We start from the raw sequence: 70,941 nt of genomic DNA on the forward strand, positions 1-70,941 counted from the left end.
CAGCCTGGTGGGGTGCCCTGCTGTAGCTGCTGTGTGTGATGGAGCAATGGAGAACGCCTGGAATGCCGGAGCTAACGCCAGCTGACAGGATGGAGGTGACAGGATGGCAGTGGGAAACAGAGGGAATGGGAGTGGGTGGTGGAGCCAGGCTGGTCCCCAGGCAGGTGGCACAGCTGTGGAGCATCTCCAGAGTGTCATTTTGGGTGCCCCTGTCCAGGTTTGGTGTTTTGGAAGGGCTGTGCCATGCATTGAATCCCAAAGCTGGGTGGGTGAAGGCACTTGTTGAAGTGAGTTTAATTCCTGCATCCCAAAAATGAAATGTCTGGTTTGTTGATTGAGTTTGCAGCCAAAAATGCCTTTCTGGATCTGTGGGTTTGGTACTGGCTCCTTGGGGTATTCCATTCCCACATCCCTGGGGCAGGCAAGGAGCACTCTGAGCATGGCAGGTGTCTAATGCTGGGCCCTCCATAACTGCAAACATCTGCTCCCAGTGCTCCATGTAGGGCTGGGATTGAGGGATCAGACTGGAAATGTGTGGATACAGGAGCCTTCCAGCCCAGGGGTTGTCTGATTAAAGATGCTCCTCCTGGAGGAACATTTTCCCACCTAGGTCTTCCAGGCAGGAAGGGGCTGTTCCCAATTTGGGGTACACCCAAGTGAAGGAACAGGCCTGCTCCTGGCTTACTTCCAGAAATGTCAGAAATGGGGATTTTATATAACTAAATATTCACTGTTCTGTCAGACTGAGATAAATTTGGACAGAGTTCAGCTTTTTTCAACTGAGATGCTTTGGGAAATGTGGCAGCACCTATATCCCTGCAGGAGGAGGATGCTGGGGGAGGAAGAGGAGGGCAGGGGATGGTAAAAGCTGGGATAAAACCTGCCCTGGGAGCTCTCTTGTCTGTGGCTGAGGATATTTTGGAGCCCATGCCAAGAAAATAACAACGCCCTGTAGCACTTCTGCTTCAAAGCTGTTGCTTTGCAGTCATTGCATTGTTTTTTGCTGAATCCAGGCTGACATGCTGCTTTTGGGGCAGGAGCTGATTATTTTCCCCCTGTTTTTCAATTTTCATGCCTACCCAAGCTCTTTGGCAATAGAATCACTCCTTCAAGGGGTGAACATGGGGTTTGAACTGAGGTCACTTCTGCTCTGACACAGCAGCACCCAGCTGCTGGGAATTCAGGAAGGCAGGCATTCCCCAAAGCCCAAACCACCCGAGAAAAGCTGGAGCCACACTCCAGGACACCTTGAAGCAGCCAACATTAGCCCAAAGCCCATTTTCATCCATCCTGATGAGCTCAGAGACTTGTCCTTGCCGTGGCTTTCCTTGGTATCTCCGTGCCGTTGGAGGCAGCTCTGATTTTCAGGCTTCCTTCCATTCCACTGCAGAAAGGCACCGCGGGGCAGAGCTGGCCTGGCAAATAATTGGGCAGCTGGCGTAGAAAATGAGCAAGGAGGGGAAGAAGGAGCAGGAATAACCCTGATTTTCCTGCTTGTCCATCAGCGCCCGCCTCGCTCCGCGCGCGTCTCCCACGGCAGCGCCGGGATCGAGCAGCCCAGGTATGGGAGTGTGAGGGGATGTGCTCGTGGTGGGGCATGAGGAGGGTGTGTGGTGGGTGGCTGAGTGCTGCCAGAAGTTATCCTGGGAGGAAAAACTCCTGGGATCTTCTGGAGAGGCTGTTCAGGAGGGGAGGCTGTTAATTGCCACCTTTTTTGGCAAAGGCAGCTTTCCTGCTCTATCCGTGAGGGAAAGATCTTCTAGGGAATCCTCCAGCAGCCTGCATGGCTTCAAACAGGAGAGCAGGGAGTTGGGGGTCTCATCCTTATCCCTCCACACTGGAGCCACCTGCCTGTGTTCCCCAAAAACCTCTGGCAGCTCCCAGCTGCTCCAAAATGGATAAAGAGCAGTGGAATGGTGGGAGCAGAGGGAAGTGGGCTTGGGATGGATTATCCTGAACTGTGTTGATCCTGAGCATTTTTCAGGAGGCTGCAGCTGGGCTGGGTGGTGTGATCCATGCCAGGGTATCCTGATGTCCCTTTGTGCTCTCCCACAGGACAGGGAGGTGACCACCACACTCCAGCTGCTGCCACCTCACACTGAAACTCCAGCACCACCAACACCGACCACAGGTAGGTCCCATTGTCCCACACCAGCCAAAAACCCTCCCTGGGATAACTGATCCATGTGGGACTCAAATGCATCTGTGCCAGTATCCTATGGCCATAGCATTGCTCCTCCAGGGATTTTGGCCATGGCACTGCCCCTCCAGGGCTCTTGGCCCGAGCCAAATTTGCCCCTCCAGGGCTCTTGGCCCGAGCCAAATTTGCCCCTCCAGGGCTCTTGGCCCGAGCCAAATTTGCCCCTCCAGGGCTCTTGGCCCGAGCCAAATTTGCCCCTCCAGGGCTCTTGGCCCGAGCCAAATTTGCCCCTCCAGGGCTTTTGGCCCGAGCCAAATTTGCCCCTCCAGGGCTTTTGGCCCGAGCCAAATTTGCCCCTCCAGGGCTTTTGGCCCGAGCCAAATTTGCCCCTCCAGGGCTTTTGGCCCGAGCCAAATTTGCCCCTCCAGGGCTTTTGGCCCGAGCCAAATTTGCCCCTCCAGGGCTTTTGGCCCGAGCCAAATTTGCCCCTCCAGGGCTTTTGGCCCGAGCCAAATTTGCCCCTCCAGGGCTTTTGGCCCGAGCCAAATTTGCCCCTCCAGGGCTCTTGGCCCAAGACAAATTTGCCCCTCCAGGGCTCTTGGCCCAAGACAAATTTGCCCCTCCAGGGCTTTTGGCCCAAGCCAAATTTGCTCTTGGCCCAAGCCAAACTTGCTCCTCCAGGGCTTTTCTCTGCCTGTGCTGCCTCTGGGAAGGAAGTTGAGTGGGAGGACGGGATTTTCTGCCCAGCGTGCCGTGTCTCTGGATGCTCCAGGCTGCTCCTAGGAGTCCTGCCGTGCCCATCAGCTCCATGAGGCTGAGAGTGGCCCTGGCAGCTGGCTCAGGGGGCTGTGCCTGCCCTGCTGGGTGCTGTATTTGGGTCAGCCACATCGACTGCATGTGCAACTGTGTCATCCCTGGAGAGCGCGGGACGCTGATCCATAGCGCGGCCGGCTCCGGCCGGGATGGCACGCACAGCCTGCCATCCTCCCCCTGCTCCCAGCCTCCAAAACTCAGCAATCCACCACAGGCTCAGCTTTTTCCAGCAGCAGCAGCTCTGATTCTGCTTGTCCTGGATGTGCTGCAGCCCTGTAAATAAGCAGAAGCCATCTGCAATTCTCATTGTGCCCTGGCAACTGGTACGGCCACCGCAAGGACCGGATGCGTGTGGAGTCAGGGGTGCATCCCCCTCCTGACTGATTCCTCTGTGATTCCTGATTCCTCTCTGTCCAGCCACAAAAAAAGAGGGAAAACAGGATGTTTTTCTTTCCTCATCTCCAGAGATGCAAAGAGGGGATAGAAAGAAGGGAGGCAGAAAATCCAAAATTTCACTATCCAAGTGGAGCATATATAAATTTGTATTCCTCAATTTCCACATAGAGGGAAATTGAGGAATACAATTTATTTTATTGAAGCCATGTGGGGAATAAGACTCCTGGGAGATGGGTCCAGTGGGCACAGGGAAGGTGCCCAAGCCATCAGCCCTGCATTAATTTGCAGATATTCCCTGAAGGATCAGGGGTTGCTGCTCCTTTGTATCACTTCCTAATGGAAAACAAAGTGTCTGTGTGGTGGGCATTGAATTGTGTCCAGCCACAAAAAGGAGGGAAAACAGGATGTTTTTCTGGATTTTACTTTCCCCATCTCCAGAGATGCAAGGAGAGGATAAAAAGAAGGGAGGCAGAAAGCTGGGCAAATATAGATTTGTATTCCTCAGTTGTCACATAGAGGGGTTTATTTTATTGAAGCCATGTGGGGAATAAGATCCCTGGGAGCTGGGTCCAGTGGGCACAGGGAAGGTGCCCAAGTCACCAGCCCTGCATTAATTTGCAGATATTCCCTGAAGGATCAGGGGTTGCTGCTCCTGTTTGTATCAATTCTTGATGGAAAACAAAGTGTCTGGGAAGCAAACTTTAGGGAAGGCCTGGCTCCCTGATGTGGAATCAGCATGCAGGTGATGGAAAAAACTCAGAAAGCCAAGAGCAATGCTCCAGTCACCACCAATGTGCTGACCTGGAGATGCTGGGTATAGGATCAGGAAATAGAGGAGATTTATTATTGTTCCTAGCTGGAAGTGCAGGATATGTGAGCTGCATCCCTTGCTTTAAACATGGTTGAAATCCTGGGATTTATAATTTTTCCTGGCTGGAAGTGCAGGATATGTGAGCTGCATCCCTTGCTTTGAACATGGTTGAAAATCCTGGCTGTGGGGGGCATGGACTGGAGGGAGAAAACAGCACCCCAGTTTGGATGGAGGGGTGAAACTGGTGCCACAGCCCAGAGCAGAGGGACAGTCTCCCTCCCTGGCAGGGTGGGTGTCTGTCAGGCTGTCCCCTGAGCAGGGAGGGTGATCCCACACCCTCCATCCATGTGGGTCCGGCTGCTCCTTCCTGCTGCAGCCTGATCCCCACCTCCCAGCTGGGAACATCCCCCTGCTCCCTCCTCCAGGGGCTGCCTGCACTCCCTGCCAGCATCCCCAGGAGCTGCCTGCCTCCAGCACAGCACCATTTCTTGGTTCCATTTGCCTTTCCATATTTTTTTAATATATAATATTTTATTCACCCCGTGTCTTCCCAAGCACAGATGCTGCTGCTCCTTGAGGTCATCCTCAAGGTCACAGCATTGCTGTGGTGGCACCTCTGGGATCTTTACTGGGTTTTTTTTTGTCTGAAACCCACCCTGATCCCCTCTATCTTATAGAGAAGGCATTTCACTGGTGCTCTTGCAGCAGCTCCTGTGTTCCCAAAGGCAGGCAGGACCTTCCCTTGTGCATTGTCACCACTGTGGCTGCCACAGATGTGCTGCCCCTCTGGGCCTTGGGTGCCTCTGAGGATGTTTTGGCTCTGTTTTCTCACCACTTTCCCATTTAAGAGTTGTGTTTATCAGTGAAGTCTCCCTGCTGAGCCTCCCCATGTGCAGCCCATCCTCCAGCCCTGACCATGCTCCCTGCATTTCCCAGAGCAGCTGGGGCTGCCCCTGGATCCCTGGCAGTGCCCAAGGCCGGGCTGGATGGGGCTTGGAGCAGCCTGGGACAGTGGAAGGTGTCCCTGCTATGGCAGGGGTGGCACTGGGTGAGATTTTAGGTCACTTCCAACCCAAACCATCTGGGATTCTAAGATTGCTCCATCTCCTCAGTGTGCTTTCCCTGGAATCAGCATCCAGCTGCAAACTCCTGCAAGGATCCAAACAAAACCCCCCTGGGAGCATCCCTCTGTTTGATCAGTGAGCTGTGACCTCCTGTTGTGATTTATATCCCCCAAGATCCCATTTCCTTCCTCTCCTGGAGGAACCTCACCCCAGTGCTGCTGTCAGGGCAAAACTGGGACCAAAACAAAGCCTCCTGCTCTTGTGCAGGTGTGGCATGTAGCCTTTCAGGAGATCTCTTGTGGGAAATGAGTTTGTAGAAAATTTTTAAAGTCTCATAGAAGGTTTGCATAGTATATATTGGTATGTAAATTTTGAGATAGGAAATGTCAATTTAGAAATATTATAGAATAATATTGATATTGTTGAGAGAGAAATGGAATTAGAAACAAGTTTTAAAAGATAGTTTTATAAATAAGACTGGATATTTTAGAGAAATAGAACTATAAAAGCTACAGTACAGTAGAACTCATGAGAAGTCATTTTAGATTATTAGTTTTAAAGGATTTACAGTATAGTGTGGTAAAAGTCAGTAAGTTAAGAAACACTTGTAATTAAAAATAGTTTCTGATTATAATAATGTCAATTATAATATCTGTATTACCTTACTCTTTACATAAAAAGAAAAAAAATTTAAAGCACTTCTCAATTACTCTAAGACTAAAATAAAAGTTTTTAAAACACTTATCAGTTACTCTAAGTAAAAAAAAAAACAAACCTCAAATCCACCACTCTCGGAGGAGCAGCAGCTTCTCCCCGTGGTGCCACCAGCCGCAGGAGCGTGGCCGGGGAGGGGACAATGGTGCCATTGAGGGGACAGTGGCCCTGTGCTGCCGTATTGTGCCTGGCACAGATGCCCGGGGCTGACGGGCTCCTCCTTGGCTTTGTTGCAGGGCTGAGCTGGAGCTGCCCAGGCTCTCCCTCCCTTCCCCTGCGCTCCGGGAATGCGCTGAGCTGAGCCGAGCAGCCGCCGCTCCACCGGCTCCGTTTCCTGCCTGGGAAAGGTACAGTGGGATTGGTTACTGTAACATAGCATCAGAATGTGGGGTTGTGATACAGCACAGCATCATCATTTGGTACTGTGATACAGCACAGCATCATCATTTGGGGTTGTGATACAGCACAGCATCATCATTTGGTACTGTGATACACCATAACATCATCATTTGGTACTGTGATACAGCACAGCATCATCATTTGGTACTGTGATACAGCACAGCATCATCATTTGGGGTTGTGATACAGCGTAGCATCATCATTTGGTACTGTGATACAGCACAGCATCATCATTTGGGGTTGTGATACAGCGTAGCATCATCATTTGGTACTGTGATACAGCACAGCATCATCATTTGGGGTTGCGATACAGCATAACATCAGAATTTGGGGTTCTGATACAGCATAATATCATCATTTGGGGTTGTGATACAGCACAGCATCATCATTTGGTACTGTGATACAGCACAGCATCATCATTTGGTACTGTGATACAGCACAGCACCATCATTTGGGGTTGTGATACAGCACAGCATCATCATTTGGGGTTGTGATACACCATAACATCATCATTTGGTACTGTGATACAGCACAGCATCATCATTTGGGGTTGTGATACAGCACAGCATCATCATTTGGGGTTGTGATACACCATAACATCATCATTTGGTACTGTGATACAGCACAGCATCATCATTTGGGGTTGTGATACACCATAACATCATCATTTGGTACTGTGATACACCATAACATCATCATTTGGGGTTGTGATACAGCACAGCATCATCATTTGGGGCTGTGATATATTGTGCATAACATAATTATTGTGCATAACATAATTTGTTATTATTATGTAACAGAATAATTTGTTATCATATAACATAACATCATAATTTGGTATTGTGGCATACCAATTTATTATTATGATATATTATGACAATTTGGTATTATGATATAACATAATAATTCAGTATTGTGATATAGCATAACATAATAATTTGTTATTATAATATAGCATAATATAATAATTTGGTATTATGGCATAATCATTATGTTATATCATCATAATTTATTATGTTTTTATAATAACATAATTTTATATGTTATTATAGCATAACATAATAACTTGTTATTATGATATAACATAACAGAATAATTTGTTATTATAGCATCACAAAAATTTGTTATTATATAACATAACATAATATTTTGTCATTATAACATAACTTTTTATTATAATGTAACAATTTGTCATTATAGCATAGCATAACAATTTGTCATTATGACATAACATAATAATTTGTTATTGTGTTATTGATTGTAATGGCAGCAGTATCCATTTTTTTTAATTTAGCTAATACTCTAATTGGTTTAATTGTTTTAATGTTATGTTTGAGGTAAGTTGAGGCAGAAATAAAGTTGATGTAACTCATTTTGTAGGGTTTTAAGGCTTGAAGTTGTTATTATAGGGATTTTTTTTTATAATGATGGGTAATTTTCTTTTTAATGTTATGAGAAACACCTGCTCACTTTCAAAATTTAAAAGGTTTGTCAAACCTTTAAAAAAATACAGCAAAAGGACTACATAAGGAAAAATTCACAGCACTGGCAACTGCTCTTGTGGACATCTCATTATCTATCCATAGCAATGTTTTATTTTGTTTTAGTTTTTTAATGGTTTTTATGGTTTTTTTCATTGTCACCTCCTAACCAGGATGGGCCTCTTTGGGGGGGCACTGACAGGGGGGGATTGTGGATTTGGGAGCAAAAAAAAACTGGGGAGGGAAATGAAGTTCCTCACCCCAGGAGTCTGTGTCCCTGTTTCACTGATCCTTGTAATATATTGTGTATTTATTATATTTTATATATTGCATTTATCAAGGCAGCATCGAGAGCCATGAAAATGATCATTTCTTCCTAAGCCTGAAAAATATTTTGCATTAAATATTTGCATAAGATACAGAAATCCAACTCCATTGGGGTCTGGACAATCCCTTAAAATTTGAATCCAGGATTTCGCTTGGAACCCCTTTATACAAGGCTGAACGAGAGTTTGCTCAGAGTCTGATGCAGAGCAGGGCTGAGATTTTTTTGAAGGAGCATATTTAAGGTTGATTTTGAGCTGTGTGGTTACAAAAAGGATTTCCCTAAGAATTTTCTTGCCCTGAAAATTCCTGAAATCCTCAGATTTGGGCTGAACTTTGGGCTCGTGACTGTGCCAAGGGCAGCAGCAGCTGCAGCAGCAAGTGCTGTGGTGCTGCCTCTCTCCTCCCTCCTCCTCCTCCTCCTCCATCCCTGGAGCATCCCAGAGCTGATTTCCTCTGGAAAACTCCTCCTGGGATCACATAACCCCTGCCCAGTCAGCCAGGCTGTTTCCCAGCCTGTTCCTCCCCCCCGGAGCAGCTGCAGAGCAGAAAAACACTTGAGAAATTAAATTAGGGGATGAAAACTTGGCTGCCCCATCCCAGCTGTTCTGAGGAGCGAGGACATCTCTTAAAATTTCCTTCAAACCAGGAAAAACAAGTTATTTTGAGGAGTTTCACATGGAGAGAGCTGCTTAGGACACACTGAGGGTTGTGTATGTTTAAGAGATGAAGAGCCAGCAGATTTTAAAGCTTTAGGGCCTTCTTCATGCCAGATTCTGTTCAGTTTTGGGGTTTTCTTTAATTGCAGCGAGTAAAACCTCAGTGATTTGGACTCCTGGAAGCCAAATCTCCCCTCACAACACGGGGCCTTTAAGGAAAACATCAATTTTTGTGAGGTCAGCCAGAAAATCATGTGGGTTGGCAAGGGGAAGGAGCAGATGACAACGTGCCGGAGGTTGTGGCCTCGGCGTGGGGCAATTATTTAATCCCTGCTTGAGGCTTTGAGTCAGGGGCAACATCCCCCCACTCTGCAGCAGGGATCTGCACAGGGAGGAGAAAAATCCCTCTGGTAGAGAGCAGGAGGGGCTGGAGGAGGAGGAAAATGTCCCTCTTGTCCCTTTCCAGCTGTTTTCCCTTCCAGATGTTCCCCCTGCCCTGCAAAACGGGGTTGGGAAGGCAGAACAGGGGTGAAGAGGAGCCTCTGGTCAATAAAAGCCATTAAAATACAAAATTTCACCAACAGGCACTGCTTTGGGCATAAAAACTGCGGGGAGAAATGGAGTTTTTTGGTGGTGCTGCAGTGTTTCACTGTAGCTGTAAGGACAGGGAGAGTTTGTAGCCAACTTTCCACCAGGTTTGGTGCAGAAAGGAAAAGAAAGCCCAAACAAGAAGGAAACATTCTTATCCAGCTGCAGCACCTCCGCTTCCCGCCTTCCTCTCCCGCTCCAAGGAGCTCTTTTTGCTATTTTTAGCCCTAAACCCTTCAACTATTTGAATTATTTGATTTTTTTTTTTCCATAAACACCGCTCTGGGCTCTGTTAGAGCGAGCGAGTTGAATTCGTCTCGCTGTATTTTTTTTATGGCGCTTTTATGGTGGGCTGAGAAGCAAAATCCAAAAACAAAACCAAGGGAAGCAAAGGAATCCTTGCTGTCCCAGGGAGTGCTGGGGTGCAGATCCAGAGGAGTTTTCCCGTCCCACGTCAGAGCCGTGCTGGGAGGGAGGGAGGAGAGCGGCGCAGGGAGCGGCACCGGACGGGGATCCAGGCACCCACAGCTGGCCAGGATGGGACCATTCTGGGAAGGACTGAGCCCAGCGCTTCTCCGTATGTTACTTTCGTGTTTCTTTTGTTTTGTTTTCTTTTGTTTTGTTTTCTTTTGTATTGTTTTGTTTTTTGTTCTTCCCTCCTCCTGGTTTTGCCGGTGGTTTGTAGCTCGGTGCAGATCCCCTCCCTGTGCTGCACCCCCCCCCCCGCTCTGCTCCCACCCCGCCCTTCATTTTCTGCCCTTTCCCCATTATTAGGGTGGGAAATGCATTTGCTGAGGCTGAGTTGTTCCTGTGGTGCCCTTCCTGCCGGGGTAGGAGCCACAACATCCCTATTTGGCATCGGTTTGTGCACACTTTGCTGCTGTAAATCATCCCCCGGCACGCAGGGCAGAGCAGACCCATGTCCAGGCAGTCTGGGATTAAATCAAACGTGGTTCAGCTTTTTCCTCATGGAAAAAGGGAGGAATTCTTCCCTTTGAGGGTGGGGAGGGGCTGGGATGGAATTTTGGATCCCTGGAAGTGCCCAAGGCCAGGTTGGATACTGGGCTTGGAGCAGCCTGGGATGGTGGAAGGTGTCCCTGTCCGTGGGGTGGAATGAGGTGATCCTTAAGGTCTCTTCCACCCCAAACCATTCTGGGATTCTGTCAAACCCCTCTGAGCTCCGGGACCTCCTGCCAATCCCCATCCCAAACCTCCTCTTATCTCAGACCTCCCAAGCTGGGGGGAGGAACACCAAATTCTGGTTTTCCTGCTGATCCTGTGCTCCATTCCTGAGGTTTCTGCAAAATTTGGGATCTGCATCCTCCTGGCTTTGGGATCACCAGCTTAGATCCCCTGCTCCTGCATGCTGAGCTGGCTGTGAGGCCAGGCACAGCTGGAGAGCAGCAGCCATGGGGGCTCATCCCAGCAGCAGATGTGGATTTGCAGCTGGTGTATCTGATCCATGATGAGTTTATCTTCTCTGTAAGGTGCTCTTGGCTTGTTTTTAAAATAAGATCCGAGGCTGTGAGCACCCTTTTCATCTTCACATCCCAAACACCTTGCAAAGGCTGTGCTCCCTCCTGTGCAGCTGGGGAAACTGAGGCAGGGGGAGCCCATGGCTGGGCAGCATCACCACCAGTGGGAGCTGAACCTGCTCCTGGGTGGCCTCATCTTCTTGGCCAACCTTCCTTGAGGGAAAACTCTCCTTGGGCTACCAAACACCCAGGACGCTCCTCTGGGCTGGGATCTCCAACTTGGATCCCCCATCCCCACCTCAAGCTCCTGAGATGAACCTCATGTGGAGATGCTGTTGAAGTTCCACAGCTTTTGTTTGTCCCATCCTTCAAAATCCTAAAGATCTTCCCTGTGGCTGATGGGTGACCCTGAGTTGTGTCCCTTTTGCCTCCAGATCTCTGCAGATTTAGTTGTCCAAAGGATTTCCTGGAGAGGGGGGCTGGAAGGAGCTCCTGACCCTCCTTGTTCATGAGGTGGCCTGGGAGGGGAGGGAATTCCTCCTTCCATCTCCTCCCATCCCAAAAAGCTCTTCCATCTATCCCAAGCACAGGAGTTTGGCTGAATTAATTTATTGGTAGAGAGCTGTGTCCTCTTCTGGTGCGAGGAGAGCAAATTCCATGACTCCCCCAAAGGGAAACAGAGTCCCTTAAACCCTGGGACCTTCTCCCTTCCCCCAAATTCCCTTGGAATGCCACAGGAGGGCAACCTGCCCTGTGTCCAAGCTTCCTTAGAGAGGCAGAGGGAGGAAATCCCAGCTCCAGACAATGGGAACAGGAACAGGGCCATGAGGCAGATGGGAATCTGCTCCTCCTGCAAGCTGGGAGAGCCATTTCCCTGACAATCCTTGGGTCTTGTCCAAGACCAAAATACCAGGAGGGTTTTATTTTTGTGTGTGCGTGTGTCACAAGGAAACCACTCCTTCCCCAGCAATATGGTGTGCACCATGCTCCTGAATGATCCCAGGGCTGGGGAGAGCTCTCTTCTCCTGTCATTTATGGCCTGGCTGGAGTTCCTCCACCCATTGCTTACCCCAGCATCCCAAGGGTCAGATTTAAGGCTGCACAGCTCCCTTTGACCCGCTCTGTCCCTTGGAGATTGATGAGCAGCCATGAAAATCCATGTGGTTTCTGCTCCTTGCTGCCAGGAGAAGGGAAAATAAAGGAGTTTCTGTGGGATTTCTGCATGTTGCAACCTGGGGTTGTAGCAGTAGAAGTCAGGGAACATGGATAGCAAAGGAGCAGCCCCATGCTATAAATTAATTAAGGCACATGAGAATAAACTTTGCTGGAGCAATTTGTTTATCCCCTGCCTCTCCCATTTTTTGGTGCTATGGGTTGTGCCACTGTTTCTCTGGCTGCATCCTCAGAAGGTGAGGATCCCATGTCCCACCCTGAGCTGTCCCTGAGGAATGAAGTTCTTGGGTTTCTGTGCTTGAAATGGCTCCTGAGGTATTAGAAAGTCTCTTTTTTCCCAGCCCTGCAACTGAAGAACTCAAGATTCATTGGTTCTGCTTTTCAAGGTTGTTTATTTTCTCTTATCCATTCCATTCTCTCTCTGACCTGCTGAGATCTGTCCAGCAGGTTGGGTTGTGGCACACTGACTGCCCTTGGGGTGGTGTTGGCTTTTTATAATAAAACCTACCTGTACTTTATTTACAATAATTTCCCAATACCTATCACCTATGTTAGACAGTCTGTCTCTACCCTAAACCAATCCAGAAGTGCCAACATCACCCAGAAGATGGAGGGCAAGAAGAAGGAGGACAGGACATGCCCAGATTCCTCCATCTTGCCTCTTGAACCCCCATTCTAAATCCCCAAAATTCTACATTTTCACCCTGTGATAAATTCACTGTCATTCTACTCAAACTCTTGTGGCTTGTAACTCCTCACACAAAGTTGGGAATTGTTTCCATGGGCTAAAATCAAAGGCACAGGTGGTTTTGACTCCATGCCAAGGTCTCTTAATCCCCTGCCAGGGTCTCAAGTCCTCCAGGGCAGCCAGAGCAATGTCCTGGGTTCTGACATGAAGTGACTTGATAAGGACAAGCCCTTGAGCAGGTCAGAATTGCTCCTCTAAGAGCTGCATACTCTTTTTTCTTCAGTTTGACTTTTCACTCCTTCTCCATCCTCTGGGGGTGGATGCCAACTTTTCCTGGCTCCAGTGGGTTTGGAGGTGTGGGAAATGCTGAGCAAGGTGAGGGTCTGAGGGTGATTTGTGCAATCACAGGCCAGCAGAGGCTGGAGGTCCCTCAGGAGGTGCAGATGCCACCAGCACCCCGTGTTTGGCAGGGAGAGTTTTATTTCCTATCCACCTGAAATTCTTCTGGCTGCATCTTGTCCTTCCATGGAGTATTTTTGGGATGTCTGTGAGCAGCACAGAGCAGCACAGCTTCCCCACCCCCCCAGACTCAGTCCCATCACCCTGATCATTAATGACACCCCACAGCCTCATCCCTGCTTGTCATCTCTGGGAGGTGCCACCACCACCAGCTGGGCCCTGTCACTGTCACAGGGGGGTGGCAGGGTGGTACCAGCCACAGGACCCTATTTTCTGAGGGGTTTACACCCAGAATCCCCATTTCCACCAGCCACAGGAGGGGTTTACACCCAGAATCCCCATTTCCACCAGCCACAGGACCCTATTCTGAGGGGTTTACACCCAGAATCCCCATTTCCCCAGAGCCAGGACTGAGAGAGCTCAGTACCTCTGAGGTGTTGTTATTTCTCACCCCTTTTCACACCCTTTTAAACTGGCTGGGAGCTGTGCAAGTCTGCTTGGTGTGAAGCACCTTTCAAACACATGGCAGGGGGCAGCGAGCCCCTGATGGCACCGGCAGTGGGATGGAAATGGGCAAAATCATGAGAAAACAGCCCAGAAATGGGGCTCATCCCCCACTGGGGGAGGCATCACTTTCAGCCCAGCCCTGAGCACCTTTGGGTGCTTCCATCCCTCCTCCGTGCCACCCTCTGGATTGAGGCAGGGTTAATCCATGCCACGACCCCAAATCCTGTTCCTTCCCAGTGGCAGCCCCAGACAATACCAGTTCAAACATGAACCCGAGCCAAATTCCTCCAGGCACGTTTTCATCATCTTTTTTTTTTTTTTTTTTTTTTTAAATTTTTGTTCCTGCTGGTGACAATGGCTTTGCTCAGGGCTCTGCCCAGCCCTTTCCCCTGCACTCCAGACAGTACCAGGTTGGCTCAGACATGAATGTCCTGGTTTCCTTTCCTCCCCCTGCCCCGCAGCCCCGGGGAGGAGCCGCTCTCCAGAGCATCATCAGGCCCTGTCTCAATGACCCGGTGGCATCACTGTGCTCCCTCCCTGCACCTCCTGTGCCCCGGGGCAGGTGGGAGCCAGCGCCGGCTTCACTCAAAGCAGGTAAAAAAGAAAGCGGTGCTGGAGGATGTGGCATTCACGTTCTCTGAAAAATCCCTTTGCTCGGGGTTTTTCTTCTAGGAAGCCTCAGAGAAAAAGGAAAACAATTCTTATCTCATTTGCTTCTCCTGTGTTTTGCTCACCTAGAATGTATTTGCAAATTGTTTACTCACAGGTGATTGTTTCATTGGGTTCTGGTGTGAGTTGTTTTCACTCATTGTCAGTTGGGGCCAAGCTGTGTCAGGACTCTGGAAAGAGTCAGGAGTTTTCATTATTATCTTTTTAGCATTCTGTCTGTATCCTTTCTGTATTCTTTAGTATAGTTTAGTATAGCATCCTTTAATATAATATAGTATCATAAAATAATAAATTAGCTTTCTGAGAACATGGAGTCAGATCCATCATTCCTCCCTATGTCAGGGGACCCAGCAAATACAATAAATATATAATAAAACCATAACCATAATAGTCATCCTAATAACTACAACTATAGATAATAATAAAAAAACATAAAATCATCATCATCATCATGATAGTCATCATATCATAATCATCAATCATAATCTCACTGCCCTTACCAAATATCCAACCTTGAAGTGAAAGATAATGAAGCAAATCTGACATCAAAGGTCCCAGAGATGGCTTTTCTTCTGCTCAGGGACAATAAGTCTAGAATGTGTTTGGAGATTGTTCACCCACAGGTGATTGTTTCATTGGATTCTGGTGTGAATTGTTTTGTCTCATTGGCCAACTGGGGCCAAGCTGTGTTGGGGCTCTGGAAAGAGTCAGGAGTTTTCATTATTTCTTAGCATTCTGTAAGTATCCTTTCTGTATTCGCTAGTATAGTTAGTATAGCATTCTTTAATATAATATAATATTAAAAAATAATAAATTAGCCTTCTGAGAACATGGAGTCAGATTCACCATTCCTCCCTGCCACAGGAATCCCTGCAAATACAACAGGAGAAGAGGAGGGGAGGAGAAAGAGAGAGAGGGAAAAGATGATGCCAGGGGCGTTGCAAAGCAATCCCTGCTGTAGACACAACCTCGTTTGACAGCGTGGCTTCTCCTGGGAGATTCCCCAGGAAAAGGGAGACCACCAGGGCCTGACCTCGGTACCCAGAGCCCCCAGGCTGTTTTTGGGGAGGTGTTTAGGGTCTTTCCAGATGCCAAACCCCATTAGTTCTGCCAGGCTCCTGGGATGCTGCAGCTGCCCAGCAGCGCTCGGGAGGAGCCGCTCGCCGCTCCCGCAGCCTCTCCTCCAAGGGCATCCAGAGCCAGGCTGCCTCCCACGGGGCTGTGCTGCATGCTTGGCTTGCTTTGATGGGAGGTGGTCGCTGTCAGGCTCACAGAATCCCCGGACAAAGCGTTTCCCAGGCTGCAGGGACACGGGTGAGATCAGCCGCGGCTTCAGCGCCTGCTTGGATGGAGCCAGGGGTTTGCAGAGCGTGGAGGCGGCGTGTGCTGGGGAGAGCTGGGCTGGTGGAGCATGAGACATCCCTGCCTGGGGCATGGAGAGCTGCCCAGCACCCTGGTGTGAGTGGAGAGGTGAGGAGCTCTGCTGGGAATGCCAGGAGAGGGACTGTGTGTGCCTCCAGGATTTTGGGAGAAGGGAGGACTTGTGTGGCCTCTCCTTCAGCCCCAGCCTGGGAGATGACCTGGGGCTGGTCCTTCTGTGGGTGGGACCCACGGCAAAATGAGCAGAGTGGGGCTGGACCCTGCCTGGGGGCTGCTCCAGACCCTGCCCGGCTTTTGGGGTTGGTTTGGCTGTTTCTGCCTGGAGATCGGGGAGAACTCCAGTGGCAAATGCAGGGTTTGATCTCCTGTGCCCATCCTCAGCTGCTGAGGGGGCTCCTGAAGCTGCTGTGTGGGGTGGTTACAGCACAGAGGGATACAGGAAAACAGGAGAGGCACATGGCCAGCTCACAGGTTCAGCTTTCTGCAAGAAATTCTGTGTCTAAGGGCAAACACCCGAGGTTTTGTGCTCTGGCCAGGACCTGTGTGGGCGTGGAGCTCCTTTATTTATTCCTCCATGAGCAGAGCTCTCCCAGAGATCCCGGGGTGGGAGGATGAGGAGGAAGCTCAGCTCCAGCTTCCTCACAGTCCTTCTCCCTGTTTGTCTCCCTCCCTCCCAGATCCTGTGGCTGCAGAGCCTCCTGGCAGCCCAGAGCACTTTTTTAGCCATTCCAGGGAATTTGAATAGGCCTAGTGAGGGCGAGCTCTGATTTATTGGGAGTGTTTTTATGGTGTTTATGTTGGCAGGCTGCAGTTTGTGTACGGCTGGAAACGTTCACGGAAGCCTTTTATCACCAGGGCTGAAAAACAACAGAGAGCTGATGAGAAGCCCTGTGCTAATTGCAGAAGGCTTGAATCAGGGCTGCAAAATGCCTGGCTCTGAGAGGCTGCTGCTGCCTGCATTCCCCAAGGGGAAGGAGAGATGATTTCAGCCATCAGCAGGGTGGGATCCATCCAGGTTGGGTCATTTTGCCACCGAGGGTCACATCTGGCACTGAGAGGGACAGATTGTGGTGGTGCCTCAGGCTCCTGTCCCTGCTCACAGCCTGACAGAACAAGATGATCAGCAGATGCAAGAGGTTTCAGCTTGGGAAAAGAAGCAGTTGGTTAAATGTGGGGTTTTTTTATAACTCAGATGTGGGGTAACACCTTGTGCTGGTGTTGGAAATGGGGCTCATTTCTATCCCATCACTCCTCTCCCCAAGTCTTTGTAGGATCTCAGTGCCCTAGCTGAGGTTTTAGTGAAATCAGAGTCTTGGTGAGATCCCATCATCACCTGTGGGATTTGGAGTGATTGAACCTCACAAGCCCCTCACAAGAAACAACCTCCTGCTCTTCATTTTCCACTGGATTACCCCCCTCCCATGAGTCCTGCACAATTAGTCTGAGAGCAGGAAACTTTTTCAGGTGCCAGCACTGGATCATCTTGGAGCATAGGGAAAGAATTTATCCACCTGCCTTAAGAAACCTACTTTGAATTCAGCTCCTGATCCCTCCAGCCATGTCCACCTTCCCTTCTCCACATCACAGGTGCTGAGGAGAAGTGGGTGATCCATAGGGTGTGAGCAGCACCTTGGTGTGGGATGGGAACTCTTAAGGGCAATGTAAAATGTAAAAAGAGTTGCAGGGGGGTGCCACACCTTGGGCAGGGTGTGCTTTGAGTCTCCTGGTTCCTCAGAGCAGGTGGGGACATTTAGAGGAGTGGAGGGAAGAGCTGGAAGCTGAGATGAGTCCCAGACAGTCCCTGGCTGTCACAGAACCCCAGAATGGTTTGGGTTGGAAGGGCCATGGGCAGGGACACCTTCCCCTGTCCCAGGCTGCTCCAAGCCCCATCCAACCTGGCCCTGGACACTTCCAGGGATCCAGGGGCAGCCACAGCTGCTCTGGGCACCTGTGCTCAGCTGTGACTGTGGATCAGGGGTCTCAGGTTGAGGGAAGAGATGAGGATCTGACTCCATGTTTCAGAAGGCTTAATTTATTATTTTATGATACATATTACATTAAAACTATATTAAAAGAACAGAAGAAAGGATTTCATCAGAAGGCTGGCTAAGAATAGAATGGGAAGGAATGATAACAAAGGTTTGTGGCTCAGACTCTCTGTCTGAGCCAGCTGGGCTGTGATTGGCCATTAATTAGAAACATCCAACATGGGCCAATCACAGATGCACCTGTTGCATTCCACAGCAGCAGATAACCATTGTTTGCATTTTGTTCCTGAGGCCTCTCAGCTTCTCAGGAGGAAAAATCCTAAGGAAAGGATTTTTCATAAAAGATGTCTGTGCCACTCAGCTCCAAGGAGGGTTGACCACCCAAATTTAAACAATGAAATCCCACCCCAGTGCCTTAAATCCAGTCCTGGAGGATGCCACAGAGATTTTATCCTTTTGAGGAGACCATGGCACAAGGTCCCGCCTCTGCATCACCCCAGAGTTGCTCCATACCCCTGCAGCCCTTATCCCAGAAACATCCACTGGGACTCCCCTGCCAGGCAAAAGGGCACTTTATTCCAGGCCAGCTGCTTTGGAAAGGTCCTGGCTGGCATTAGGCACCTCAGTAGATGTGTCCTGCTGGCTGGATCCTAACAAGAAAGGAGGGAAGGAAGGGCACAGCATTACAAGCACATCTACGTGCCTCTAGTCTAGTCACAAGTACAAGAAAATTTAAGGAATTTGGTTCAAAGTGTTTCAGTGAGGCAGAGAACCTTCTCTTTTAAGAGATTTCTGATATCTATCAGCCTGCACTGAACCACACAGATTGTAAAGGAGGAGGAAAAACACAAAAGCAACAAATCCCCCACTTTGCTACTGGCAGTAAAATTTTGGCTGACACATTTGAGCCTCTGTTAACCCCTGGCCCTGTGAACGTGCTGCTCAGGGCAGAACTTACAGTAGGAAAGCCCATCCTGCTGTTATTCCAAGCTTCCTAAAAACCAGCCAAAACAAATATTTGGAGGAAAGGCAGGGGCTGCCTGGCGGGAGGACTCGGGCAGGAATGCTCCTGCCACTGGGCAGGAGGTGACATCATCCAGATTCCTTTGCTGAGGAATGCAGGATTTGGTCTTCCCTGCCAGTAATTGCTTTTCAAAAACAGGGAAAATCTGCCCAGGGAAGCAGATTTCACCCAGCCCCTTCCACTGCCCAGCAGAGAGGCTGAATGTTCCCAAATCCCCTTCTTATCCCTAGTTTAACATTGTGTGGACAGGCAGGGTGAAATTGGTCATCTCCCAAACCACAGGTGAAAGCACCCAAAATTCCAAAAGTGGGGGCTGGACAGGAATCTGGGCAGGGAGAGCTGGTGGGGCAGCAATGACTTCTCGGGGTGGCCAGGATGGGGCAGGTGATGGGCTGGGGCTGTGTGTGGACTTCTGTGCTGGGCAGACTGTGCTGAGAGCTGCAGGAGGAGCCCATGGTCACCTCCACGGTGGCCCCATTTCTCAGTCCTATGAAGCCCAGTTGGGTGTTTTTGAATGCAGAACTTCAGTGGTGACTGGAGAGTGTTGGTCCTTGTAGAACCTTTCCAGTTTGGATTTCCTCTGGTTCTGTGGCTGGAATAGGCTGATTCTGAGCAACCAGCTTGAGCCAGGGCAGGGACTGTCCCCCTGTGCTGGCACTGCTGGGACACCTTGGATTCTGTGTCCATGTGCGGGCTCCTCAGGCCAAGAAGGACATTGAGGGTCTGGAGCAGCAGGAGAGGCTGAGGGAGCTGGGAAGGGGCTGAGCCTGGAGCAAAGGAGGCTCAGCTGTGGCTCTGCACAGCTCCAGACAGGAGGGCACAGCCGGGGGGATCGGGCTCTGCTCCAGGGAACAGGGACAGGAGCAGAGGGAACGGCCTCAAGTTGTACCAGGTGAGGTGTTGATTGGATATTAGGGTGATTTTATTCCCTAAAAGGGTGGTCAGGCATTGGAAGGGGCTGCCCAGGGCAGTGGTGGAGTCACCATCCCTGAAAATGTTCAAATACACATTGATGTGGCACCTGGGAACATGGTTTGAGGTGAACACAGCAGTGCTGGGTTGATGGTTGGATTTGATGATCTTAGAGCTCATTTCCAACCTTAATTTCCCTTTATGATCAGTCTGGTAGGGCTAATTCATCATATCCATGTAATCCCTGGGAAGTGGATGGGTTTGCATGAGTGGAATCAAAGGGTCTGTGGCAGGTTTGGGGAGACTTTTTAATGAAGCCAATAAATTTTTGGGTTTGTGTTCTGCAAAGATGCTCCTTCTTCAGGCTTTGAAGCTGTATTCATTTCTTCTCCTGTATAAGGAATTGGTGTTGCATTCATTGTTGCATTTAATTAGAATTGGAGGTAGATGCACAAAGAAGGGATTTGCATTAATTTGGGATTAATTGATATTTCTGCCGTGTACCTGTCTGTGGCGTTGTGTGTTTTTACAAGTTTTATTGTTGTTTCTATTACAAAAAATAGCTATTCTCAGTTAGTTAGAGAAATATTTTGATCCTTTGTACCCCCATTCCATCCCCTCAGAATGCTTTCCCTCTAAGTTCTTTACTCCCTACCTCATTCATTTCTCCTTTTCCATGAAGCTTTTGGCTTCTCCTTTGGGTTGAACACCCCACATCCCATCTCCAGCCCCTGGAGCTTGCAGCCCTCCACCCACCCCAGGCTCTGTGGTGGCTCCACCAACACCTCTGGAAATGGATGTCAGCAGCACTTCCAGCAGCAGCAGAGGGGTCAGTTCCTGTGGGATGGAGGCTGCTGCCATCATTTCAATAGGTGGAACTAGGTGTAGTTCAGCTGCCCCCATTACCAGTCCAAATGGGTGATTTAGTGCCTGGAAAAGCCTGAAATATTTTGCTCTCAGTGCCTGACAGAGGATGGCTGGCAGGAAATGAGCTCCAAGGCAGGGCAGGTTTTGCTGGTTCTCTAATTTCCCGCCAGGTTTTGGAAATTCTTGGCAATGAAATGGAGAGCAGAAGAGAAGGGCCTTGGCCAAAGGAGAAATCCCACTTGGTCAGCAGGATTTTTGGGAAGGGTGGAGTGAGGAGCTCTGAATGGGCAGCAGCAGGACAAGGGCTGGACCTGCTCTGCCGAGGTTGCTGGGATATGGGGTCAGGTGTGCCAGGAGAAGGCCTGCTCACTTTTGGGGCCCCAAAAAAGTGGGGATGGACACAAAGCTGGGTCTGGGCTCATGACAGGGTGATAATATTGAATTTTGTCACGGCAGAAGAGGCACACACACCCTGTGACCGTGTGCTCACCGGGGTCTGAGGATGAGGGAAGAGACGAGGATCTGACTCCATGTTTCAGAAGGCTGATTTATTATTTTATGATATATTTTATATTAAAACTATACTAAAAGAACAGAAGAAAGGATTTCATCAGAAGGCTGGCTAAGAATAGAAAAAGAAAGAATGATAACAAAGGCTTGTGTCTCGGACAGAGAGTCGAGCCAGCTGACTGTGATTGGCCATGAATTAGAAACAACCACATGAGCCCAATATCAGATGCACCTGTTGCATTCCACAGCAGCAGATAATCATTGGTTACATTTTGTTCCTGAGGCCTCTCAGCTTCTCAGGAGGAAAAATCCTAAGGGAAGGACTTTTCATAAAAGGTGTCTGTGACACACATCCACGCAGGAGGGTTGGGATCAGGTCCCACATGGGACAGGGTGACAATGCCATGGGAGAAGCCTTCTGTGGGACATCCAGGGCTTGGTTTGGATGTTGTCCCCCACCAGCCAAGTCCCTTCCCCCGTCATATCTCGGCCACCCTCCACCCCAGGGCTGTGTCTGGTGCTGACAATCCTGGTCTGCAGGACCCTCACAGCTCAAGGGAAGACAAAATCAAGATTTCCCTTGTTCTCCTTGGGACAGGGGGAGATCACAGAATCCAATGGCGTGGGTTGGAAGGGACATTAAAAATCATCTGGTTCCCAGAAGGAGAATGCAGGCACCAATCCCATTGCCTCACACATGCTGAGCAAGCACTCCACCACTGCAGCTAACCCCCTGTGGGATTCCACAGGGGTGGAATAGGGAATAAAGGGCATGGAATAGGGATCTTCTGCTCATTTCTGCCTGCAGTCACCCCAGGGGCAGCACAGAGCTGGCCAAGCAGCACTGACATGAGCTCCAAGGGATTTAGTGGAGGCTCCAAGGCTTTGAGATCAGTAGAGACCAAAAAGCAGCCAAGAAAAAAGATGATAATGGGTGCAGATCTGCTTTAAAATGACACAAGGAAGCTCAGAGGCTCTGTATTTATCACAGCTCGGTGAGTCGGGTGCCACCAGTCAGGTGTGGGGCTGCTCCTGTGGCTCCAGGCCCCCCAGCAGGACATGATTTGGGGGGGTTGTTTCATGTTAGGTTGTTTCTTCAAGTTTCTCAGAAACACGGAGGGTGGTGTGGTTTCTTAATTGTTTCTGTCTGGAGGCTTGAAGGGAGGATGACTTGGAGAGGAAAGGAGGGAAAGAACCAGAGATGGAAAGACTGAATTTTCAAGCAGAGCTACTTCATCTTCTTTCCTCAGCTTCTGGTGATGGCCAGGGTCAGTGATTGCAGCTTTTCACTCCAGAAAATTCTCAGGGGGTTTCCTGGAATATTGAAATGTGGTGGGATGGGTGCCCAGGCAGTGACCACCACAGCAAAGAGGATGGACCTCAGCTGAGCAGCAACAAACTGAGACCTGTCCCAAAAGCTGCCTGGAGGTCAGAGACTCTGGCTTGGCATTCTTCAGGTCTATTTATCACTAAATGAAGGAGAGTCAGGGGTTTTTCCCCTTAAATACCCCCTTTCCACAGCATTTTCTGTGTTTTTTATGCCTTTAAACTTAGCAGAGGAAGCTGAACCAGCCCTTGGCTGGCAGAAGGTGTGGAAGAAATGTGAGCACCAGACTGGGAGCCTGGGAAGGGGCTTGCTGCACGTCATGGAGGGATTTTAGTATTATTGTGAATTAAACCATGACTGCAACATCCTCTGTGTCCCATCCCCAGCCTCGCAGAGGAGCTTCAGGCATCCCTGCCTGGGAACCAGACAAATTCACCAGGGGTACCTGCCCTGGCAGCAGGAGCTGCCCCTTCCCAGGGGTGGTGGAGGTTTGGGGTGAGCAGGGCAGGGCTCACCTGAGCTGGTCTTTTCTCTAGCAAAACCTGCACCTGATTTTGGGGTCTCCTCAAGCCAGGTCTCATACGCTCTTGGAGATTTGTATCACACCCAAGATAGCTCAGCTACCTTAGAAGGCATAAAATCAGCAGGATGGCTTCTGTGGCAGTGTTGGAAACAGCAATGTTTTGATAAAGGGCAAAATAACAAAGCTCTTTACAGAGAAAAACCAAGCCAGGTGCAAGAGTTACTTGCTCCTGATAAAACACCTCACAAAAGCAAATTGTTTCTTTGTTTTCTTCTTTTTCTAGTAAATTGCCCAGGCAGGACCTTTTGGCTCTTGTCCAGTTGGCTATCCTTAGGTTTGAGGTGAAGTCCCCAAGGTCCTATGGGATGTCTTTTCACCTAACTGAGGAGAGAAACTTCTGGGCTTTTTTCCTTTTTTAGGAGACAAAGGATAATTTGGTCACTGTCAACAGGGGGCACATCCCTACCTGCGCCCACAGGCCTGGTGCTCCCTTGGGAAGTGTCAGGATCTTTAGCTGGTTAGAGTGACCCCGAGAAAAGTTCAAAAGTCTCTTTTCCCAGCCTGGCGGTCGAAGAAGGAGTCAGGGCTCTTCATTTCTTGGTCTCAAGGTTGTTTATTGTGTCTTATCTATAAAAAATTTTCTCCTGCCCTGCCGAGGTCCGTCCAGCAGGACAGACAGAGGCACTCTGCCTGCTCCAGGGCAGTGTTATGTCTTTATACTAAAAACTGCGTGTACAATGTTTACAATCACTTCCCAATACCTATCACCTGTGTTAGACAGTGAGCTTCTACTCTAAACCAACCCAAAAGTGCCACCATTACAGCAGAAGATGGAGGCCAAGAAGAAGAAGAAGGAGAAAGGCTGGACACGCCCAGATTCCTCCATCTTGCCTCCTGAACCCCCATTCTAGAAACCCTAAAATCTACTTTTCCACCCCCTGATAACTTCACTATTATTCTACCTAAACTGTTGTGGCTTGCTGGTCTTCATCCAAGGTTGGTAATTTGCTCCATGGGTCACAATCAAGCCCACAGGCATTTTGGGCTCTGTGCCAGGGTCTCTGAGACCCCTGGCAGGGCTCTTGGCTGCTCAGGACAGCCAGAGGGATGTCCTGGCTCCTGACAGGGAAGATCTCTGCATTCAGGAACAACCTGAAAACAAAGACCGAGCCCTCATCTCCTCTTGTCTCAGGCTGTGGATCAGCCCTGAGCATGGAGTGATGCTGGCTTGGGCCCACAGCCACGAGCTGCAGCTTCCCCTGTGTAACAGGCATGGGAAGGCTCTCCTCCTCCTCCTCCTCATCCTCCTCCACCTTCCTGCCCTCCCCTTCCGCCCCAATGTGCTCATTCATGAAAAGTTCCCAGTTGGAAGGACGTGAGGAGGGGAATTGGTGTTGGCGCGTTTCTTCCCGCGCGCCGGCCAAGGGAGGTCGTAGGCCCAGAGGGATTTAATCTTTGTTTTCACAGCTGGATTCCACATTATCCTTGCTTCTCTCCAGCTTTTTATTGCTGCTCATTCCCCAGAGCCACCTGTAGGGAAGCAGAGTGTGTGCTGGTGTGGGGCACAGCCTGCTGTGGCTGCCCAGGGACAGTGAGGGGTGCTGTCCCTCACAGGACTGGTGACCTCCCCAGGACAGGATGAGGAGCAATGGCCATGAACAAAAACACAACGAGTTCCACCTCAACATGAGGAAAAACTTCTTCCCATGGTGGGTGGCAGAGCTCTGGAACAGCTGCCCAGGGAGGGCGTGGAGCCCCCCCCTCTGGGGACACCCCAAACCCACCGGGATGAGCTCCTGTGCCACCTGCTCCAGGTCACCTGGAGCAAAGAAAAGACTGGTGGAAGGCACAGCTGAATGAAGCTTCTCCCCTAGCTGTGCCCAGCTCTGGCCCCTCAGCTTGGGAAGGACATTGAGATGCTTGAGCACGTCCAGAGGAGGCAACGAGGCTGGAGAGGGGCTGGGAACACAAACCCTGTGAGGAACGTGTGAAGGAGCTGGGGCTGTTTAGCCTGGAGAAGAGGAGGCTCAGAGGTGACCTTATTGCTCTCTACAGCTCCTGCAGGGAGGCTGCAGACAGGTGGGGTTGGTCTCTGACAGAACCAGAGGACACAGCCTCCAGCTACGCCAGGGAAGGTACAGGTTGGATATTAGGAAGAAATTTTCACCGAAAGAATAATAAAGTACTGGAATGCTCTTCCCAGGGAGGTGGTAGAATCCCCATGTCTGGATGTGTTTAACAAGACTGGACATGGCACTTGGTGCTATAGCTGAGGTGTTAGGGCATGGGTTGGACTTGATGATCTTGGAGGTCTCTTCCAACCTCATTATTCTGTGATTCTGTGATTCTGTGACCCTGCCTGAGCAGGGGGGTTGGACTGGCTGATCTCCAGAGGTCCCTTCCAACCCCAGCAGTTCCAGGATTCTGTGATTTCATGACCTGTTCATTAAGGATTGAGGCTGGAAGGGATTGTGCGCTCCTGCAGTGCGGCCACACGGTGGATCCTCTCTGGAGGAAGGTGCCATCCCATAATGGTCCCCTGAGGACACCTGGCTGCAGCCCACATCTCCTGGCTCCTTTCATCCTTGTCCAAAGGGACAGGGCAGGGAGCAAGGCTGGGATCATCTGCCTTGGCCTGAAGTGTGATGGTTTGGGGGTGTTGGTGTAGGTTTGGTGGTGTTGGGTCATTTTTCATGGTGCTGGTGTAGGTTTGGTGGTGTTGCTGTACAGTTTGGGGGTGCTGGCATAGGTTTGGGGGTGTGGCGTAGGGTTTGGTGGTGCTGGTGTGGGTTTGGTGCTGCTGCTGTAGGTTTGGTGGTGTGGTGTGGGTTTTGTGGTGTAGGGTAGAATTTGTGGTGCTGGTATAGGGTTGGTGATGCTGGTATAGGTTTGGTGGCGCCAGTGTAGATTTTTGTGGTGCTGATGTAGAGTTTGGTGGTGCCGGTGTAGATTTTTGTGGTGCTGTGGTGCAGGGTTTGGTGCTGCTGGTGTAGGGTTTGGTGGTGCTGTGGTGTAGGGTTGGTGCTGTGGTGTAGGATTTGGTGCTGCTGGTGCATGGCTTGGTGCTGTGGTGTAGGTTTTTGTAGTACTGGTGCAGGATTTGGTGCTGTGGTGTAGGTTTTTTAGTACTGGTGCAGGATTTGGTGCTGTGGTGTAGGTTTTTGTGGTGCTGATGTAGAGTTTGGTGGTGCTGGTGTAGATTTTTGTGGTGCTGTGGTGCAGGGTTTGGTGCTGCTGGTGTAGGTTTTTGTGGTGCTGGCATAGGGTTGGTGCTGTGGTGCACAGTTTGGTGCTGTGGTGTAGGTTTTTGTGGTGCTGGCGTAGGGTTTGGTGCTGTGGTGCACAGTTTGGTGCTGTGGTGCAGGGTTTGTCCAACAGGCAGGTGTGGGCTCATGCCCACTGTGGTGAGGGGGTGGAGAAGGTGCTGCTGGAGCCCCCCTGGGTGCCCAAAGGACTCCAGCACTGCAGCTCTCAGGTCAGCCTTTGCTCTGAGCAGCAGTGTGGCCCAGGGCCAGCTGGCACTGGCTCCATCCCCACCTGGATGCCAGCCTGGGGACACCTTCCCCATGGCACTGCCCCACTCCTGAGGGGAGAGAGGGACCCTGACCCAACACCCCTGCAGCCTTTGGGGATGACCAGACACATGGTGTCCTGTTGTATTTGTGGGGTGCCCCATGGCAGGAAGGAATGATGGATCTGACTCCAGTTTCTCAGAAGGTTAATTTATTATTTTATGATACTATATTATATTAATGAATACCATACTATACTATACTAAAGAATACAGAAAGGATACAGACAGAAGGCTAAAAAGATAAAAGAAGGAATGATGAATCTGACTCCATGTTCTCAGAAGGCTAATTTATTATTTTATGATACTATATTATATTAATGAATACTATACTCTACTAAAGAATACAGAAAGGATACTTACAGAAGGCTAAAAAGATAATAATGAAAACTTGTGACTCCTTCCAGAGCCTTGACACAGCTTGGCTGTGATTGGCCAAAGAGTCAAAACAATTCACATGAAACCAATGAAACAATCACCTGTTGGATAAACAATCTCCAAACACATTCCAAAGCAGCAAAACACAGGAGAAGCAAATCAGATAATTATAGTTTTCCTTTTTCTCTAAGGCTTTTCAGCTTCCCAGGAGAAGAATCCTGAGAAAAGGGATGTTTCCAGGAAATGTGATTCTGGCAGTGTCCCTTCTTGGCACGGGGGACGCGGGGCTGTCCAGATGTGAGGCAGGAGCTGCTGACCTCTGCACGTCAGCGGGTGGGGACCACCTATGTAAGCATGTCCAGGAAGGTTCCTGTCCCTGTTCCACCCCTCAGATCAGACCCTCCTCAGATCAGGACCTGCAGCCCTGGCTGATGCTCCAGCCTGGAGCTCTGGAAGGTACCGTGCTGCTCACCCAGTCCTGGGCTCTCCTCTGGGCTTTTCTCTCTCTTTGCATGCAAACCTGGCTGTGTAATTGAGTCTGTGCCTAATTACCTAAGGGGTAATTAAATATTTGCTGGTGATATCTGTGTAATGAAATGTCTCGGTGAGCAGAGTGGGAACCTGCCCTGGTTGTGCTGGGAACCCGGCCAGGAGGGTAGGAAAGCACTTGTGGAAATGATGTTTCCTATTTTTCCTTACTTTCTGTTGTGTCTGTTATCTAAGAACAGTTTGGCAAGACCCATCTGCTGCCTTATTTTTCATGCTCGAGTCTCTGTCTTCCCTTTTAATTCCATTTAAGTCTAATTAGTAATGGGGAAACGGGCCACGAAGTCACACCCGAGTGTCTTGGATCTGCTCTGGCATTTTCCTTCTTGTCTCCATAGAATCCCAGAATGGTTCGGGCTGGAAGAGACCTTAAAGATCACCTCATTCCAAGCCCTGCCAGGGACACCTTCCACTACCCCAGGCTGCTCCAAGCCCTGTCCAGCTTGGTCTGGAACAGCTCCAGGGATGGATGGGGAGGGCACAGCCTCTCTGGGCAACTTCTTGTTTTCTTCAATATAATTTTAAAGTTGAATTTCTTTACCATAAAGATTTTGTTACCATGAAGAAAATCTGGTGTCCAGGGCTGAGCTCAGGAGGATATTTTGGTGATTTGGGGTGGTGAGTGTGCAGCAGATTTATTTGGGGAGGGCACAGCCTCTCTGGGCAACTTCTTGCCGTCTTCAATGCAGTTTTAAAGTTGGTGTTGAATTTCCTTACCATAAAGATTTTGTTACCATGAAGAAAATCTGTGTTCAGGGCTGAGCTCAGGAGGATATTTTGGTGATTTGGGGTGGTGAGTGTGCAGCAGATTTATTTGGGGAGGGCACAGGGAAGGGTTTCTATGGTGGAGAGAAGGGTTTGACAGCTGTTCCCAGCCCTTGTCGCTGTTTGCACAACACTTGGATCATGGAGCAGCCTCACTGTTATGGCTCTGTCTGACCTGACAAGTCAGAGGCTTCTCCAAAGCCAAAAGATTGGGAAATAGATAAAACAGATATCCCAGCAACGAGTGTTGGAATCTGCAGAAAGATCTGCTATTTCAGATATGATGGTTTGGGTAAAATTTTGTCTTATCTCACAAGTCCTGCTGCCTGAGCTTCACCTCAGCTCCTGCAAGCAGAACCTCTGTGGTGGGTGGGGGGTTTGAGAGACCAGAGGGATGGAGAACACCTCCTGTGGGGAAAGGCTGAGACAATTGGGATTGTTCAGCCTGGAGAAGAGAAAGATTCAAGGTGACCTTGCAACCCCTTCTTGTGGCTAAAGCGGCTCCAGGAGAGCTGGAGGGGGAATTTGGACAAAGGGGATAGAGATTGATTGATAGAGGGTAGCTTTAGATGAGATATTAGGAATAAATTCTTCCCTGTGAGGGTGCTCAGGCCCTAGCACAGGGTGCCCAGAGCAGCTGTGGCTGCCCCTGGATCCCTGGCAGTGCCCAAGGCCAGGCTGGATGGGGCTTGGAGCAGCCTGGGACAGTGGAAGGTGTCCCTGCCATGGCTTTAAAGATGGGCTTTAAGATCCCCTCCATCCCAAATACACCTGGGATTCTGTGATTCCATTGCTGGCAGAGCAGGCTGAGCCCCAGAGTGCGACTCAGCACCCTGAGGAGGTGACACACCCAAGCAGGACCCTGAGGAGGTGACACACCCAAGCAGGACCCTGAAGCTGCTCTCAAGCCCAGCAGCTGCTCCAAATGAGCCCCAGATTGTCCTTAACCACCTCAGGGCTGTTTAGAGCAGCAGGACATGAGCTCTGCCCCAAGGATGGTGTAGGGCAGGGCAGGGCAGTCCTCAGTGGTGCCAGGGTCTGGCCAGGGCAGTGTGAGGGACCATCCTGAGGACCAGGCAGAGCATGGACCTGGCAGAGCAAACAAACCTGGACCTGATGCAAACACCTGGTCTGGGTCCTGTTCCTGGACAACTTGATGGAGAACTTGCTCACTGCAAGCTCCAGGCCCTGTTAGAGTTGAGAGGTTCCTTTTGGTTGGCAAATTACAGATATTTTTGCTTTTGTAAAAAATTAGAATCATTAGAAACATAGAATTGTTTAAGATCATCACCAGTCAACCCAGCACCATCATAACCACCCCTCAACCACATCCCCAGGTGTGTCACATCCACACAGTTTTGAACACTTCCAGTAATGGTGACTCCACCACTGCCCTGGGCACTCTGTTCTAGTGTTTTACAACTTTTTCTTGTGAAGAATTTTTCCCTAATACCCAATCTAAACCTCCCCTGGTGCCATAAACTTGAGACCATTTATTCTTGTCCTGTCACTTGTTATCCAAGAGAAGATAAAAACATTAAATGACTTTGGACCGTTTCTGACGGCTGTCCTGGCTGGGTGTGAGCAGCTCGTGCCATCTGCTGCAGTGTCTGACATGGATGAGGAGTGTGGTGACAGAAGTGACACCAATCATTTTTTCCACTGGACACTGGAACTTCTGGGGGAAAAAAAAAAGAGTCAGACTCTCAGGGTCAGTAGCTTGGCTGTGACATTGCAAAGCATTTTCCACACATAAAACCACCCCAAACCTGTGAGAATTGCAGGTGTCTGCAGGGGGAGATTGGTGGGGAAAGCTGGAGGAGGTGTTGAGCTTTCAGAGAACCATGGAATCATGGAATGGTTTGGGTTGGAAGGGACCTCAAAGCCCATCCTGTTCCACCCCTGCCATGGCAGGGACAGCTCCCACTGTCCCAGGCTGCTCCAAGATCCATCCAGCCTGGCCTTGGGCACTGCCAGGGATCCAGGGGCAGCCACAGCTGCTCTGGGAATTCCATCCCAGCCCCTGCCCACCCTCCCAGCCAGGAATTCCTTCCCAATATCCCATCTAAACATTCTCTCTCTTTCACTTTGAAGCCATTCCCTGTGTCCTGTCCCTCCACCCCTTGTCCCTGGTCCCTCTCCAGCTCTCCTGGAGCCCCTTCAGGCCCTGGCAGGGCCCTGAGCTCTCCCTGGAGCTCCTTGTGAGCATTCCCAGCTCTCCCAGCCTGGCTGCAGAGCAGAGGGGCTCCAGCTCTGTCACCTCCATGCCTTTCTTTGGGAGGGTGCCAAGGACTGAACTGCTCCACCTCCACTCTGGGGGTTGCTGATTTATGCTCAAGCTGTCCCTGAGGTGCTGCTGCTCCCATCCCCTTCCCTCTTCCCACACTGACATTGGGAGTGGGGTTTTCATGCTGCTGAAAAATAGGGGAAAATGTTCCTTTCACCCACTTGGCACCAGTCAGGGACCTCACCCAGCAGCTCCAAAATGCAGCTCAGAAGCTGTGGCTGAACTTCCACCCTCTCCTGACCCCTTTTCCTGGGGCCCTTCCAAGCTCCCTCCATTTCTGCCCATCCGCAGGTGTTGGGGAAATAAACCACCAAACCCACACCTTGCTGGAGCAGCCAAAAATGTGTCCATTTCCCTTTTTATTTCCAGCATTCCCTAACCTCTCCCATACACCCTGACCCTTTTCCACCTGCACTGAGGCACTGCTGGATGGAGGAATGTCCACACGGACAACAGAGGGAGGAGGAGATGAGCTGTGAACTTTTGCACAGCCTGGGGATGGATTTCCTCTGATTTTAATTGAATTGTTTAATTTTTTTTTTCATTTCTTTTCACTCTTTTGTACAAGTTCAGGAAGGTCTAGAGCAAGTCAAGCCTGGCTTGGCTTCACAGGGCTGGCAACACCGAGTGGAAATTTTATTGCTTCCTGTTATGAGAGCTCAGGGAGGCAGGATGGGATTCCAGGAGGAACAGGGGCAGCTCCAGCTCCAGGGATGACCCTGATGGGTGGGGTTGGGGATGGCCTTTCATTCCCACTGCTCCCACAGCTACTTCAGGAAAGGGAAGCAAATAGAGGAGGGAATAATGGCTCAATTGGACCTCTGGCTATGGAGGCAGATGTTTTCTTTGGAGCAGGAACAGATGCGGGGGGAAAAATGCTACAAAGGGCTTTGCTGAGCCACATCTCAGAGCTCCACCTGAGTCCCTTCTTGCCATCCCTCAGTGTCATCTCATTGTCATCTCACCGCCTCAGACACTTCAGCAGAAAGGTTCCCCTCAGAAAAATTAATGTGTTTTTTTCTCAACACTGAAATTTATCTCAGGAATGTGTCCATGGCAGAGAAATGTTCAGCTGGGAAGGGCTGGAATAAATTGCTTCTGCTCTCCAGCCTGGGTTTAAACATTTCCTCTGGGCTTTTGTACTTTAGAATATAAATCTTGTTGTTATTTAAGCATATCAGATAAGTTTTTAGGTCATTTTCAAAGTGAAGTGCTTTTACCTTTCTGCAGTGATCAGCCAGTGATATCTGAAGGAAACTTTCCCTGTTTTTCAGCAGAAATGTTATTTATTCTGCTAACAGCACTGGCTTCTGGCTCCAGGCACAAACCAATGCAAACTTCACAGAAATTCCATTTTCTGACCTATCTTTGTGCTAACTGAGGCATAGCTGTGGTCCAAATGTCATGGCAGCTCAGAGCCAGAGTTTACATTTTCAGAGTGCATGAAGGAAAACATCCCTCACCTCGCTTTCAAACAGTCTTACATTATTCAGCCAAAATCCCCACGGGCTTTGGAAAAATGTGTAAGACCAGATTTTCCCTGTTTCATCCTTGCAAAGAGCCAGAGACCAACCACATAATTCTTTTCCACATCAAAACCTTCTTAGGTTCATCCAACAGAGCTGGACGCAGGATAAAAATCAACCTGATGATGAATAAGTAGAGATTTTGTCTTTCTGTCCTTGAAGTGACATTTGCATTGGGGTTGGCATCACCACTGCCCTGAAAGGTCTGAGCAGAGTTTTGTGATGAAGCAGATTTTAGAAGCAGACCCTGGCACAGCTTTTTCTGCTGCTTGTAAATTGGTTTTTTAAAGAGAATTAAGGTTCTGGCTGAGTTCTTAGGACGCAAGCCCTGATTAGCCCCAAATCTTGGAGAGCACCCAAAGCTCTGTGTGAAGGAGGGGAGAAGTTTGCACAGCTGGGATGGGTTTGGTGTTAAATCAGGGAATTTGGTGGGACTGAAAATGAGCCTGGAAGCCCTTGGCTGGCATGGGTGAGTTGAGCAGCACCAGGGCCATTCCCACCTGCTCACCCCTGCCTCAGTCTCCCAGCTCCTGAACAGCTCCCTGGGACAGCCACGCTCGTCCCTGATCCCCTGACCCATGGAATTGTTGGTTGGGTTCCTGTTTCATGAGGAAATGGCTCCTTCTGTCCCCAGCTGTGGCCCCTCCACCCATTAACCCAACCCCTATCCCAGGATGGGGCTCCCATCCTTGCTGGGAGCTGCTGGCCTGTCCCAAAGCACTCAGGAGATGTGGCCCAGCCCCAGCCCAGCCATGTCACCAGGGCAATGACAGGGCTTGGGTCACTGGGGACACAGGCTGGCAACTTGGGGACATATTTTGGGTTCCTGATGGCATAGCTTGGGTCATTGGGGACCCAGTTTGGGTTCCTGGGGACACAACTTGGGTCCTTAGGGACACAGTTTGGGTCCTTGGGGAGACAACTTGGGTTCCTGGGGACACAACTTGGGTCCTTAGGGACACAGTTTGGGTCCTTGGGGAGACAACTTGGTTTCCTTGGGACACAACTTAGGTTCTTGGGGACACAATTTGGGCCCTTGGGAACACAGCTTGGGTTTCTGGGGACATAGCTTGGGTCCTTGGGGACGCAGTTTGGGTCCTGGGGTTGCTGAAGGCTCTGGAGAATCCAGGCATGAAGGAGGGGCTCCCATGGGAGCTGGTGGCCTCTTTGCCACCAGGAAATGCAAATGGAGATGTCCCAGTGGGACACAGCTTGGCCCTCAGGTGCAGTGGAAGGTGTCCCCACCCATGGCCAGGGGGTGGAACTGGAGGCTCTTTAGGGTCCCTTCCAACCCAAACCATTCTGGGATTCTCCACAGGGCTCCGTTCACCTCTCAGCCAGGCACGTGCTGCTGGAAATGTCAAATTCTCAGGGCTGGCTTGAACCAAAGTGGTTGAAAATGAGCCCAAATCCTCTTCCAAACCCATGGATTCCCCCACACCTGTGTGCTCCTGGGCCAGCAGCTCTGAGAGCACAAGAGGGGGTGGAGGAAAGGAGGACACATTGAGGAAGGAGGTGTCAACCCCTGAAGCCCATCTTGAAGGGGGTGAACCTCAGAGTTCCTCCCCAGATCCCTTTTTCCCCATAACTGCCACCAAATTACTGGCAAATAACAACACAGTTCTGTAGATTTTTAGTCTAGGCAAAAGAAAAATAATATTTTCTACATCCCAATATTCCATTTTAGCTGTCCCTTTGCCACATTTTCCATCACAAATCCCTTTCAAAGTGGGCAGCACCCACAGCCACCAAAGGTGAGGATGAGTCCTGCATCCCACCTCCAAAAGTCAGGGGAAAAAAGTTTTTAGTGAAGTTAATCCAAGAGGATAAAGATAAGAACTAAAACTGCTGCTTTGCATCTTGCTCTCGCTTGTGGTGTTCAAACATTTTTGCTTCTCAGATGGGAAATTCCATCATCTCAAAACAACAATAGTCAATAAGGTAAAAAGATGGTGCTTTGAATTTATTCCAGTTTTGTCACATCTGTCTCAACACAGTGGGCCCTGTTTTAAGAACAGGCTTATCCTTTGCACAAAGATGCATACCTTCATTGCTTTAGTTTAAAAACTGAACAAATGAACACCCAAAAGAGGAAAATCAGCAAAGACAATGACCTGTCAGCACCATCCAGCCCAGAGCTCTGTGCTCAGAGTGGGTAATTATGGTCACTCCTCATTCCTGCTGTAGCAGGAGATGTCACACCAGGTCTCATTATCATTGGTGACAGCACTCCTGTATTTCCATAGGACATTTAAATAAATATGCACAGATCACTGCTCTGAAACACAAATGGTGCCTGGGGGAGAGGTGGCTTGGAGAGGTGACTGCCAGCAGCAGCCACAATTACCCAAAGCTCCATCACACCCTTTCCCCTCTGTCTCCTCTCTTTTATTCCCATCTCTCCTGGCCAGGCATTGAACTGAGGATGCTGCAGGGGTGGGTTTTTCCCTGAACATTCATTTATGGCTCTGCCTCCTTGCCTGGGTGCTGGTTTGGTGATGGGAACCCCTCAGTCCCTGCCAGAGGGATGGCTGGGGCAGGAGCAGATGTTGCCTGGCCTGCCTGAAGCACAGATGCCCCAGAAATCTTCACCCAGCCATGAGAGCTGTGTGTATAAATAACCCTGATGGTTAGAAAGCAAAGAGCCTGGAAAATCTGCCTGACCCACGGGGCTGGGACCACGCTGAGCTGCCTTTTATCTCTGAGCTGAGCCTGGGAGTTGTTCTCAGCTGGTTATTTTTAAATAACCAACAGCACTTCCCTGCAGCTCCGTCCTGCACCAGCAGCAGCAGGTGGGGCTTTCACCACAGCTCTTGGGTGGGAACGAGCTCTTGGTGGCCATCCCTGAGCACTGGCAGATGTCACAGGGTGTGGCTTTAGGAAGGAGCAGGTGTGACATGTGCTGATTGTGGGGGATGCACCCAAGGAACATCCACTGCCCCTGTGCATCCACTGGGAGATCCCCAGCCCTGGGAGGGGTTTGGAGATCCCCAACCCTTGGAGTGTGTGGAGATCTTCAGCCCTGGGGGTATTTGGAGATCTCCAGCCCTGGGAGATGTTTGGAGATCTCCAGTGCAGGAGGGGTTTGGAGATTCCCAGTCCTGGGAGGGTTTTGAGATCCCCAACCCTTGGGGTGTTCAGAGATCTCCAGCCCTGGAGGGGTTTGGGAATCTTCAGCTTTGGGGGTGTTTGGAGATCTCCAGCCCTGGAGAGTTTGGAAATCTCCAACCCTTGGGGGATTTGGAGATCTCCAGCCCTGGGAAATGTTTGGAGATCTCCAGTCCTGGGAGGATTTGGAGAAACCCAACCCTTGGGGGGTTTGGAGATCTCCAGCCCAGGAGGGGTTTGGAAATCTTCAGTTTTGGGAGTGTTTTGAGATCTCCAGCCCTGAAGAGTTTGGAGATCTCCAGCCCTGGAGGGGTTTGGAAATCTTCAGTTTTGGGGGGTTTGGAGATCTCCAGCCCTGGGAGGGGTTTGGAAATCTTCAGCTTTGGGGTGTTTTGAGATCTCCAGCCCTGAAGAGTTTGGAGATCTCCAGCCCTGGGAGGGATTTGGAAATCTTCAGTTTTGGGGGGTTTGGAGATCTCCAGCCCTGGAGGGGTTTGGACATCTCCATCCCTAGGAGGAGTGAGGAGATCCCCAGCCCTGGGGGAGTTTGGAAATCTCCAACCCTGGGTTGGTTCGGAGATCCCCAGCTCTGGAGGGGTTTGGAGATCTCCAGTCCTGGGAGGGTTTGGAGATCTCCAGCCCTGGTGCTCTCCTCTGGAACCTCCCTGTGTCCTTGGGGAGAGCAAGCTGTCACTGTGCCACATGCTGAAGCTGAAGCATGAAGCCAGGGTTGTGGTAATTTAACTTTTTTAGAGGTTTATCCCCCAAAAATGCCTCCCAAACCCTGGTTTTCCTGGTGTGGCATATTCCCACCAAGGTGTGTTCATCCCTACACCTCACCCAGCTGATAAGGCTTTTCCTGCCTATCTTGGGTGACTAATTCCAAACAGGGAATAAACTTATCAGTGATGATAAGTGAGTAATTAGTTTATAACAGGAAACCTCGAGGAATGGGGCTGCAATAAAATGCAGCTGCTCCTTGCAAGAGCATCCAGGCAACAAGTTCCAATGAGCAGGAATTGCCCTTCCAGGTCCATTCAGGCTTTTTGGGCAGCCAGAGCTCTGAATATCCTGTTTTGTCAGCACCAGCTCCTGATAAACCATACAGTTTCCAACACCCCCTGTAATCCCCAGTGCAGATCTTCCCATGTTTTCTGCCCTCAGGGATCTGATCCTTGCTGGAATTTCTGTCCTGACTGTCCACTTCCACTCTGAGCACAGCAGAAATGTTATTTATTCTGTTAACAGCATTGACACCCTGAGCCCTGGTGCTGCTGGAACGGCAATGCCAAAGCTCCTCGTGGATGGAGCAGGTGCTCCTTGCACCATCAGGGTGGAGGTTTCTTCCTGAGAACCACTTGCCTCAGGCTTCCTGTGCATCCCCATCCCTGCTATCATTCCTGCAGCTGCAAAGAAGCCAGAAAAGTCTCTGTAGGTGCTCAAAACCCCTTTCCCATCCTTCACCTGCTCTCTGCTCCTTCCACCAGCTTGGAGAGAGGGAAACCCTCTCCTTCAGGGACAGCTTTTCCTGGCAGTGCAGCAAAGCAGGAGCTTCAGGGCAGGTTTCCCCACTAGCTAGCTCATTTTATTTTATTTTATTTTATTTTATTTTATTTTATTTTATTTTATTTTATTTTATTTTATTTCATGTCATTTCATTTTACTTTATTTTATTTTATTTTATTTTATTTTATTTTATTTTATTTTATTTTATTTTATTTTATTTTATTTTGTTTTGTTTTATGTCATTTTATTTTATTTTATTTTATTTTATTTTATTTTATTTTATTTTTCACTCCCAACGGCCAAGCAGCTTTTACCAAAATGTCTTTTCCACATGTTCCCTATTAGTCACGCTCTCAGCCTTTCCAAACCTCTCACCAGTGCCACAAGCTGATGCTATTAATTCACTCAAGCAGAATTCCAGGCGGCGTTCCTAAAACCAGCCCCGGCAGCTTGTTTGGATTTAAAACCAGTGCCTTTCTCTCTCCTGGAGTGTCTGTGGAGCACCTTCCCAGCTTCTCCCCAGGCTCGGAAAGGGTCGGGCAGGGGCTGCGGGCAAAGGCGGGGTCTGAGCGCCTTAAATAGGGAGCTCGGCTGGCCCAGCGCTGGAGCGGGGCTGGCCCGAGCTGCTGGGGCTTTATCCAGGGCAGGGAGGAGGGACTGGAGGCACAGGAATGCCGGTGGAGGAGGGAAAGCCACCGCGAGGAGCATCATGTCTCTGTAAGTAGATTTTTCCCCCTCCCTGTAGTTCAGGCAGCGTGCAGAACGGACTGACACCCAGCTAGCAGCTATTTATATGTTTTTTTCATTCTTTAGCGTGTTTTAGAGTCAGTTTTTAAAGTTTTCCCAGTTCCTACAGCTGTGTGTGTTTCATACTCTGTGTGTCACCTCTGGAGGTGATGATGGATGACTGACTGAAGGGATTTCAAAGCCACAGGGATGGGGAGTCCTTTCTTGGGGAGATAATTCAGCACTGATTTATATTTTTTATTTATATTTTTTTTTCATTCGTTGGCATGTTTTACTCTCAGTTTTTAAACTTTTCCCAGTTCCTACAGCTGTGCCTGTGGTTGTGTGGAGGGGTCAGGGGGCTTTGGGAAGTCACTGTGGTCAGAACATCTCATTCCTGTACTGCTTTAGGAGCTGGTGGTGCTTTGAGCAGTCCAACCTGCCCTGTGTAGCTGTTTTGAAGTGGAGCTTGTGCCCTGTGTGTGTCTCATATGCTGGAGGTGATGATGGATGACTGAATGAAGGGATTTCAAAGCCACAGGGATGGGGAGTCCTTTCTTGGGGAGGTAATTCAGCCACATCAATCTGCACTGTAGTTCAGGCAGCATGCAGAACATACTGACATCCAGCTAGCACTGATTTATGTTTTTTTCATTCTTTGGTGCATTTTACACTCAGTTTTTAAAGTTCTCCCAGTTCCTACAGCTGTGCCTGCAGTTGTGTGGAGGGGTCAGGGGGCTTTGGGAAGTCACTGTGGTCAGAACATCTCATTCCTGTATTGGCTGCACACAGTTCTGACTACTTTAGGAGTTGTTGGTGGTTTGAGCAGTCCAACCCCTCCTTTGTAGCTGTTTTGAGCTGTACCTTGTGCCCTGTGTGTGTTTCATACACCTCTGGAGGTGATGATGGATGACTGAATGAAGGGATTTCAAAGCCACAGGGATGGGGAGTCCTTTCTTGGGGAGGCAATTCAGCCACATCAATCTGCACTGTAGTTCAGGCAGCAGAGTGAGAACTGTCCAGAATGGACTGACAGCCAGCTAGCACTGATTTATGATTTTTTTATTCTTTGGCATGTTTTACTCTCAGTTTTTAAACTTTTCCCAGTTCCTACAGCTGTGCCTGCAGTTGTGTGGAGGGGTCAGGGGGCTTTGGGAAGTCACTGTGGTCAGAACATCTCATTCCTGTACTGCTTTAGGAGCTGGTGGTGCTTTGAGCAGTCCAACCTGTCCTTTGTAGCTGTTTTGAAGTGGAGCTTGTGCCCTGTGTGGGCCACCTCTGGAGGTGATGATGGATGACTGAATAAATGGGTTTCAACGCCACAGGGATGAGGAATCCTTTCGTGGGAGATATTTAAGCTACATGAACCACCTCATCTAATCCCTCTGCCTGCTGCAGACCCACCCAGATGGGTTTATTTGTCACCCAGACTGCATAATTTTCACACTGCACAGAGGAACTGGGTCTGCAGCAGGTGGAAAGATACAAAAATCTGTGCTTTGTGCTTTGGTGGTTGGGATTGTGAGGAGAGGAGACTCAGAGGAGAGGAAACACAGCCTTCTCCCAGTGCCAGTCCTGCACTGTGAACAAGCCTTTCCTTGGAAGCTTGTTTTATTTATAGTTAATTCCAAAACATCATGGTGCACTAACCCCCCACCCAAGCAATTAAAAGCATTGAAATCCCACAGTTTGGTCTTTGTAGCCAGTGAATCCTAAACCCCATGGAAATTTTAACCAAACTGGTTTGTAGGGAAGGGTTTTTACCTCATTTCCTTTGGCTCCTGCTCTCAGGTCCAGTGCCAGGAGGGCGGGGGGGCACACAGGGGTGTCCCCAACAGCCAAGCAGCTTTTACCACAATGTGTTTTGGTAAAAAACACATTCCAACCCCCCAAAATTATAGGATTTTGAGATTTTACGATCGTTTTCCCCACTCAGCCATGCTCACCAAGGTGTGACCCCACACAGGAGGGTCCCAGGGTGCAGGAACAGCCCAGGGCTGTTTCCTGCAGATGTTCCTGCAGATCCAGATGTGCACAGAGGGCTGGGCAGCAGGGGCAGTGGCAGCACCCACAGCTCAGGGTGGAGCTGGTAGCCAGGGATGTTCTTCTCAAACCAACACCCCCTCATTTCTGATATTTTTACAATTTCCTTCCTTTTCCTTGGCTCTGGAGATTTGGGATCACTTCACTGGGTTCTCCTTCCTAAAATGTGTCTCCTAAAGGAGACAGGGGGTGCTTTGCTAACAACCCTGACAAATACCACTTCAAAACTTGAATATTTACTCCAAAATCTGTGAAAACCTTGGTCAGACCCTCCCTGCCCCAGCACACAGCTCCTGGGAGGTGCATTGGAGCTTTGGGAATTGTGCCCAGGAGTAACACTTGTGAATTATGAAAATGGTGAATTATCCTCGGTGTAAGCTTCAGAAACCCTTTAAGGCAGCCCTGAAATTTGGATGAACTGCCCTACAGGACTCAAAGTGCATTTTTAAGAACAGTTTGGGGCTTGCAGCTAATTTGGGGGGCAGATGGAAGCTGGTAGGGGGTTGGACACCTGCATGGGGCCAGCCAAGGTGGGGCTGCATCCAGCCCTGCCTGATCCAGCCCCGGATGCTCCACAGGCAGATGCACCATGCCCCACACCCAGCAGGGTCAGGGTCTTCCCTTCTCAGCCCCCCCATCAGCTGGAGCTTGGCTGAGTGCCTGGATTAACTCTGCAAGTCCTTTAACACCCCAAATTGCCCATATCTGAATGTGAACACCACAGAGGAAGAGTTAAATACTCCTTGGGGTGTACCCACTGTAATGAAGCAAAAAAAAGGCACTGAAACAGGGAACTTCCTCATCTCACCCCTGAATAAACCAAATTTCCTCAATAAATAAAGAATATCTCAATGGGCATCACTTCCCATGCCCTGCAGTTGCTGAATTATCCCACCCGCAACCAAGGCATCACTTTTGGGCCAGGAGAGGAGGATTCTGCTCCCAGCAGCTTTGGGGGTTGGTGGCAGAGAGGAGAATTTCCCCACCCCTCCTGGTTGATGACCCAGCTGTGCCTCAGTTTCCCCAGCCCCAGGACAGGAATAGCACCATCTGCAGAGCTCTCCCACAGCCCCAGCCCCGCGTGTGAAGACTTGGGGGTTTGTGTTCACAGGGGATTTGTTTGATCTGGAAATAGCAGGGTTAGAAAATTCCATCTGCCTGCTCTCGAGAGCGCTGAGCAAACCAAAGCAGCCCTGCTTGGCTCCTCTCCTGGGAGGCAGTGGGAGCAGAGCTGCATTCCAGGAGGGCTGGATGTGGACAACAGAGTGGGGCACGTTTCCCTCCCTGCTGCTGGGCTCCCACCATGGAAACCCTACAGCAGAATTTTGTGTCTCCAGTGGTGCCAGGCCAGGCTGGTGTCTCATCCATCACCAAGCCAGGCTGGATGGGGCTGGAGCAACCTGGTCTGGTGGAAGGTGTCCCTGCCCATGGCATTGTGGGATCTCAGCACATCGTTCCCGATGTCCAGAGATGCCAGGAGAACCCTTGGGGGTCTCAGAAATCCTGGAATGTTGCCAAGAGTGTTTGGTGGCTTGATTTTGATCCATCCGCAGAAGTGACAGCAGTTTGAGGACAAGAGAATCACTTTAGAGTGAAGGGTGTAAAAGGGGCACATTTAGAGGGTGAAATATAAACTTCAAGGTTTTTGGTACAGGGGGGTTATGGAGACAAGATGGAGGGATCAGGGCGTGTCTCGTCCTTCTTCTTCCTTCTTCTTGTCCTCCATCTCCTGTGGTGATGTTGGCACTTGGGGATTGGTTCATGGTGAAGGTGCACTTGCCAACATGGGTGAAAAGTATTGGAAAATAAAGGTAAATATCATGTATGTAGATTTTAGTATAAAAAGACACGACCGCCCCGTGGGTGGTCAGAGTGCCCTTGGCTGCCTTGCAGATCAGACCTCTGTTGGGCAGACAGAAAATTTTGTAGATAAGAAACAATAAACAATCTGAAGACCGAAAAGCTGAAGAGTCCAGACTCGTCCTTTGAAACGCGTGCCAGCCAAGAACCACCCTACCCGTGTCGGGGCAGAGACAGACAGCCGGACCCGACATGGCATAGGATCTTTGAGGTCCCTTCCAACCTCCAAAAATTATAGGATTTGGAGATTTTATGATCATTTTCCCCACTCAGCCTTGTTCACCCAGCATGGAGAGTTCTGGTTGATGCCCATACTTCTTCCACATAGGAAAACAGCTCCTTTCTCTTCTTTTTTCTCTTTTTTTTTGGGGGGGGGGGGTGTAGGTGCTTTCCTTACTGCTCTCATCTCTCAGTATCTGTGCCAGCCAAGCAGTGAAATTGCCTCCTGTCTTTAGTGCTGCCTGAGGTCAACCAAGGAACTTGCTGCACATTAAGCTAAACACAAAATGCTTGTTACAAGCTCTTCCTCCCCAGCTGTCCAGGTTTCCTAATAAATCCATGCTTTTCTCTTGAAAGCTTCTCAAGGTTTATTTTTGAAACAGTCTGTATTTGATTAAAGTTTTGTTTTGTTTTGCTTTGTTTCAAGAGGAACTTAAAAGGGCCATCAGCCTGTAAACATAAATATTCCCATTCTTCCACTGATTCTTTGCATTTTTCTGGCTTTACTAATGAAAGATGCTTCAGCAGGGCAAGTCTCTGTGTTGTGGGAGCATCCTCCACTGCTCCAGCCCTGACCACTTTTTAAGGGGAGAAATTTTCCCTAATATCCAATCTAAACCTGCATTGGTGCTGATTGAGGCCGTTCCCTCTGCTCCTGTCCCTGTTCCCTGGAGCAGAGCCTGACCCTCCTGGCTGTCCCCTCCTGTCTGGAGCTGTGCAGAGCCACAAGGGCCCCCCTGAGCCTCCTTTGCTCCAGGCTGAGCCCCTGCCCAGCTCCCTCAGCCCCTCCTGGTGTGGTGGTGATCACAGGGGTCCCAGGACGAGGGAAGAGATGAGAACCTTGACTCCATTTTTCAGAAACTGATTTATTGTTTTATGATATATATTATATTAAAAGAGAATGATATACTAAAACTATACTAAAAGAATAGAAGAGAGGATTTCATCAGAAGGCTTGAACAGAATAGAAAAGAATGATAATAAAATCTTGTGACTGACCAGAAAGTCCGAGACAGCTGGACTGCGATTGGCCATTAATTAGAAACAACCACATGAGACCAATCAAAGATGCACCTGTTGCATTCCACAGCAGCAGATAATTATTGTTTTTCTTTTCCTCTGAGTCCTCTCAGCTTCTCAGGAGAAAAATCCTGGCAAAGGGATTCTTCAGAAAATATCATGGCTACATCCTGGTGCTCCAACCCCTTCCCCAGCTCCATTCCCATCTCTGGACACTCTCCAGCCCCTCAATGTCCTTCTTTGTCATGAGGAGCCCAAAACTGACCCCAGGATTTGAGGTGTGGCCTCACCAGTGCCTAGCACAAGGGTCAATCCTGCTCTGGCACAAGATGTGACCTCCCATCCCTGTTTTTTTTTTTTATCTCCCCCCTCTCCCTGCAGGTTCTAACTGAGCAGCCCTTATGACCAACATGAGCTGGAGCTTCCTCACCCGCCTGCTAGAAGAGATTCACAACCACTCCACCTTCGTGGGGAAGGTCTGGCTCACCGTGCTCATCGTCTTCCGCATCGTCCTGACGGCGGTGGGGGGCGAGTCCATCTACTCCGATGAGCAGAGCAAGTTCACCTGCAACACCAAGCAGCCGGGCTGCGACAACGTCTGCTACGACGCCTTCGCGCCGCTCTCCCACGTCCGCTTCTGGGTCTTCCAGATCATCATGATCTCCACGCCCTCCGTCATGTACCTGGGCTACGCCATCCACAGGATCGCCCGCTCGGCCGAGGAGGAGGAGAAGCTCAAGGGCTTCAAGAAGAAGAAGCAGTTTGCCCTCAACTGGCAGGCCGTGCGCAACATGGAGGACGCCATGGAGGCCGACGAGGAGGAGCCCATGATCTCCGACGACGCGGCCGAGCACGACAAGGCCAACAAGGCCAAGCCCAAGTGCAAGGAGCAGCAGAAGCACGACGGGAGGAGGCGCATCCAGCAGGAGGGACTGATGAAGATCTACGTCTTCCAGCTCCTCACCCGGGCTTCCTTCGAGGTGTGCTTCTTGATAGGGCAGTATCTGCTCTACGGTTTTGAGGTGGAAGCTTACTACGTCTGCAACAGGGTCCCGTGTCCCCACACCGTGGACTGCTTCGTGTCCCGGCCCACGGAGAAGACCATCTTCCTCCTGGTGATGTACGTGGTGAGCTGCCTGTGCCTGCTGCTGAACATGTGCGAGATGTTCCACCTGGGCTTCGGGACCATCCGCGACGCCATCCGCAACCGGAAAATCAACAGCTTCCGCCAGCCGCCCTACAACTACGCCTACCCCAAGAACATCTCCTGCCCTCCCGAGTACAACCTGGTCGTCAAATCCGAGAAGTCCACCAAGATCCCCAACAGCCTGATGGCCCACGAGCAGAACTTGGCCAACGTGGCTCAGGAGCAGCAGTGCACCAGCCCCGACGAGAACCTGCCCGCCGATCTGTCCACGCTGCACAAGCACCTGAGGGTGGCCCAGGAGCAGCTGGACATCGCCTTCCAGAGCTACAGCAGCACCCAGGCCAACACTCAGCCCTCTCGGACCAGCAGCCCCGCCTCGGGGGGCACCGTGGTGGAGCAGAACAGGGCCAACACCGCCCAGGAGAAACAAGGTGCTAAGCCCAAGGCCTCGCTGGAGAAAGGCAGCTCCAGCAGTAAAGATGGGAAGACGTCCGTGTGGATATAACTCTGTCAGGAAGGCGTGAGAGGGGTTTTGATTTTTGGTTTGTTTCTGGTTTTCGGTGTTATCTGGCGTTTGTTTCACAGGGCTTGGTTTTCGTGTGGAAGTCAAGAGAGTGAAAGGAGTTTCAGACCAATTTAGTGCTGTCTTCCAGTTAACAAAAGACTTTCTTCCCTGTTTCCAACGTGTTCTCCAGCTGGGAACCTCCAGTGAGTAACAGCAAACCCTCCCCACCTCCCAGCCCCTGGCTGAGCACCAGAGCCCCCAGCAGAGACTGGACCATGTGCTGTGCTGGGAAGAGGAGCTGCTGGTGGCTCAGGAGAGAAGTGAGGCTGACAGGGATCAGCCACCCTCCTGCACGGCAAGGCTCGAGTGCTGCAGGCCAGGCAGTGTTTAATTACTAAACACCCTTAATCAAATTAATTCCTGATCCTTTGGTAAGAAAACCACTGACATATTGCAGGGACCTTGGTGGCAGGCTCACAGCTGATGGCCTGCCTGGGCTGGCACATGCCAATGAGGGCCTTGTTGGATGCTGTGAGCCAGAACTGGCACCCAGGTTGGGTCTGGGGCAGGAACAGAGCGACTGGACCCAAAACCAGCACAGGGCTGAAGGTTTCCTCTTTCCTTCCTCTGCTCCAAAGCCTCTGGAGCAGCAGCGAGCAGTGACATTGCATCCTACTGGTGCCTGTGTAGCACTTGCTACAGATGTGATGGGAATTGTTGCAGTTACAGGGTTTTTAACAAACTGCTGCTTCACATCATCAGAAAGTGCCTTTATGCAACCAGGAAAACAAAAGTGTAAAGGGTTGAGGCTCCTTTACTTGCTGAATTTTCGGCGGCCGGCGTTGGCAAATTTGTTTTTCTGATTAATTGAGGAAAAGCACTATTGGCAAATTTGTTTTTCTGATTAATCAAACCCTTATAAATAGTGGCAGGAGGCAGATCTATGCATAGTGGTGTGTGTGTGTCCATGTGTAGATACAGGCACCGTGAACACGTGAGTGTGAACGTAGACATAGAGAGCTCGGTGTAAATGTGATATCAACCCTCTGCTCCTTCTACAGCCTTCCTCCTCCCCTGAGAAAAACCAGCTGCTCCAGGGCTGGGGCTGATCTCATCCTGGGCCTTTTAGCCTCCAGCCCCACCTGGGGAACTGGGAGGGCTTTGCAGAAGGTCTGGCTTCAGTGGGGACAGGACCAGGACAAGAGCAGGAAGATTTTCCTGGGTTTATGGGGAATTTTTCTCAGCTGGGCTTGATTTTAGGGTGGTTTTCATGCACTTAGAGTACTTTGGGTGTGTGTTAAAATCAAACTGCTGAGCTCCAAGGCTCCTGCTGTTCTTGGTCAGAGGGTGGTTTCATGTCCACCACAGAGAACCCAGACAGGCAGAGCCCTCAGGATCAAACCTATGGCAAAAGAAGTAAATTCTCCCTGAGCACTGCACTGTCCCTGTGCCAAGCTGTTCCCTTGGGCTGTGCCAGGATTTCTTAACCATGGGATATTCCTGATTTTTAGCTGGACATCACTCTCATGTCCTTGAGGTCAGTCCCTAACAAGCCCTGAGGATGCCTGTTCCCTAAATGTCCATCCCTTTGGCCATTTTTGGGAACAGGCAGGGAATTTGGTTATGCCTTTCATCTCCTGGGAACTTTGGCTGAGCTGTGTGATGCATTAGAGAACGGTCCTGGAAGCAAAAAAAAAAAAAAAATAGAATTAAAAAGAAAGCAGAGAAACATCCTGCAAGGTATCCAGCAGCAAATATTCCCTTTGTCTGGGGAACCTTCCAGGCCTGCTCCTGGTGCTGCTGAAGGCATTGGTAAAATGCCTGGAATGCTGTTTGCTCTTGCAGCTCGAGAAAAGGGTAAGTGGATGCAGGAGGAGGATCAGCACAGCAGCAGCCAGCAGTGCCATCCACCCTTCCCCTTCTGCTGGGAGTTTTGCAGGAAAGGCTCAGAAGGGTCACACCATGGTGCTGGGGAGACAAACATATCCAAGTGCTCTGTTTGTCCTTGTCCTGTGCGTGGGAATGTGCTCCCTGCTGGCTGGGGATGTGCTGGGCACAGCAGGAGAGGTGGCTGCTCACAGGGCTGCTGAAACCTGGGAAAAAATTCCTACAGGGCCACAGCCCAGGCTGCTGGGGAGGAGAGAGGTGATCCTGGGGGGAAATTTGTTCCCTGGGTGGAAATTTGCTCCCTGGTCACTGCAGCTGTGCAGGGCATGAGCTCGTCCCTCACATCAGTGGCATTTCTCCTTTATTCCCAGCCCTGTGTCCCAGGGGAAACTGTGCGCATTTAAAGCTGTGATCCCAAGGGAGGGATGGAAACTCTGAGGATAACCATGGCTGGATGCTGCCTGGGTTCTTCTGATTCCTTTTCCATGAGCAACAGTCCCACAGCCCCAGATAAACTTGTGCTTCCCACACGATGCTGGAAGGCAGCAGTGCAGGATTTTGGGTTTCTCCTGCCCCTACCTCCCTCAGCACCATCCATGGCCTGAGCACTTGCTGGTGACTCAGATCTGCCCCTCAGCTCCTGCTGACCTGCAGATCCCCCCCTGGGTCACCACACCAGGGATAGGAATGTCACTCCCTTGCTCTTGCTCCAGGAAAAAATCTTGGCCAACGCCTCACCAAGGGGCAGATTTTAAGCTAAAACCTCCCAAAGCCAGGGAAAAGGGGGAAAGCCAGGGGCAGATTTTAAGCTAAAACCCCCCAGAGCTGGTCACAGAGACCTGATTAACCCATTAAACCCAGTCTGTCTAGCAGGGCTGCCCCAGCAATACCCCAGCAGGAGATTCCAACTTTGGAGCAGCAGGGTGGGAAAAGCCCATGGATCTTCTGGCCAACTTGCCACCATCAAATGACTCCCTGAAGGGTGACATGAACCCCCTCTCCGCAACCCCATGGAGACATGGACAGTCTCATGCCTTTAACCTCTGCATATTTTGGCTGTTTGGAGGCTTTTTTCACCCTCAAATGTGCTTTAAGCTGAACACCTCCAGCCCCACCAACCTTTCTGCAAGGGCTGATTTTCTAGCATGGTTTTCTCTGGTGTCTTTGGACCAGCAGCAGCCACCTGAAGGCTTGCCAGCAGTGTGGCAGTGCTGCTCCTCGTGTCACCTTCCCTCCCTTCTCCTCTTCCTGCACTCTGCTCCTCCCCAAAACCCCGCTGCTCCCCTCTCCAGATGTGTGGTTGTACAGTCAGAATCTTCCTGCCCTCCCTCAAACCCCGTTTTTGTTGTCACACAGTGAGCCAAGGGGGCTCTGAGTGACCCCTGGGTCCTGCAGAGGGTTGGGAGCCTCTCCCCAGCTGGTGTCACCCTCACATCTCACACGCACAGGCTGTTTTCTGCAGGGAGAGTCAATAATTGCATTATTGATGGGTGCCAGAGCCAGGGCAGACTCTTGGGGGATCAATAACCCCCTTGCTGGGCAGGGACACGGGGTGACCACTCCCAGCCCTGCTCATCCCTCAGGCCTGGAGTATTTCCCTGCACAACATCCCTTCCCAAGGGGAGCTGATCCTGCTTTCCCATGTTTTCCAAGAGTTTTGCCAGGGACTCAAGCACAGGGGTGTATTCCCAGCTGCTGTCAGGGGTGCCTGGCAGGGATGCAAAGTGAGGTCCCAGCCAGCCTGGAGGACACTGCTGATCCTCTGAGCATGGGGAGGAGGGATCCAAGCTCTTCCAAACCCCATTTGGGCCACACACAGGAGCCAGCATGGGTCAGACATTCCTAGGAACAGAAAAGATTATTACTACAATTATTATTATTGTTATATATACTGATTTGCTCACTTCCCCCCTTCCTCCTCCACTCTGTGACTTGTAAAGCCTTTAGGATGTTGGGTTTCTCCACTGAGTCACTGCCACAAAGGTGACCAAATGCAATGATGATGACCCTGCAGGAATGACTCCTATCCAGGCAGGAGCAGCAATCCCTTCTTTCATCCTGTCACTGGGGGCAGGAAAAGGATAGAGCAGCAAAATATTCACAGCCACAAGCAAAATCCCCACCACAATTGTTCCTAACTCAACCAGCAGCTCATGGAAATTAATTTAGAGGGTGGAGCATCAGCCATGGAAGAAATGCCAATGGTGTAATTAATGCTTTGCTTTTATTTTGTCTTTTCTCCAGGTAGCAGTTTTGTCCACACACACAAGGGAGGTTTGGCTTTGTGGCTGAACTAATCATAAATGTTGACTCTCTCACTAAACTTGGTCAGATAAAGTGCCCACACTTACATTTCTCTTCTTACCATTCAGGGCCAGGAATGTCCCACAAAAGCCAGATTACCTTCTTGCTTGCATTGCATTCCACTGGGAAATACTTGAACTAAACTCAAGGCCATAACCAGTCTGTGCTGTTACAAAGTGTCTGGGATTGGTGGGGTTTTTCTTCTTTTTTTTTTTTTTTTTTTTGTTTGTTTGTTTGGGTTTTTTTTAATGTACTAACTGTATTTGTACTAGAAAGTTTTGGAGTATGAGGTCGAATCTGTAAGTATTTTGCAGTGTAAATGTTACATCTGGGCTGTAGTTAGAATATGAACCACTGGTCAAAAGGGAAAGGGACATCAGTCCAACTCAACTGTGGCTATTCCACGTCCATTACTAATAATATGGAATAAAACTTACATTTTGTTACAGTATGTAAAGCGTGTGGTGCTTGCTTGAGCAGGGCTCTGAGTGATGAGGAGAAATCCTTCTCCATCTCTGATTGGCCTGGTTTGGCCACGTAGGAGCTCTGTTTTCCCTGCTATGGCCACAAACCATCCCAGAATAGTTTTGCCTTAAGAAGCATTTGACCTTGGTGTTGTTTGGGATGCCTTGTCTCCCTGATGAATCACTGCAGATCCCTCAGGCACAGAGCTCAGGCTGCTGAGGGAAGCCTGGTCTTTCAAAAGCAAGGAAACTTTGGGGAAATTGGGAGAAATTGATGATTCAGGGTGAGCAAAGGATGGGAGAGCACTTTGTGAGAGAGCCTGGCTTTTCAAGGACCTCAGTGTGCGCTGCTCCCATTAAATCAGAGACACTGGGCACTCACAACCCCTCTCCAAATGTCCTCAGGAAAAAAATTCTGGACTCAAACATGCATTTTTTTTCTGTTTCTCTGGAAGCTGAGCTAAGTTGACTGAGTAATATATAAGTAAAATACTGACTGTATTTTCTGAGACTCGCAATGAAGGGAGGAATGGTGAATCTGACTCCATGTTCTCAGAAGGCTAATTTATTATTTTATGATCTATATTTTATTAAAGAATACCAAACTAAACTATACTACAGAATAGAGAAAGGATACAGACAGAAGGCTAAAAAGATAATAATGAAAACTCCTGACTCTCTCCTCAGAGTCTGACACAGCTTGGCCCTGATTGGCCACTAAGTAAAAACAATTCACGTGAAACCAATGAAACAATCACCTGTTGGATAAACAATCTCCAAACACATTCCAAAGCAGCAAAACACAGGAGAAACAAAACAGATAATTATTGTTTTCATTTTTCTCTGAGGCTTCTCAGCTTCACAGGAGAAGAATCCTGGGTGAAGGGAATTTTCAGAAAATGTGACGGTGACAATTGACAACTTCTTTGGCAGGACACAGGATGTGGTCCCACCAACAGACAGGGAAGAGCCAAGGCCAGGTTGGATGGGGCTTGGAGCAGCCTGGCCTGCTGGGAGGTGTCCCTGCCCTGGGGGTTGATCCCAACTCACAGAAGGAAGAAAGGCAAAAGCAGCCCCCATCCAGGAGTATTTTGGGAACAGGCAGAGTAATCACAACTATTGTATTTGCAGGGACCCTCGTGGCAGGGAGGAATGATGAATCTGACTCCATGTTCTCAGAAGGCTAATTGATTATTTTATAATATTATATTAAATTATATTAAAGAATACGATGCTATACTAAAGAATACAGAAAAGATACTCAATGCTAAAAAGATAATAATGGAAACTCCTGACTCTTTCCAGAGTCCTGACACAGCTTGGCCCTGATTGGCCAAAGAGTGAAAACAACTCACAGCAGAATCCAATGAAACAATCACCTGTGGGTGAACAATCTCCAAACACATTCCACATGAGCACAACACAGGAGAAGCAAATGAGATCAGAATTGTTTTCATTTTTCTCTGAGGCTTCTCAGCTTCCCAGGGGAAAAATCCTGGGTGAAGGGATTTTTTCAGAAAATGTGAATGCCACACACAACCCCTCCCATTCCTTTGGAAAGCCAGAGTGAAATTGCCAGTGGCTCTCCAGTTCTCTCTGGGGTCACAGAATTCCAGAATTCCAGCCACAGCATCCCCCTGGCTCCCAATCCCTCCTCCCAGGCTGTTGGAATGCAAGCCCCTCAGGGCACAGGGATTGACCTGAAACCCCTGGAGAAAGTGAGATATATGAAGCTACAAAGTGAAATAGAAATATAGATTTAGAATATAGATTTTAGCTTTTAGTAGAAACGTACACTAAGTGCCTTGATCTAAAAAGCTGGAGCAGAGAGCAGAGGCCTTTTTGCTCGTAGGCACAATTCTACCATGGTAGTGGGATTTCTATAAGGTTACTCTGCCCCAGACAAAATGTAAGCTTAGCTCTTACCTACTCAAAATCCCACTCAGTTATTACTATTTCGCTACTCCTAGCATACCAAAAATAACAATATATCCCCCTAGAACTCTCACTTTTAAAAGATCTTAAGAGAATATAAAATAAAGACTTTAGGACAACACAACAACAACCTATTCCTTTTTACTCTCAGCTAGAGTAAAACACCAGCACAAAGCCACACCAGGGAAATGCAGTAAGAGCTGTCCCTTCCTCTCTGTCCCCCCAGAAGGAATCACAGAGCCCTTAATTAAGGTTGGAAAAATCCTCTGGGTTGGATTCCAACCATTAACCCAGCACCACAACCATCAAACCCCGTCCCCAGGTGCCACATCCATGCAGTTTTTAAACATTTCCAGGGGTGGTGATCCCACCACTTCCCTGGGCCACTCTTTCAGTGAAGAAATTTTCCCTAATATCCAATCTAAACCTCACCCGGTGCCAACTTCAGGCTGTTTCCTCTGGGAGAAAAGAGTGGTGCCCACCCTCCTTTCAGAGCAGCTTTTGGATGCACCAACTCACTCCCTCCAAGCTCAGCTTCCACTTTGCTCTATTCCTGCCTGTTGTGCTTGCAATTCCCCCCTATCAGCAGTGATTTTGCATTGCCCAGGCTGCCACAATCCCTGTTTTCCTCTCCAAGGCTGTGGGATATTGTCCCAGGAGTGCTGCTATGGTTTTCTGTGGCTGACCTCCCAGAATATTTCATGCACAGGGGTTGGGAGGAATAATTGCAGCTCACGTGGGTGTTGTGCTTAAAAACCTAAGAAAAAGCTGGAAAAAATGAGTTTATTATGGCAGAATTACCCTGCAGGGCTGCCTGCAGAGGTTATCCCCAGTCAGGATGAGTTATTGACAATTAAATGCCAAGGATGAGCCCTCTCAAGTGGGAGCCTCAGGCTGTCCAGGGTTTCAGGCAGTTCAGGGAGAGCAGAGAGTGGAAATTTGATGGAGCAGGAGGCTGCTGGCAGCTTGTGCAAGCACCCAGGGGGTGCTGAGGGACAGGGAGGGAGGTCTGTCCTTTGTGGGAAGGGATCCTGAGCCACCCTGACACATCTCACGGGCTGAGAGGTGGGAATTTGTGTCCTGTCACCCTGTGCCACCAGCTCTCCTTCCACAAACACCCCCAGAAATCACAAAGCTGGTGGGGGATGAGCTATCAGGGGCAATATCAGAATCCCAGGATGGTTTGGGTTGGAAAAGAACTTAAAGATCACCTTGTACCAACCCTCTGCCACAGGCAGGGACACCTCCCATTAGAGGCTTCCCACTAGATGTGGGATTCCAGTGGATTCCCACTGGAGGTTTCCCACTAGATGTGGAATTCCAGTGGATTCCCACTAGATATGGAATTTTAGTGGATTCCCACTGGAGATTTCCCACTAGATGTGGAATTCTAGTGGATTCCCACTGGAGGCTTCCCACTAGATGTGGGATTCCAGTGGATTCCCACTGGAGGTTTCCCACTAGATATGGGATTCCAGTGGATTCCCACTAGATGTGGAATTCCAGTGGATTCCCACTGGAGGTTTCCCACTAGATGTGGAATTCCAGTGGATTCCCACTAGATACGGAATTTTAGTGGATTCCCACTGGAGATTTCCCACTAGATATGGAATTCTAGTGGATTCCCACTGGAGATTTCCCACTAGATATGGAATTCCAGTGGATTCCCACTGGAGATTTCCCACTAGATGTGGAATTCCAGTGGATTCCCACTAGATATGGAATTTTAGTGGATTCCCACTAGAGATTTCCCACTAGATATGAAATTCCAGTGGATTCCCACTAGATATGGGATTCCAGTGGATTCCCACTGGAGGTTTCCCACTAGATATGAAATTCCAGTGGATTCCCACTAGATATGGAATTCTAGTGGATTCCCACTGGAGGTTTCCCACTAGATATGGAATTCTAGTGGATTCCCACTAGAATTTCATACCTCCCTGTAGAAATTAAAGGCATGGAAGCTCTGGGAATTGTGTTGTCCCTCCCCCCAGGCTTCAGGCCCCCCATTCTGAGTGAAGACAGGCACACACCCACTGAGGGCTGCCACAAACCTTCCCAGGGCTCTCAGTTACACCATGGATTGTCTCAAACCATGCCCTGAGCTCATTTAATGCACCAAACTGGCAGGGTTGTAGTTCCTGACACTGAAATTTTTCAATATGACTTTATTAGCCACTAAATTCTGGACTCAAACATGCATTTTTGCATGTAATAACTCCATGCATTTTTTTATGCAATAACTGAATAACTCCATGAGAAAAGAAAGGCAAACCCAGAGGGGAGGGAATAGAAGCAGTAGGAAGTGGTGAAACAAATAAAGGCTCAAACTGGTTGCCTGATTGTTTTCCATTTTCACTTTTATTCTCCTTGCTGCTCTTTCAGATGTCTCTGTGGGGTTTGATACAGCACACCTGTGGTGGTTGGGAATGCAGGGAGCTGGCAAAAGGCTGCCTGTGGGATGGACACTGACCATCCCCACAGCTTGGTGTAGTGGTATTTCTATGAGGTTTTCCTGCCCCAGATAAAATGTAAGCTTAGCTCTTCAAAAGATAACAATATATGACAATAATATATATAACCATACCAAAAATAACAACATATCCCCTTAGAACTCTCACCTTCAAAAGATCTTAAAAGAATATAAAATAAAGGTTTGGGTGGAGGAGGGATGTGGAACAGGTAAAAAACCCACAAATGTGGCTCCATGGTGCCTGTTGGACTCTGGAGTCCAGCCCAGCTGTGCTTCCAGGTTTGTGACTTTCCCCCCTTCTCCTTCAAAAAGCAAACCCAGCTCCTGCTCTGGGCACATTTCCACTTCCAGGGGGAGCAAAGAACCACCCTGGGCAAGAGCTCTCTGCTCCTCCAGCTGCCCCAGAGCCAGGCAGGTTTGTCCAGCCCCGTTTTGGACACACAGCTGGTGCCAGCAGGTGGGCAGAGCACAAACACGTGCCAAGGTCACCTCTGCCAACACCTTTATTTCTCCAGCCCCAAATTCCAGTGGGAATGGATTCCAGGGTGAACACCCCCACATGTCTCAGTGCTGCCAGGACACACTGGGGGATGTGTGATAAGGTTATCACTGTGGGGCACAAGGGGACAGCCCAGCCCTGCATCAACTCAGCACATTTGCAGCTCCTGGAAAATGAGCCTCCCTTCATTCAGGGTGGGTTTGTGCTGGTGCTGCCTGTCCTGGAGGTTTTAGTGAGGTCATTGGGGCCAGGAGACTCCCCCTGCCCAGAGAGCTGCTGGTGGTGGCAGAGGGAAGGGGCAGGATGGGCTCAAACCGAGCAGCAGCCACTGGAAAAACAGAGGGAAACAACACCAGCTCCATGGTTTAACTGGGAGGGTTTGACACAGGGATTCCCCATGCTGGGAAATATTCAAGATCAGTTTGGGGTGAGCAACCTGATGGACTGAACCTGTCCCTGATGGAGTGAACCTGTCCCTGATGGATTGGACCTGTCCCTGATGGAGTGAACCTGTCCCTGATGGACTGAACCTGTCCCTGATGGACTGAACCTGTCCCTGATGGATTGAATGTGCTCCTGATGGACTGAACCTGTCCCTGATGGACTGAACCTGTCCCTGATGGATTGAACCTGTCCCTGATGGATTGGACCTGTCCCTGATGGATTGAATGTGCTCCTGATGGACTGAACCTGTCCATGATGGATTGAATGTGCTCCTGATGGACTGAACCTGTCCCTGATGGACTGAACCTGTCCCTGATGGATTGGACCTGTCCCTGATGGAGTGAACCTGTCCCTGATGGATTGGACATGCTCCTGATGGATTGAACCTGTCCCTGATGGACTGAACCTGTCCCTGATGGATTGGACCTGTCCCTGATGGAGTGAACCTGTCCCTGATGGACTGAACCTGTCCCTGATGGATTGGACCTGTCCCTGATGGAGTGAACCTGTCCCTGATGGACTGAACCTGTCCCTGATGGATTGGACATGCTCCTGATGGATTGAACCTGTCCCTGATGGACTGAACCTGTCCATGATGGATTGGACATGTCCCTGATGGATTGAACCTGTCCCTGATGGACTGAACCTGTCCATGATGGATTGGACATGTCCCTGATGGACTGAACCTGTCCCTGATGGACTGAACCTGTCCATGATGGATTGGACATGTCCCTGATGGATTGAACCTGTCCCTGATGGACTGAACCTGTCCATGATGGATTGGACATGTCCCTGATGGACTGAACCTGTCCCTGATGGACTGAACCTGTCCATGATGGATTGGACATGTCCCTGATGGATTGAACCTGTCCCTGATGGACTGAACCTGTCCCTGATGGACTGAACCTGTCCCTGGTGGATTGGACATGCTCCTGATGGATTGAACCTGTCCCTGATGGATTGAACCTGTCCCTGATGGACTGAACCTGTCCCTGGTGGATTGAACGTGCTCCTGATGGATTGGACATGCCCCCGTGAAAAATGCCAAACACTTGTTTTTAAAATTTTAAAAGGTTTAATGATAATAGAATGGTTATAAAAATAGCAATATAATTAGAGTAATGATAATTTGGACAATTTGGATTAGGACAATATGAGACAATAGAAACAAGAGTTACAGATGTCCAGGTACCTTTTTCTGGGCAAAATAAGCCTGAAAAAGGACCCAGGTTAACAGAGGATTAACCCTTAAAAACAATAACCTCTTGCATATTCATACACCTCATACATGATGCATAAATTCCATTCAAGCACAGGATTCTGTTTGGGCAGTGTCAGCTTCTTCCTCTTAATCCTAACTGTGTCTTCAGGGCTGAGCAAGGCAGGAAGAAGTTCATTTCTCCTGATAATGGGGCAATAAATTCTCTTTCTCTGAAAGATTCAGGTGTCCTGTGGCTGCTATCTCGCTGCGAGTCCTTTCTTTAAAAAGTATCTTACATAGCATAGTTTCTATTTTATCATTTTGTTATACCTAAAACTATATTTAACACACTACTTAAGAGAATTAATACAGCATTACTTTCTAACACAACAAATATCATATTCATTTTAATATTTAGGAAAAGCCAGTCATAAAATACACATTTTCCACATCCCTAATGGATTGGACATGGCCCTGATGGACTGAACATGGCCCTGCTCCTTGCAGGGTGTTGGACCTAATGACCTTTAAAGCCATTCCATGATTCCATGGTTTTATTCCCATGAAATGCTTAGCAGAAATTCCTGCTAAACTGTCAGCTTTTGTAATTGCCAAGTGTTGTACATTGCCAAACATTATCATTTACTCCGTTATAATGAATGTTTAATTTACTCCAATCTGGTACCACTGACAGTTTCTCCAAGGGTGTTGAAAGAGGATGGAGGGCAGCTGGGGAGTCCTGTGGAAACAAACCAGTAGAAAAAAGGGACCTTTGGGGTCTTTTCCACCCTAACAGCCAAACCTGGAGGGGGAGAATGGCTCAGTGCCCTCTCTGTTTGAATTTTAGGGGCAGGAATGGAGGTGCTAAGGAATGACTGGACATGCCATGCTCTGGTTGGCATGGCTGAACTCGGTGACCCCAGAGGTTTGAACATACCCCTGATGGGTTGAACATGCCCATGATGGACTGAACGTGCCCCTGCTCCTTGCAGGGTGTTGGACTTAATGACCTTTACAGCCACTCCATGATTCCATGGTTTTATTCCCATGCAATACTTAGCAGAAATTCCCACTAGCAAACATTATAATTTACTCCACTGACAGTTTCTCCAAGGGTGTTGAAAGAGGATGGAGGGCAGCTGGGGAGTCCTGTGGAAACAAACCAGTAGAAAAAAGGGACCTTTGGGGTCTTTTCCACCCTAACAGCCAAACCTGGAGGGGGAGAACGGCTCAGTGCCCTCTCTGTTTGAATTTTAGGGGCAGGAATGGAGGTGCTAAGGAATGACTGGACATGCCATGCTCTGGTTGGCATGGCTGGACTCGATGATCCCAGAGGTCCTTTCCAGCCTGGCTGATTCTCCAACTAAATGTGGAGCAGCCGGGACAGGGATGTGAGACACAACTGCTCACTTTGCAAACTTAAAGAGGTTTATTAAACCTTAACAAAAATACAACAAAGGACTACATAAGGAAAAAGCTGCAGCGCTGGGAACTGCCCCTCATGAACACCACGTGGCCAGTTCATCTTCAAGCTGGATGCTCAGTGTTTTATACCCCTGGGGGTTGCATCAGCCAGCCCTGGCCCTTCCCAAAGCCTGTCAGCTCTTCTTTAATTGGATTGGAGGTCAGGTGTTGCCATGCCTCACCCCCTAAGCACCCCCAAGCTTTTCCATTCCAGCTGCCCCATGCAAGGGACACTGTGCAGCTTCTTTGAACCTGTCCTAGACAACCCAGGCTGTCTGATAGCAACAGTACAGGGGGGAAAGGGAACTATGGGGAGAACACAGAGGACATTTCACTAAAGCTTTTCTTAATATTCACCCAATAGTTATTTTTTAATTGCGAGAGCCAATCATCTCATTATCCATCTATAACACAGAGAGCTGGGCCGGGCATCCCCCGACGGGAACCGTGGGACGTGGGAGCGCTCTGGGCTGTGCCCCAGCTGTTCCATGGCCGGAGATCCCGGGGGGTTCCCAAATTCCTCCTTTGGAATCGCGGGGAGCGCCCGACGCCGCTCGGCACCTGGAGCGAGACCAAACGAGGGGGCGTGGTCATGAATGTGTGGGCGTGGCCAGCTCGGCGGCTGAGCCTATTGGCGGGGCGTGGTCTGTAGTGGAAGGGGGCGTGGCTAACGGAAAGGGGGCGGTCTCGTGGCGCCCCGGTCCTTCCAGCAGGTGTCGCCCTCCCAGCGGACACACACAAGATGGCGGCGGCGGCGGCGGGCGGCGGCCGTGGGGGGACTCTGTGACGGCGCCGCCATGTTGGTGAGGGCAATAACGGCGCCCGGGCTGCGCCGGTGGTGCCGGAGCCAGCGGAGCGCGGCCGCCGCCTGTTTCCCGCTGGGCCGGGCGCTGCTGGGCGTGAGGGGCGCCGAGGCCGCCGCCTTCCTGCAGGGGCTGCTCACCAATGACGTCACGCAGCTGGTGGCGGAAGGCGACGCCCCCCCCGCCCTCTACGCGCACGCGCTGAACGTGCAAGGCCGCTGCCTGTATGACGTCATCCTGTACAGGTGAGACCAAGCGGCGCGGCCGGGGGGGGGAGGGAGATGGGAGAGACCATTGCGGGGTGGCGGGGGGTGGCTCCTGACATTTCTGGCTTAAATGTCAAAAAGTCAAAATTAATGTGCGAAAAAGCGCTTCCTCCGTGGGTCTGTGCCATCACTCAACGCAGCTTCTCTGGAACACCGCAGCAGAGAAGTGTGATGGGTGCGATATCCGCACGTGTGGATGTTGGCTCTGCTCTGGAGCCAGGCTGTGAGAGCTGGGGGTGTTCACCTGGACAGGAGAAGGATCCAGGGAGACCTCAGAGCTCTTCCAGAGGCACGGATGGGATTTTGGGAAGGAATTGTTCCCTCTGAGGGTGCTGAGGCCCTGGCACAGGGTGCCCAGAGCAGCTGAGGCTGCCCCTGGAAGTGCCCAAGGCCCGGCTGGATGGGGCTTGGAGCAGCCTCGGACAGTGGGAGGTGTTGGGGTTGGAACTGGATGGGCTTTAAGGTCCCTCCCAACCCAAACCATCCTGGGATTGTGTGACAGTGGAAGGCACAGCTGAACGAAGCTTCTCCACCATCTGTGCCCAGCTCTGGCCCCTCAGTTTGGGAAGGATGTTGAGATGCTCAAGTGCATCCAGAGGAGGCAACAAGGCTGGAGAGGGGCTGGGAGCACAAACCCTGTGAGGAGCGTTTGAAGGAGCTGGGGCTGTTTAGCCTGGAGAAGAGGAGGCTCAGAGGTGACCTTATTGCTCTCTACAACTCCTGCAGGGAGGCTGCAGACAGGTGGGGTTGGTCTCTGACAGAACCAGAGGACACAGCCTCCAGCTACGCCAGGGAAGGTACAGGTTGGATATTAGGAAGAAATTTTCACCAAAAGAATAATAAAGTACTGGAATGCTCTTCCCAGGGAGGTGGTAGAATCACCATGTCTGGATGTGTTTAACAAGACTGGACATGGTGCTATAGTCTGGCTGAGGTGTTAGGGCATGGGTTGGACTCAGTGATCTTGGAGGTCTCTTCCAACCTCATTATTCTGTGATTCTGTGAAATTCCCTTCACTGGAGGTAAGAATAGAGAATTCCATATGGGCAGACCTGTTTCTGCCCCTGGGAGAAGTGAGGGCAGTGTTTACTAGGGAAGCCACAGCAGGTGGCTGAAACAGCTCAGGTATTTCACTGTGGGCACCTGGGTGCTGCTCCTTCTGTGCCATCCAGAAATCTCCCAACAGAAATTTCTGTGCAAATCCAGAAATCCCTGTGTGGATTGGCACCAGGATCCAAATGAATACCCATCTTTGCCTCCTGCTGCTGTGGGGCTTTGTTTTCCTGACCTTGTGGGTGTGATTTTTTTTTTTTTAGGCTCCACAGGAGCACAGCAGAGGAGCCTCACATCCTGCTGGAGTGCGACAGCAGCGTCCTGGACTCCATCCAGCAACACCTGAAACTCTACAAGATCCGCAGGAAAGTCACCATCGCCCCCTGCCCCGACCTCTCCCTCTGGGCTGTCATCCCTGGGGACACCAGCTCCCTCCCAAAATGTGCAGACCAGGCTCTGCTCCTCACCCCTGACCCCAGGGCAGAAGTCATGGGCTGGAGACTGATTGCAAAGAAAGGAGCAAATCTGTCAGAGATTATCCCTGGGAGCCAGGTTGGAGACGTGCAGGATTACCACAGGCACAGGTATAAACAAGGTAAAGGCAAGCCCTGGTTTGCACTTTGGGTTTTGGGAGTCCACATGCTGATTTAAGGCAGTAATAAGATATAAACCTTTCATTCTCATGTTTTAGTGCATTTAATTTGTTCATTAATACATGTATTAATTGCTACTTTGAGTATTAAAAGGGTGCTGGTGGTTCTAATTCTGTCTGGTAGCAATGTTGGGGTGTAATTTTCTCTTACTCAGATTATGGGGACTGGTCAGGAATGCTAAAAGAAAGCCAGGATTATTCATTTTCTTAGAGAGAAGCTTCTGTGGTTGGAGTAATTTTGGTTATTTTGGGATGATGCACAGCCCAGGCATTTGCTTGTTGCTGAGGAAGGAAAAGGAAACACCCAGACTTGGCTTCCTAAAAACTTTGTGGCTGGATTTGCTGACCTAATTCCAAGGTCAGAGATACTGGACAGGGACCTCAGTCCTGGGAGCCCCAGTGCCTTTGATTTTAGTGTGTCCATGCTGATAAAGGATTAAATTAATTGGGAAAGAGGGTAAGATGATGGTCCTGTGCTGAAACTGGGATCCCTTAGGGTTGGAAAATCAAACTGAGAACGAGCCAAACAATTCAGAGCACAAATCTAACGAGGAGCAGCATTTACCTTGATGCCTCAGATTTCAGGTTTTATATTTTCAGATTCTGTGCTGCTTTAGTGTGTGGGTCTGAGCTTCACATCAGGGCATGCTGAGCTCTGTGCACAGAGCAGGGAGACAAAACAATTCCTGCTCCAGCTGGGCACCAAGGACAAATGATCCAAATCTCAGCCCAAGAGCACAAACCCCGTGGGCTGGAGAGAGAAAAACAAGCAGGGTGGGACTGCCTGGGCTAAAGCTGGAATTGTAAAAGTCAGAACCCCTGACAAAGGAAATGATTGGCATCTGCCTCCATTGAAGGAAGAAGGCTGAACAATTGCTTTATTAAACTATATTATATTACATGAATACTCTATTAAAGAGATATCACACTATGCTATACTAAATTACATACTGAAGAAAACTTGTCACTGTCTCCTGACAGTCAGGACACAGCTTTGAGTGATTGGTTAATTAAATATAATCAACCATCACCAGAATCCAATTACCAAATCCCTTCAGGTAAACAATCTTCCTAACACGTTCAACACATACAAAACCAACAGGAACAGAGAATAAAAATAAAAATTATTTTCTCTTTCTTCTCTCTATGCTTCTCCTGAGAGAGAAAATTATGTCTCTCTCTATTCAAAGAATGGGAATATCACAAACCTGGAATGGGACAATGAACTGCAAGGTGCAAATGGAGCAGAACTGATCCAAGGGAGAGAGCCCGGGAGCGCTGGTGCATTTTGGGGCCATTTTGGTTCATCTTGGGTGCAGCCCTGGCTGGGCTCTTGTGCTGCCCAAGGTGGCTCCATTGAGGCTTTTACTAAATCCCTGCTTTATTCTTTCTATTCTTTATTATTTCTATTCTGAAATATGGGTCTCCTCCAGCCAGGTCTCATAAGCTCTTGGAGGTCTGTATCACACCCAAGATAGCTCAGCTACCGTAGAAGGCATAAAATCAGCAGGATGGCTTCTGTGGCAGTGTTGGAAACAGAAAAGTTTTAATGAAAGGCAAAATAACAAAACTCTTTACAGAGAAAAACCGAGCCAGGTGCAAGAGTTACTTGCTCCTGTAAAACACCTCACAAAAGCAATCACTTTCTTTGCTCTCTTCTTTTTCTAGTCAATTGCTCAGGTGGGACTTTCAGGCTCCTGTCCAGCTGGCTATCATTAGGTTTGAGGTGAAGTCCCCCAGGCCCTGTGAGATGTCTTTTCACCTAATTGAGGACAGAAAATGTCACCGCTAGATCAGATGTCACACACACACGTGTGATCAGGGTCTAAGAAGAAAAAAGTTTTTTTATTCTGCATGTTCTCCAGCTTATATACTCTTAACAAAACATGATCTTAAGTGTGGTGGTGTTCAAAGGAGTCCCAGGACGAGGGAAGAGATGAGAATCTTGACTCCATGTTTCAGAAGGCTGATTTATTATTTTATGATATATATTATATTAAAACTATACTAAAAGAATAGAAGAAAGGATTTCATCAGAAGGCAGGCTAAGAATAGAAAAAGAAGGAATGATAACAAAGGCTTGTGTCTTGGACAGAGAGTCCGAGCCAGCTGGACTGTGATTGGCCATTAATTAGAAACAACCACATGAGACCAATCACAGATCCACCTGTTGCATTCCACAGCAGCAGATAATTATTGTTTTTCTTTTCCTCTGAGGCCTCTCAGCTTCTGAGGAGAAAAATCCTAGCAGAAGGATTTTTCATAAAATATGTCTGTGACACTTAAATCATTAACTACATCACAATAACTTATTATATTCATTGATGCAATGTGACCGTGTTCACAGGGTTCCAAGGCTGAGGGAAGAGACAAGGATCTGACTCCATGTTTCAGAAGGCTGATTTATTATTTTATGATATATATTAAAAGAAAACTCTACTAAAATTATAGAAGAAAGGATTTCATCAGAGGGCTAGCAAGGAATAGAAAGGAATGGAATGATAATAAAATCTTGTGACTGACCAGAGACTCTGAGACAGCTGGACTGTGATTGGCCATTAGTTAGAAGCAACCACATGAGACCAATCAAAGATGCACCTGTTGCATTCCACAGCAGCAGATAATTATTGTTTTTCTTTTCCTCTGAGGCCTCTCAGCTTCTCAGGAGAAAAATCCCAGCAAAGGGAGTTTTCATAAAATATGTCTGTGACACTTAAATCATTAACTACATCACAATAACTTATTATATTCATGGATGCAATGTGACTGTGTTCACAGGGTTCCAAGGCTGAGGGAAGAGACGAGGATCTTACTCCATGTTTCAGAAGGCTGATTTATTAATTTATGATATATATTATAGTAAAACTATACTAAAAGAATAGAAGAAAGGATTTCATCAGAAGGCTGGCTAAGAATAGAAAAGGAAAGAATGATAACAAAGGCTTGTGTCTTGGACAGAGAGTCCGAGCCAGCTGGGCTGTGATTGGCCATTAATTAGAAACAACCACATGAGCCCAATCCCAGATGCACCTGTTGCATTCCACAGCAGCAGATAACCATTGGTTACATTTTGTTCCTGAGGCCTCTCAGCTTCTCATGAGAAAAAATCCTAGCAAAAGGATTTTTCATAAAAGATGTCTGTAACACTTAAGTCATTAACTACATCACAATAACTTATTATAGTCATTGGTGCAAAGCAATTAACGTCAATATAATTGGCAAAAGTTTTACAGAAATTTATTAAGGCATGTATACACAGCTACCTATGCACATAGTCTAGCTTACAAAAATTGCCATGTATTTTTTGTTTCCATGCTGACAGCCTTGTCTTCTTCCTTGCTATGGATACACTCAAAAATCATCAATTGTTATTTATTTTAGTAACTCAGCTTTGCTTGCAGGCCAGCTGTCAAGCCTCTCTGTGAAAAACGCCAACCACTTGTTTTTAAAATTTCAAAAGTTTAATAGTAATAAAATGGTTATAAAAAATAGTAATACAATTAGAGTAATAACAATTTGGACAAATTGAATTAAGACAATATGAGACAATAGAAACAAAGAGTTATGGACATCCAGGTACCTTTTTCTGGGCAGCACAAGCCTGAAAATGACACCCATTAATAGAGGATTAACCCTTAAAAACAAGAACCTGTTGTATATTCATACACCTCATACATGATGCATAAATTCCATTCAAACACAGGATTCTGTCTGGTCATCAGCAACTTCTTAATACTGACAGTGCCTTCGAGGCAGAAAGAAGTTCATTTCTCCTGATAATGGGGCAAAAAATAAATTCTTCTTCTCTGAAAGATTCAGGTGTCCTGTGGCTGCTATCTCGCTGCGAGTCCTTTCTTTAAAAAAAAGTATCCTACATAGCATCGTTTCTATTTTAACAATTTTTTTATAACTTAAAACTATATTTAACACAGTACTTAAGAAAACTAATACAGCATTACTTTCTAACACACCACACATAATATTCATTTTAATATTTGTGAAAAGCCAATCATAAAATACACATTTTTCACCCCCTCCATATGAAACTTCTGGGTTTATTTCCTTTTTAAGGGGACAAAGGATAGTTTTGTCACTGCATCAACAGGGGCACATTACCATACTGTGAAAAACGCATGTATTTTATGATTGGCTTTTTGCAAATATTAAAATGAATGTTATGTGTGGTGTGTTAGAAAGTAATGCTGTATTAGTTTTCTTAAGTACTGTGTTAAATATAGTTTTAAGTTATAAAAAAATTGTTAAAATAGAAACGATGCTGTGTAGGATACTTTTTTTAAAAATAAAGGACTCGCAGCGAGATAGCAGCCACAGGACACCTGAATCTTTCAGAGAAAGAGAATTTATTGCCCCATTATCAGGGGATATGAACTTCTTCCTGACTCGAAGACACTGTTAGGATTAAGAAGTTGCTGATGACCAGACAGAATCCTGGGTTTGAATGGAATTTATGCATCATGTATGAGGTGTATGAATATGCAACAGGCTGTTGTTTTTAAGGGTTAATCCTCTGTTAACCTGGGTCCTTTCTCGGGCTCGTGCTGCCCAGGAAAGGTACCCAGACGTCCATAACTCTTTGTATTTATTGTCTCATATTGTCCTAATTCAGTTTGTCCAAATTATTATTACTCTAATTGTATTACTATTTTTATAACCATTTTATTACTATTAAACTTTTAAAAATTTGGAAACAAGTGATTGGCGTTTTTAACAATACCATTCTAGCTCAGTCTTGCCTCTGTTCTACATCATCCTTCTCAAGGCACCAATCTCCTGCCTTTGCTCTCCCCTAGGAATCCCTGAAGGGGTGAAAGATCTCCCGCCTGGAGTCGCCCTGCCCCTGGAATCCAACCTGGCCTTCATGAACGGCATCAGCTTCACCAAGGGCTGCTACATCGGCCAGGAGCTGACGGCCAGGACCCACCACATGGGCGTGATCCGCAAGCGCCTGCTGCCCGTCACCTTCCCGGGGCCCCTTCCCCCTGCCGGCATCCCCGAGGGGGCTGACATCCTCACCCAGGCGGGGAAACGTGCTGGAAAGTTCCGTGCTGGAGGAGGAGAGCTGGGCATAGCCCTGCTGAGGCTGGCTCACCTCCAGGAGCCGCTCTGCATCCCCCTGGCAGGGGACAGGGTGGAGCTCAGGGCCACCACGCCCGAGTGGTGGCCAAAAGGGGCTGCTAAGTAGGTGAGGGAGCAGCTCAGGGAGAGGTTGGGGTGGGGTGGGTGGGGAATTTGGGAATGCTGCTGTTCTGTGGGGAGGGTCTTGCAGGATTCCTCACAGCGAGAACCCAAAGCTGTGGCAGATCACTGGGTTGGATCTGCTGTGGAGAGAAAAATCCAGGGAATTGCAGTTTTTCCTAAGGCTAATCCCCACTTTTTTAGGGGTGCCATGACTTGTTGGGACCCTCTGTATTTAGGGGGTGCCCTGTGTTGTTGGGTTGGACTCTGGATGGGTCTCCAGGCTGACACTCACTCCCTCAGACTGTGCTCTCCCAAGCAATGGGATCAGGACTTTCCCTGGTCCATGCACTGATTTTTCAGTTCAGAATAACCATTCTGAGGTATTATAATTTTATTGGTTCACAATAACCATTCTGAGATACTATAATTTTATTGGTTCACAATAACCATTCTGAGGTGTTACAATTTTATTGGTTCACAATAACCATTCTGAGGTATTATAATTCTGTTGGGTTTTTTTGAGTGGAGATCATGCTGCTCTTATTAAGATGTATTCTCAGGCTGAAGTTTTTTTGCTGCAAATTGTTTCTTGCATTGAGCTTTTTCAACTTGCTGATGGGGCTGGTGTTCCTTCCCACCACTGGAATTGTTTTCAGGAAGAGGAACACCTTGTGCTTCACGTGTCAAACCTTGATTTTAACTCATCCCAGCTGAGGTAAAAAGGTCTCCAACCTCCTGTCCTGTCTCCTGCTTTGGTGCCAGTGGAAGGAGCAATTCCTGTGACTCCCTTCACTCAAACCAGTTTTTTGGGAGAGCAAAGGGATGTTTTCAATGCCACATGTGCTGGCTTGGCCTGGCCCTGCTGAGGAAGGATTTTCACCATGTTCTGGCTCTTTCTGTGCCCTTCACCCTGTCCCTGCTGCCACCTGCAGCTGGGGTTTTCTCCATCCACCACCCCAGGGTTTTCTGAGCAGCCCAAGGCCTGGGCATTTCTTTGCTTCATTTTTTCTGGCTGCCAACACTCCTCTGCTTCTCCAATTTTTCTTCTTGCTGCAACATATTCCTCTTATTATCATATTCCTCTCTTATTCCAAAGCCAACCAGCTCTGTGCCTCCTGACCTTGTAAACCTGCAGTGATTTATAGGAACCCTTTTTATTTTTGTATTGTAATCAATCCATTACACAATGAGAGAGCTGCCCAGGTGAGATCCTATTTAGTCCAAAACAAAACCAAAAAAGCCTTTGCATGAATATTTGTAACAAAACCCATCCCAAATCACATTCTGCCTCTGTTTTAGTGTTACTGTGAATGGAATTTGTCTGTAAAAAAAAAATGCTTATATTGATTAAAATTCTATGGTTGCTGTAAAATGATGCTGTGGAATATCTCATTAATTATGACCTCTGATTTAAATGGGACTCATCTGAAAGAGAAGATGCCTTTTGTTTGCTTGGTGTGAAGACATGCAACAGAATAAATGCATTTTCAGGTAGCTTGCTCACAAGAACCATGCCTTAGCCTGTTGGTCAGGTGTGGGGTTGGTGTCAGAGTCTTTCTGCTGGGGAAATAAATGAAATTGGACCCTTGAGTGGCCACAGAGATGAGGCTGTGCTGCCCAGCTCGGCCTGAAGCAGCTTTTCCTCTCTGCCCCCCATTGTGCAAAGGCTGCTCAGAATGGTTTTATTGTCCTGGGGTGAACAGAGCCTGAACAAACACTGAATAAACTCCTCTGTTTGGGGAAGCCCTGCATCTTTTCTGCCTCAGACACGCATTTCTTTTGTTCTTCACAGTGTTTGAAAGGCTTTTGTTGCTGCCAGCAGCTGCAGGTGACACAAGGTTAGACATGAGAAGGTGGTGCTGGGGTGAAGAGGTGTTTGATTCTGGAAAACAAAAAAAAATGAGGTAGAAATGGAGGGGATGGATGGAGCATAATCCAATCCATGTTATCCTTTAATTTTTTTTAGTCTCCCTCACAGTCTTCTCCACCTTTAATGATTGGAACCAGGTGAATTTGGGGCTGGAGGATGCAAGAGTTGATTTTGCAGGGATTTTGCCTCTCTGAGAGCCATGGAATTATTAAGGCTTGGATCATCAACTCCAATCATTAACAGCACTTCCACATCCACCACTAATCCTTATCCCCAAGTTTTTGGCCACTTTCAGGAATGGTGACTCCACCACTTCCCTTGGCAGCCTGTTCAGGGTTTGACCTTTCCAGTGAGGATATTGGAATGGAGAAGGACTCTGCAGGGAGACCTGGAATGGTTGGATGGATGAGCAGAGTCCAGTAAGATAAAGTTTAATAAATCCAAGTGCCCAGTCCTGCATTTTGGCCATGATAACTCCTTCAGTGCTCTAGGCTGGGGACACTGCTGGACAGTGGCCAGGCACAAAGGGACCTGATGGGCAGCAGGGTGGACAGAGCCAGCAGAGTGCCCTGGTGGCCAAGAAGGCCAATGGCTCCTGGCCTGGATCAGGAATGGTGTGGCCAGCAGGAGCAGGGAGGTCACTCTGGCCCTGCCCTGGGCACTGCTGGGGTCACACCTGGAGTGCTGTGCCCAGCTCTGGCCCCTCAGCTTGGGAAGGACCTGGGGACACTGAGCACATCCAGAGGGGACAAGGAGGCTGGAGAGGGGCTGGGAACACAAACCCTGTGAGGAAGCCCTGAGGGAGCTGGGGGTGCTCAGCCTGGAGCAAAGGAGACTCAGGGCTGCCCCCATCACTCTCTGCAGCTCCTGAAAGGGGCCTGTGCTCAGCTGGCCCTGGGCTCTTTCTCCAGCAGCACTGACACAACCAGAGCACACAGCCTCGAGCTGCACCAGGGGAAGTTTAGGTTGGTGTGGAAACCCAGGGCACTGGGAATGTTTCTGTGTCTGCTCTGGGGTGCCTTGGCCCCCAGGGCAGCACTGACTTTGACCATCATTAATGGAGAAAGTTCCCCAGGCTTCAAGATAGACTGGAATCCACAAAAGTGTGAAATAGATTCTAGAGAGCAGTGCAGGTGTGTCACTGGGTGAGAAATTGAGGTTTTGGGGTTTTTAGTGTGTTGTGGATGGAAGCAAGATGGAGGGCACAGGGTGTCATCCTGGGTTTCTGCTTCATCCTTCTTCCTCCTTCTTCTCCATGGGTTTGGGTGGCATTTTGTAATTGGGCAGAAAAGTCCCCATTGCAGCTCTGTGGGATCAGTGATTGGGTTAAAAAGGAAAATAATCCAGGTGTCAGCTCTTCATTGGACAGTTTAGTCTGAAAAGGCCTTGGAACAAGAGATTGTGGCCATTTTGTGCCTTCTAATGAAAAGCTGCTGAACTCCCAGCAGTGAGACTGTTTTACTGATAAGAAATAATAAACACCTGAGTGTGAACATGAACTACTGTCTCAAGTGCCTTCAATCCAGACCCAGAGAAACCCACAACTGGAACAGCCACAGGCTGGATAGCAGGAAAAAGTTTTTTACAGAAAGAGTGAGAAAGTTCTGGAGTCCCCATCCCTGGGTGTGTTTAACAAAGCCTGGATGTGGCACCGGGTGCCAGGGTTTGGTTGAGGTCTTAGGGCTGGGTTGATTTTGAAGGTCTCTTCCAACCTGGTCATTCTGGGATTCTGTGAAATTTTTCCTGAGCACCAAGAGGGTTCCCAAGGGGGGCTCTCAGGTGACCTGCTCAGATTCCAGCCTCAACCCAAACAGCTGGAAAATGTGGGGCCCTTCCTGATCCCCTTTTTCTGTGGATCTCCCCTTGCTGCCTCAGTTTGCCCTTCCTCTGCCTCAGTGATGCTTTCTGAGGGAAAAGAGTGGAGCAAACACTTGGAATACCCTGAAATCCCAATGGGATAGGACAGTAAACACTTGGAATAACCTGAAATCCCAATGGGATAGGACAGTAAACACTTGGAATAACCTGAAATCCCAGTGGGATAGGACAGTAAACACTTGGAATACCCTGAAATCCCAATGGGATAAGACAGGAGACACTTGCAGAGATTGCAGACGGGAATACATGAAATGGTTGCTTTCAGCAACAAGAAGTTTTCCTATTTTTTTTTGCCTTTTATTTTAATTTTTTTTTTAATTTCTAGGACCAGAGCTTCTCTTCATTGTTACATTTTTTTTACCTTCTCTGTCATAGTAAAATGCCAAAAAAAAAGTTGTCTTGGTGTGGTGAGGAGTCCAGAAAAAACAGCTTATACCTCAGTCTACTGTATTTTATATAAATGTAAATACAAATAGAAATATATGGAATACAAAATATGTTTTTATATTTATTTTTATATATATATATATATTCTAATATATATTCTATATATATATTCTTTATATATTTTATAGATATATCTATATTATATATCTATATTATATATATATTCTACTATGTATTCTATGTAGAGAGATATATTAAATATATAATTATATATTCTATGTATTCTATATTATATATACACATAGAGATATATATTTTCAATTTATATATCTAGACATATATATTCTATATCTATAGATAGATATTCTACTATATATAATAGATATAATATATATTCTATAGATATATCTATATATATTCTACTGTGTATTCTATATAGAGATATATATTCTATATATAATTCTATATATAGTCTATATATTCTACATATTCTATATTATATCTATACATAGCTATATATATTATATACACATAGAAAGATATATATAATATAACATTAATATATATATATAAAATATATGTATATAAATATATAAAAATATATATATTCTACTGCATGTTGTCAAAACCACTGCTATTCCCTATTAAAAACATAATTATAGGGATCCACAGTGCTGTGGATCAAAATCAATATTAGCTTAAATCAATATTTTGATTGTAGCTTAAATTAATATTTTGATTGTTTTTTCCTGCTGCTGAGGCAGTGCTGAGCCCTTTCAGCCCCTCAGGGAGTGTCCAAAACTGCCCAGATGAGAGCCACAAATTGGATTTATTCCTCACAGCTGCCTTGGTGCTGCTTTTCCAGGAGATTCAATGTCTCCAGGGTTTTCAGGGCTGGAACATTTGGCAGTTTTCATCCCCTTTCCCCAACAATTCCTGCTGAAACCACTTTCTGCATGGCCATTGTTGCATTTTGAATGTTATTTTGAGACAAGGGTGTAGCTCCTGCTACTTTGAATTATTTAATATTTTTGGGAGCACACTTTCTGCTTAGAAACAAAGACAAATGCTACATTTTGGTTTTAAATCCTTTTTTCCCAACCCTTTCCTTGTGTGGTATTTTGCTTTTTTAGACTCTGACCCCTAAAAGGAAAAGTTTGGGTGTTTTTTTTTTTTTTTGCTGTAACCCAGTTCTTGAGCCAGCAGAAATAACTTCTGCCTAAGCTGTTTTTCGTGGATTTGTGTCTGGATTTCCTCTCTTTCCCTCTGTCCATCCAGGCCAAAGGAGTGTGGAATTCTGCTTAAATCACTAAAATCAGTTTGTGCTTCAGTGCTCTGCGGCCACAACTCTGGAAATCTTTGGGTTTTCTCTCTTTTCCTCCATCCCTACCTAAGATTTTTGATTTTTTAGGGTTTTGAGGAGAAAAATTAAAAAAGAAAATGAATAGAAATCTTATTGTTTCAGTTTTAAATATTATTTTATTCTCCACTTGTGCTGGCTTGGCAGCTGGAGGGTGTCTGGGAATGTCACTGGAAGTTTTGGGACAAACCAGAGGGGGAACAGCAACTCAGCAAATAAAAGTTGGGTTTTTAGAGCTGATCTCATTTCCTACTTATTGCTGTGTCAGAAAAGCTGCAGGGAATACATTTAATATTTGGGGGAGGTTGTGTGCTGTGTGTGCCACTCACATTCTGTTTTATTACAGCAGTTTTCTTCAAATTTTGGTGTTTCACTTAAGTAAATGCATGTCAAAGGTAGCTTTTGTAATTTTTCAGATGGGTTTCTTGTGGTTTTTCTTTTTAAATTTCATGGGAATCCAGCGGTTTCTCTTTTTTCCAGTCTCAAGATTAATAATTCCTGACTGATGATGGACTCCACTTCCCAGCAACCCAACTAAACTGCATTTTAACTGGGTTTTGTGTCATTTTCTTCTGAAAGATGAAGATGGATCTGTTTGCAATTCCCATTCCCATTGTCTCTGGATACATTTATTTGCTGAAATTACATTTGCTTTTTTTTTTTTTTTTTTTTTTTTTTTGGTAGGGCTAAAAATAGAGTGATGT

The 70,941-nt window shown here is 48.5% G+C and overlaps 2 protein-coding genes across 3 annotated transcripts in view; both read left to right on the forward strand.

The window, feature by feature from the left end:
• Positions 1 to 1,496: 1,496 nt before the first annotated feature.
• GJC2 (gap junction protein gamma 2) lies at positions 1,497 to 48,504 on the forward strand. Of its 2 annotated transcripts, XM_066550424.1 has the most exons (4): positions 1,497 to 1,561; positions 2,056 to 2,131; positions 6,175 to 6,285; positions 42,828 to 48,504. In XM_066550424.1, exon 4 carries the CDS (start codon positions 42,848 to 42,850, stop codon positions 44,096 to 44,098), a length of 1,251 nt encoding a protein of 416 aa, XP_066406521.1. In that variant the 5' UTR covers positions 1,497 to 1,561; positions 2,056 to 2,131; positions 6,175 to 6,285; positions 42,828 to 42,847; the 3' UTR covers positions 44,099 to 48,504. The 2 variants fall into 2 exon arrangements, with proteins under 2 accessions (XP_066406521.1, XP_066406532.1); XM_066550435.1 differs by lacking the exons at positions 1,497 to 1,561; positions 2,056 to 2,131; positions 6,175 to 6,285 and adding an exon at positions 15,765 to 15,830.
• Positions 48,505 to 57,498: 8,994 nt separating this feature from the next.
• The window catches only part of IBA57 (iron-sulfur cluster assembly factor IBA57), a 13,672-nt gene continuing 229 nt past the window's right edge, over positions 57,499 to 70,941 (forward strand). Inside the window, exons 1-3 of the mRNA XM_066554108.1 lie at positions 57,499 to 57,817; positions 59,155 to 59,486; positions 64,355 to 64,746. Coding sequence (XP_066410205.1) covers positions 57,567 to 57,817; positions 59,155 to 59,486; positions 64,355 to 64,746 — 975 coding nt within the window. The 5' untranslated portion in view covers positions 57,499 to 57,566. The remainder of the gene's footprint in view (positions 57,818 to 59,154; positions 59,487 to 64,354; positions 64,747 to 70,941) is intronic.

This window comes from Molothrus aeneus, chromosome 1, assembly GCF_037042795.1.
Source record: "Molothrus aeneus isolate 106 chromosome 1, BPBGC_Maene_1.0, whole genome shotgun sequence".
NCBI classification, from domain to species: domain Eukaryota; kingdom Metazoa; phylum Chordata; class Aves; order Passeriformes; family Icteridae; genus Molothrus; species Molothrus aeneus.

Bases quoted from the DNA above. Each gene is read 5' to 3' on its own strand.
- GJC2 (XM_066550424.1), top strand. From the start codon at position 42,848: ATGACCAACATGAGCTGGAGCTTCCTCACCCGCCTGCTAGAAGAGATT.